This window comes from Gossypium raimondii, chromosome 3 (assembly GCF_025698545.1).
Source record: "Gossypium raimondii isolate GPD5lz chromosome 3, ASM2569854v1, whole genome shotgun sequence".
In the NCBI taxonomy this organism is placed as follows: Eukaryota; Viridiplantae; Streptophyta; class Magnoliopsida; order Malvales; family Malvaceae; genus Gossypium; species Gossypium raimondii.
Window position 1 is genome coordinate 55,124,903 of NC_068567.1, and position 72,089 is coordinate 55,196,991.

Here is a 72,089-nt window from a genome sequence, read left to right on the forward strand (position 1 = left end):
CCATAAGGCACCATCACAAACAACATTCAAACTTATCATCCAAAGTCATTATCTAGCCAAGTTCAAACATAACAAGACAAGATCATGTAAAGTAACAATTTAACATAATTTCTTGCATCAAAAGATAATTAATAAACAAATCACATTCATTAAACTATTTACTATCAAGATGATCAATACAAGTAACAAATCATGACATTCAAATTTCACATTAAATCTATGATTCACCACATTATTTGTCACAAACATTCTACTTATACATATACTAGTACAAAACATACCACTTAATATGAACACTAATATCCTAACACAAGATACTCCTATTACATGCCACATATACCCAAAATAAATATTTTCAAAGTTTACCGAAAGATAGTTGGATAGTGTGATCTTCAATTTGATTCGATCATTTGGTTTCGCAAAATGATATCTACAAGAAAACAAGAAAAAACGTCACGAGTATGTTTCTACAAGCTTAGTAAGTTCACAGGTTGAAGTAATTAACAAAGTCTTTAACTAACATTAACCCTGTCAATCACAAGCATTCAACAGGTGAGGATCATATATACAAGTCATTTTAAACATACCAATTGTGCAATATCAAACATTATCAAGTCACGATATATCATCGAAAATCATGAAAACGTATACAAGTCATCAACAAGAAATCATATCCAAATATCATTTACATATCATCACCATGTCATTTAACCATTAAAAAATATGCCCGATGAACAACATAAACAGATACAGATACACGGTTATCCACCCAAGACACGCCAAAATGCTTAACCGAGCCAATTCAACCAAGAACACACCTGGGCACCAAGTGCCTAGCCCGTAGGCTAGCATCCCTCTAGAAACATGCCAAAATCACTATAATATAACTCAATAGTTCGCAACAAATGCTAGACTCCGGTATATTCAGTGTATAATAACAAGTCAAGTCATCATCTCATCACAGGTCAATCCCATATAGCGCACAAAATAACCTAATGACATGCCAATTGTATCCTATCCTATGTTCATCCAGACTCGATACACAAGATTGTACAACACTTTACAATTTAATCACTTTCTCACCTTTTATCAATTTGTAACAATTTAATTATATAAATATATACTAAACAATCCATAATTCACAAGTCAATATGATATTATAAATTATACTAAATTAAACTGTATGAACTTACCAGGGCTAAACTGCAGAGATAGAAATATTAAGGACTAGTGAGTAATTCTCTTTTCCATAATTTTCTATCGGTTCTTGATCTATACGATAATTTATTTCAATTATCAATCCCAAGTACATTATAAATGTCCATTTGATGCATATGACTTTTTATTGACATTTTCATAATTGCCCTAAAATTTTTCATTTTATTCAATTTAGTCCCTAAAACTAAAACAAGCTCATTTTTTTTCTTAATTAAGCCCAAAAATATTATGCCTAATTCATTATTATCCTAAAAACCCTCAAGTCACGAATTTACAAGAAATTTTCTTTTTTCCACAATTTTCTATCGGTTCTTGATCTATACGATAATTTATTTCAATTATCAGTCCCAAGAACATTATAAAAGTCCATTTGATGCATATGAATTTTTATTGACATTTTCATAATTGCCCTAAAATTTTACATTTTATTCAATTTAGTCCCTAAAACCGAAACAAGCTCATTTTTTCTTAATTAAGCCAAAAAATATTATGCCTAATTCATTATCATCCTAAAAAACCCTCAAGTCACAAAATTTACAAGAAATTAATTCCATTCTCAACCATTTAACAATTTAACCCTTAAATTCAAAACTATGTAAAATCACTTTACAAATTAGTCTTATTTTAACATCAAGCTTTAAACCCAAACATAAACATAAAGAAAGCTTCAAGAACAACAATGGAAAATTTTCAATACTTTGAAAGTTTCATAAATTAGTCTCTGGGCTAGCTAGATTAAGCTACAACGATCTCAAAAACATAAAATTTACGAGAAATAGGTTCAAAACGGACTTACATGCATGAACATTAGATAGCTGAAATTCCCAAGCTCACAACCATGGAGTTTTTCAATGGAAAATAAAAAAAATGAAGATGGATGCCACTTTCTTTTGTTTTTATTATTTTAACCTTTGTTTAATTTAATAATAATATTATAAAACACCAAATTTTAATTCAATTCTTTCAACTAACTGTCCATATTACTTAGTTATGGTTTATTTGCAACATAAATCCTCCAAATTTAACTATTTAAGCCATTTAGTTAAGAAAAATCAATAGCAAGAAATTTTTACAACTTTTATGATTTAGTCCTTTTTCTTTAATTAACTAACCAAACGTCAAAATTTCAGGACCAAATTTTAATATGACACTAATGACCTCGTAAATATTAATTGTAAATAATTAATATTTACGGACTCACACATCGTAAATGTGGTCTTGAAATCACCATTGGAAAACGAGTTATTACAAGCCTATTCTTAAAGACTTAATCCAACTTTCCTAGCATAGGAGTATAATTAGCGAGGAATGGGGATTAAATTAGTTGGATTCTAGAAGGGTATGGTTAATGCTGTAGTGACCCAATTTTCGTCGGTGTCAAAAAACTCGATTTGAGGTCAAATTTCCTTAAACTGATATAGCCTAAGTGTTAAACTGAGAAATTATGAGTTAATTATGAAAATTTGTAATGACAATTATAAAATTATTTATTTAATTTATTAAAGAAAATAATACATTGATTAAATTGTGTAGTGGTTAAAACTAGTTGAAATTGAATTGGATTTGAGTAGGGGTTTAAATGGCTATTAAACCAAAGGCTAAATAATAATCTAACCATTAATTAAGTAGGACTAGTGGCCTTGGTGAATCTTGGCGTTCATTGTTTAGACTAAATAATGGCCCTTGATTTGGTTTTAATTAGTTAATTAAAAATTAATTATATAGTATATATATATATATATATATATATGTTAAGTGGTAGGGGAGAGAGAAGAAAATAAATCGATTCTCATCTCATCTTCTCCATGGCCATACATTAAAGGGAAAATAAAAACAAATAACCTTCCCATTTTTGGTTTAAATTTGTCTAAGGTGGGAATGTTTTATTTCTATTTTCTTTATGAATTTTAGTAATGGAAAATTGGTGAATTTAACCAATGATTTAATTTAATTATTGTTGAAACTAATTCAAATTCTCATTGTTAAATTCATGGAGAAAATGGAAGTTTAGAGAATACGAGACGATGAAATTAAGCTTGTATTATGATGAAATCATGTTAAAAGTTTAATAGAAAGAGTTAATTTGAGCTTGGATCAATTAAAGCTACTTGGTTAATTATTTGTTATTAAGGATCAAATCGTAAGGAGTGAAAACTTTTATGTTTAAGATTATAATTTAGTAGTTGAGGTCCCTATAATATAACTATGAAGTCTGTATTTAAATTAAATCAAATAGATTGTAAAGTACGAGAAATTCAGATATTAGAGTTTAAATAAAACTATAATGAAAGATTTAAATAACTTATTTAATGATGAGAAATTAACAGCGTTTCTAATGTCATGGAACAAGGCTAAGTACGAGGACGAAACGTCGAGGGACAACGAAAAAACTTGTATGAACAACAAATAACAAATCTAGTTTGTGCTAATATAATTCATTTTGTGCTAATATAATTTGTTAAAGATATTATTATGAAATAATAATTAAAAGTATTAAACCTATTACTAAGTTCTAATGGTTCAAATATAATTAGTATAATGTTTGTTATCCATGTGTGTGATTAGTTACGATATTATAATAAAATAATAATGATTCATATGATATTAAAATCTAATGTGATCTTGGTCAAGATGGTATGATATATATATATATATATTAATTATTTAGGCTTAATAAACTATTATAGTGAATTGATGTTGCATATATAATATGCACTTGATTTGATGATCCGAGAATGATTTTTGTATATTACGTGATAACATGATATTGGCTGAGTTATTGAGATGAGAAATAGAAATGTTACTATGTCTTGGTGAATTGAATATGATTTGTTTGATATAATGAGATGGTATGATTTGATTATAAGTGATATTGTTATATGATTAGAATACATCACATTAAACAATGTCAGATGTAGTCAGGTATAGTTGGTATTCCAATTAAGGTCTATTGAGTCCTGAGACTTATTTGAGTTTTATGCTTTTGGGCCACACACTTGCATGACTTGGTGTGTTGGATTTACGCTTTAATCTGATCGTAAAACAAGCTTACAAAAGCTCTTTAAGTGGCCAAAAGTTGATTTAGGGCAAAAGGGTGAAAATCAAAACCACTTGATGCTCGTCGCGACTACGGGGTATCCCACGTTGTGACTACCATAGCTTGTCGCAACCTCAAGAGGTTTTCACATCATGAGATAACTCTTTAAGTATCCTTTGTCGTGCGTACGCGAATTACAACGTCATGACGTGACTTTTTGAGTAGCCATCGTCATGATGTTGAACCTGCAACTTCAAAACATGCACTTTTTACTCCCTAACCAGTTTTATACACTTCCATAAGTTATACCCTTTCTAAAGAACCAATGAAAATTTTGCAATTATACATTTATCAACCCTAAACATTACTCTAATCATCATGAAACAACTTCAAACATATCTAAAATACAAAGTTTACAATGAAGACCACTACCCAACAAATTCATCTTTTAGTATCGTATATAACATTCTCAATAAGATCTTATGTACATGTCAAATCTAATGCCCAAAATTTAAAATTCATACTTTCTCCAAAGCTTGAGATGTGATAAAATGAGTTGGAGTCGATCTTCACATTTACTTCAAAATGATTTTTACCTACATGTTTGAAAAGAAACGTGTTAAGCTCATGAGAGCTTAATAAGCATATCAAGAATCATAACATGCAATTAAAATTAATTTCTTTCTTAATTACATATATAAACATATATATATATTACTATTTTTTCATTCAATCACCTTATACAAAATTTGTTTCCATATTAACTTTATTAAAACATCAATTCCACAAGTTACAAATTACTTACGCCACATTAGATTCACTTACCTCATATTGCTATTGCCTAATTATAAACTTAATAGAACACAATAGGATAAACGAAAAAATTGATAAGATGCAATGAAGTGCCACTATTCTTTGCACGGACGTGCGGTATCTCTTTGCACTGAAGTGTCACTCACTTGCACCGTAGAACCATTATCGCTAGCATGCTTAATCACTTTTCTAATGGCATGCCATTTATATCCTACTAATTTACATTTTGTCTACACTCTACATGGGCATTTAACATACAAAATTTCACTACATTCACACAACATTTAAAAATAGTTCTAACTTTACTCTTTTTACGATTTAGTCTTTTTTTTATACACAATCAACTATCATAAGTTCTCAATCGACATTTATTTCATCACTATCTAACATCTTACTTAAGTAATTTCTATCACTATTTATTTTACCCATTTAAAATTTTCACTTTTACAATTTAGTCCTTATTTAACAAATTCATTGCATATACACATTTTCAATTCACCATATAAATATATTCAACTTTCAAATAAATTTTCTAGTTCAAATCGTCATTTTTTTAATTACTAATGTATCCTATGAGTATAACCAAACCAAATTACCAAATTTTCATTTAGGGTTTAGATTTTTTTGAAAGTAAAATTTTGATATATTTACAACAAAAATTGCTTGAATAAATCCATTTCTTCTTTCTTTCTTCACCCATTTGCTATTTTTTGGCCTTTTTCACCAATTGGATGTTCACCATTCTTCTCATTCTCTGCAATAACACAAATACAACATTAATATCAAAACAAAACTTACATGCTATTTCCATACATTTTTTATGAGATAAATATGAAATCCTAAAAGAAACTCCATCATCTTTACCTTATTTACTCAAAATCCCTAACTTTTCTTCACTCTTCTTTCTCCTCCAAAATGGCTATTAGCTAGCTAGCTTTACAAGATGATAAGTTCACTATGAAGTTGTCATATTGATTTATTAACAATTTATGAAGAAATTTTTTAGTTTAAGGTTTGGAAAAAGGGTTGAAAATGAAAAAGGGACTAAATTGAAAAAAAAACTCAGTAAAAATGAAGAGAGGGAAACATGAAAAAGAAGCTGAGAAATGATGGTGATATGGTTTTTTTTCTTTTCATCTTTCTTTTCCTACAACCTTTATCAAAATATCTATCCATCATCTTTTTCTTCTTTCTTATATATATATATATAATTATTAAAAATCAAATCATCATTAAATATAAATGGTGTCTAATCACTTTCACTACCATCAACATCTCCATGTACTTTCATGATTAATTTATTCATTATGCGTTCCTCTTTTTCTTATCCATTTAATTCCATAATCTCTTATTTTAAATTTTCACACTATGACCGAACACTCCTCACAATTCTACAATTTAATCCATTCCTTAAATTAATTTTCCTTGAGTTCGAAAGTTTTTTTAATTTCTTATAATATCTAACCACCTCTCCACTAATATTAATATTTCTATTTTCTACTTCAAAATTTTGAATACATGTCAACCCGATTTGACACTTGTTTACTTTTCGGTGGTATTAGGGATGTTACAACTTTTGATAATGGTTCTTATAATGATGTTATGGTTTCTTATCTTAAAGATTGTTTTAGTGCGAATCGAGCTCTTTTGTGTGATGGTGCCTTTTTTCAAGTTAGATGTTGTGCACATATATTTAATATTATAGTTAAAGTTGGTTTATAACTTGTTGATGATGTTGTTGGTAAGATTCATAATAGAATTAAGTACATAAAAAGTTAGGAATTCGTAGGAAAAGATTTTATGGTGTGGCCGATAAAAGCTTTCATTTGAATGTAACCAAAAAGTTGCATCAAGATGTGTGTGTGGGATGAAATTCCACTTATTTAATGCTTGAATCTGCTCTTTACTAAAAGGATGTGTTAGATTATTGGGGCTAACGAGATAAAGATTATCAAATGTTTGCACTTTTTGTTGAGGAGTAGAGAAATGTTGTTATTCTTTGCAAATTTTTGAAAGTATTTTATGATGTGACTTGTGTTTTTTCTGGGTTTAATTATCCAACAACTAATCTTTATTTTAGAGGGGTTTGAAAGGTTCACAAGGTTTTACTCGATACTGTTAAAGGTCCTTAAATCTTTTTTAACTCCAATGATTAAGCAAATGCAAGAGAAATTTAATGAATATTGGGTTGAGTATTCTTTGATATTGTCATGTGCTGCGATTTTAGATTCTCGTTGCAAGTTAAATTATGTGTAATATTGCTTTACTTCAATCTATGGTACTCATGCTTTAGATTTTGTGCAAACCATTCTTAGCAATCTTAAATTCTTGTTTGATGAGTATGTTAAGAACTCCAAATTCACATCTTCCTCTTTGGTCGGGAGTTCCAATGTTTCGAATAATAGTCCTGTTGATTCTAGTTTGCATCAACTCAATGTTAATAGGGTTGATTTGGGATGAGATTATGATGAGAGTGATGATTATAAACGATACTTAATTGAATCCAATACTAAGAGTGAAAAGTCACAGTTGAAGCTTTATTTGGAAAAATCAAAGCTTGAGTTGAATAGTCAAATAGATGTATTAGAGCAAAAGTTCAATTCATATCATGAGCTTTCATTATTGGCTCGTAATCTTTTGGCAATTCCAATACTGACTGTAGCTTCCGAGTTGGCTTTTAGCATGGGGAAGAAAGTTACCACACCTTTAAAGAGTTCACTTAAACCAAAAAAAGATTCAAACCATTGTTTGCTTTGAGGATTGAATACGAGCTAAGGGATTTTCAATGGGTAATTATTTCTTGTTTTATTGTTATAATTTTATGACATTTCATTAATTTGACTATCTAACTATTTATTCTATTTCATATTAGGAATTGATTGCGAGAATAATTGATGACTATCTAACATTTCTTGTTTTGTTGTTTCGCTATCGTTTTTAATATTGTTTGGATATCGTAGAACTTTTATTTTATTGTTAATTTTACTACTATTTTAGTTGCAACTATCTTAGTATAAAAAAATTTTAATTTGTTGATAAATGTTTATTTTAATATTTTCAGTGTATTTGACGTATTATATCTTTAAATTTATTTTATATATTAAAATAATCTAAAAATTAATACAGACCGAGCTTGAATTTAACATCTACAATTTGAGTCGTGTTTGAGTAAAATTTTAGGCCCATTTTCCCGATTGGATCGAATCCAGAGCTAGAAAACGAACCTAAAATTCTGTTGAAACCCGACCCAACCAAGCCCATAATCAAATCTATCTTTAACCCAACAACACATAATAAAAATTTATTATTATTAAATTTTAGTATCCACCAGAGATGTATTTTATATCTTTATATAAAACTTATAAAACATTTAAACTCAAAAAAAATCAATCAATAAACTGACATGAGATAGCATACATAAATTTCAATTTCTAACATTTTTTACTTTCTTATAGATTTATTTATGGCGGTGTGCCATAATCATGAATTTTGTATCAATTTTCAAATCAATATTTTGTCTACTGAACCGTTATTTCAACTACATTGGCCATTTTGCCCTTCATCGTCCCAGTTAAATAAATCCCATTTCACTTCTCGTCAAACCTTTTCCTGTGATCCGCAAAGAGAACCAACTGCTTCAAATTCTTTCAGTTCAGAGAAGAAATCGCAAGGAAATTTTAGTTATGTTGGGGACAGGACTGGAATTCCGGAGAGTTCTTCCAGAAGATCGGTTTTACAATCAGGCCAAGGCCAGAAGGTCGAACCTGAATCAGCTGAGCGATCAACTGCGGCGAGCTCAATGCGATGTTACGTCGAGTCAATCAAATGATAAACAGGCGGCCACTCATGTGAACTGGCAGTCTGAGAAGCGGGTTGATTCAACTGACCTTCCTAAACCGGTTTCGGTTCCCTCTTCTGAATCGTTTGTTTCTCCTTTGAGTAATTAGAGAGGTTTTTAGTCTCGGCATGCCTGCTGTCCCTACTCTTTATATGTCTAAGGTTTGTTCAACCTCAAAACTATTTCTTTAGGATTTTTAGTGTTTTAATTTGTTCGGTTTAAATTAGTTTCTGTTTTAGATTTTGTTTTTTAGTTTGTTGCAATTAGTAGTAGAAATAAACATTTTGTTGTATGCGTTTATATAGTAGTAAAAATCATCTAAAAAATCTACAATTAGTAGTAGGAACACTTTAGGAGGTTGAGTATTTATGTTAAAAAAAAAAAGTGTGAATGATATTTGAAATTGGGTTTAGCAGACAACGATGAGAGAGTGGCGGATGTGCGACGAGGAATTTCAGCCATATTTCATGTTAGGTGATTTATGGGAGTCATTCAAAGAGTGTAGTGCATATGGAGCAGGAGTCCCGCTAATTTTGAATTGCCTTGATTCTGTTGTCCAGTATTATGTACCTTATTTATCCGGTATTCGAATTTACGCTGATTCCTTGAAGCGCTCTACCAAGGCATCAAGGTATATTATACATTTCTACCGTTGGGAGTTTGTTTTAACTTGTGGGGATATTACTTTTTAGTTCTACTTTATTTGTATATGTTCATTCTCTTGTGTTAGCTATACTATAGTGAATTAGTGATACAATTAATTTTAGTTTACAATTTTGTGCTTACTATCAATTTTGATATAGTCATTTGAATGGCTATTTAGGGTTGATTTGAATGATTATTATATCCCTCTGTTAGGGCTTTCTGTTGTTTCTTTTAATGGAAATTACGCCTTTCCAATCTATTCCCTTAAAGTTAAAGAATGATTCTCTTCTTTGAATGTAATTTAGTGCAACTTATAATTGTGAGAGTTTGTTTGTTATACTTACATAGTCTCGACTTCCCTATGCTACATAACCTGGATTTACTTGGTCTTTTGGTTTAAAACTTCTTTTCTAGTGTTAAGGATAATAAGAATAATTTTGACTTATTTATAGCCTTTGAAGTATGGATGCAGCTCTAATGTCGCAGAAAATGTGTTGGACACGCATCAAGAGTAATAAAAATAAAATTGAAAAAAAGGTCAAAATATGGCTGGACGTGTTCGGACACTATGAAAGGGTTTTTTTCATTTTCTTCCAAAATGGAATCAACATAAGCAATTTGATTGCAATAACAATTAAAGAAATATTTGCATGTTAACAATTTATTGAAAATATCAATTTTACACCTTTTTTTTTGTATATTGTTATAAAATATATATTTTGTTGTTGTATCTTGCTGTATTAGTATCATGATTTTCTTAAAAAGGTTTTTTTGTCATCATGCCCGTATTATGTCGTATTCATATTTATTGTCTGTTTCTATGCTTCCTAGTTTATAGCATTTTCTGGGAAGGTGTAAGTTCGTTCTTTACTTGATGACTTATGTCTCTGTCGCAAATCGATTGTCTTGTGTCACAGTTCCTATTTATGCAAAAATGCCATGCACGATCTAAGTATCTGAGTGTTTATAGTGATAGTTTTGAAGTGAATCAGTTGCTTTGTATTAAAATTTATTTATGAAATCGAGTTGCTTCCTTATAGAGCTGAAATATTACACTTGGTAATTATATTTGTTGTTAACCTAGACCAAACTTAAGTGAAAATGCTAACCATGTTGCTGCCGCTGTTGCCTTGCCTCCTTTCTCCACACCTTTCATTTTTGCTTCTTTTTTTCTTCGTCTCCTCTCCTTATTTTGTCTTGAGAAACAGATTCCTGTCTAAGCAAAAGATTTCCAAAGAGCCCACCTTTTTCCTTTTTTGTTTTTTTGGCTTAGTAGTTTCTAGCAATTGTTATTGTTTGATAATTGCCTCAACTAAAATTATATAAAATATTTTATGTTATATTAAATAATTCTCTTTATGATAGGCAACAAGGTGAGGACAGTGATAGTGACTTTAGGGACTCCTGCAGTGATGGTAGTAGCGATTGTGAACCTGAAAGAGGATCAAACCCTTTTAGAGAAAAAAGGAATCACTGCATGACAAGTGAGATGTCTCCTAGGATGGATAGATTGTCCATGGGAGATCAGCAGATATTTCAAGAAGACTTATCTAGCAATGACGACGGTGAATCTGTCAATTCTCAAAATTGTTTTATTTTTGAGTAATTTGAACAAGACCCTCCATGCAGCCGAGAACCTTTAGCTGACAAGGTTAGTATGTATTTCCATCCTTCTCCCTCTCTCTCTCTCTCTCTCTCTCTCAGCATGGTGTCATTTAATATCTGGATCAATGCCTTTCTCATTTTTGGTCACTTCCTAAACGAAATGTATGATAACAGATTGTATATCTGGCCTTCCAGTTCCCTGAACTGAAGACCTAAAAAGCTGTGATTTACTATCTTCCAGCTGGATTTCGATGGCATGGTATTATTATTTAGTTTTCTTAAAAGTTATTTTTAAACTTGTGTTTGCATATGTAACTGACGTGTTCCTCTGACATTATGGTAGGTATCCAATTTACAGAATACCCACTGGACCTACGTTAAAAGATCTAGATGCTTGCTTTCTGACTTACCATTTTCTTCATACACCAGTAGGAGGTACTAAATGATTTCATTTTGAAACTTTCTTCTTTCCTATTTGTGAACTAAGGGATATGCTAGGCTTTCTTGTTAAGTTATATTTTCCAGCTTTCGCTTGTAAATTGTAAATTTGAATCTTTTACATCTCTAACAAGTGTTAAGTCTCATAATGCATAAGTACTTTCAAAATATGAAAAGTGATTTTGAGGTACTCCTGTTTGACTTGCAAGTAGTTAACTTGCTCTGTCTGAAAAGGGTCCTATTCCTAGTTCATTTGATATAATTTTGTGGACAGAAATGCCTTTTTATAGAAACTTTTGCTGCTTAATGTTAACCAAAGTACTGACAGACTTTCCATTAATCACTAATAGTTTGTGCTTGTATAAGCTCCGATAGCACCCATGTAATGGCAAATAAACCTCATCTGTTGGTTTTTTCTAAATATTTTAGGTGGACAAAGTGCTCAGGGACCGGTTGTAACAGGTCTCAATAACATGGATGGTGGTCTGAAGATGCAATTGCCTGTTTTTGGTCTTGCGTCATACAAGTTCCTTGTGGACACCTAATGGACCAAGTGATCGTCACTTGATGAACAACCTCTTTCAGGCTGCTGACAGTTGGTTGAGAAGACTTCTTGACCATCGACCAGATTTCACATTCTTTTTTCTGCCGCAGGTGATATTCAGCTATCTCTGTAAAAGTAGTACCCCTAACCATTCCAGAATGGAATTGCAACCGTTACTTGTCAAACATCACCCACAAATTACAATACTTCAATTTTGGAGGTCAAGGTCAAAAGTTCAGTTTGGGGTGATTGTCTTTTGTAACAATTTATGAAAGAACCGGGGAAAAATTTTCTAACACAAAATGCCTTGGGACAAAAGTTGGAACAAGGCATTAGAGAGGAAGCGAATGGAAAATTTTCGATTTAGAAGCTTATGGAGAGCGGAGCTGAGGTCGAGCCACGTGAGTCTTGCTTGCTATCGGTATATGTTAGTCTCACGCGGACTTGCTTTAAGTATAAATTATGAATAAGCCAAAGAAAAACCAGGCCTTTTTCCCTTGTCCGGATGACAAAATATAGAATCTCATGTTTTACCTGACATAATGAAGGGAATTTTATTCGGATGGTTGTTTCCCTAATATGTATGGTGATGTTTATTTTATATTAACTTCATCTCTGTTTGTTTAGCTATCCATAACTCTTCAAACATGTTTTTGAATTTATGTTCTTATGTATTGGTCAGAAGCAAAAAAATATTTATGTTAATTTATAAACAAATCTTATGCTGACATGTCAGCGTTTAATTGGTTAAAGCTTTTAACCTAACCCATATTGTAACAGTATTAGTGATAAAGGATTTGATAATATAGGTGTGAAATTTGAAAACTGAAGATGGTACTACTTTAAACTCCAAAAAAAAGGTCACAATCAACAAAGCATATTGCCAGCTTTAAACTTAAGTATCTCTTTTGGCCAGCTGCGTTATAAGTCAAAAAGGTTGCACTATTTTTTTATAATTTTGCACTTAAATGCGTTTGGAATTATTGGAAAAATAATGCACCCCAACATCAATAAAAAGGAGGCAAGGAGGGATAAGCTCAACATAGGCAGCTCCCATAAAATTATCCGTAAATCCAGAGATGCAGTGAGCAACTGGGAAAATCGAAAATCCAACAACGTCGCCGTCTTTCATCAATTGCGGTTGAGGACAAAGGGAAAGGATCCCATCATCTCCTGCTCGGCTCTATATGCTGTTGCTGAATGAACCATCAAACTATCCACTAATCTCTCAAATTGGAAAATTTGTTTTTTAATCAAATAAACTAAAAGGCCAATGTATTCCGCAAGCATCCAAAAAGCAAAGCAGCAGGTAATGCCCCCACACCATTTCCTTTTCAAAGGAATATAACAAGGGTAATCATTTAGTAAATTTTTTTATTTTATTTACCTGTGCAGAAACTAGAGGTGCTCATGGGCCGGGCCGGGTTCGGGCTGGGCCCATAAAAAATTTGGCCCGGGTCCTAGGCCCGGGCCCGGCCCGAAATATGGGCTTGAAATTTTGCCCAGGCTCGGCCCGGCCTATTTTTTAATAAATACCAAAAATTTATTTTAAAAATTAAAAAAAGTATTTTAAAATTAAAAATATTTTAAAAATATTTTAAAATTAAAAAATAAAAAAAAGTATTTTAAAAATATTTTAAAATTAAAAAAATTAAAAAATAAATATATTTATTATATCAGGCCGGGCCCGGGTCAAAAAAGTGGTGCCCAAGGCCCGGCCCATTTTCTAAACGGGCCTCGTTTTTTTGCCCAAGCCCATATTTCAGGCCTATATTTTTATCCAAATCCTCCTATATTTCGGGCGGGCCGTCGGGCCGCCCGACCCATGAGCACCTCTAACAGAAACTAGTCATGTAAACTGAATTCAAGAGTATAGTTTGAATGCATTGAAATTGATCATAGACACGAACATACAACCCTGACATGGAATAAAAAAAACTTGAATTTCAAGATATCACAAGCAAGGTATTATACTAGTTCCAAGCACAAGTAAAAATGATGGACTTTCAAGAGATTGCGGCATTAAAATGATTATGATTGGATTCCAATCACCAGCTTAAATTATTGTTACTTCGCTCAAACTATTCATTTAAAAATAATGTTTTAAATATGACTTAAATTATTTACAAAAGAAATGATGTTTTTAAGTACGAGATTAAATTATACATCCCAAAACATATTTTAAATCATCTCTTGACTCGATCTTTTAAGATACGAGGTTTCATGCCAAGTTTACTCCAAATAAAAATTATATAGTTTTTAAGACATCATTCAAAATTTGTAAATCTTGTCGAGATGATTCAAAGATGAATTTAAACTTCAAGCGAATCATTCATCTAATATCAAGTATTATCATTGGATCCAAACTCTTCCTAAACTTGTTTTTCAAGATTCACTACAATAATAATTTATACTACTTATTTCGCTTCGAAAGAGTTTACAAAACAAATCACAAATAATACATATTCTATCAAATAAAATTAGAATCAATTCAATATAAAACACATCAAACTCAAATAAAAATATATTCAACTTAAACCAAAATAAATTTAAAAAAACTTAAACCATCAAAGTCGGAATCATTGGCAACAATATTATTTGTTATACTTACATATAATATATAAATTTAATAGTAATATGTTTATAAGTTTTTATCATATTTGTTATTTTTTATACAAGGTCTAAATTTATGCGTAGTTCCTTCTCAACCCTTAAAAATGAGGAGAATACATTCCAACGCAATCGAATTCACGTATTTCTGTACTAGCAATAATATTGATGTCAATAAAATTAAGACTCAATCGACTTAGATTAAATATTTTTAAAAGGAGTAAAATTGTGAAAATATGGTGTAAAGTGTTAACCAAAGCACTTTGACAGATTTTGAAAAATGCTAACAATGTTTAAATTGAAAAAGTAAAATAATCGAATTATAGCGTGAAAAAAGAAAAAGACATTTTACCTCTTTACCCGTTAGCCTTTCTTTTGTCTTCTTCTTAAACCTCAAAAGAAGAGAACCCCATCTATTTAGCCCTCCTTTTCCTTTCCATTTTCCCTCCCTTTAAGGCTAAACCTCAACCCAAAAACTGGTAACAATGGCCATATCCGTCCCTATTTTAGCCATCATCTTTGCTCTCCATCTCATCGCCTTCGTCTTCGCCGTCGGCGCCGAACGACGCCGTAGCTTCGTACCCATTCTCACTCTCACTCTCACATGTGAAACTGTAATTTTCTGTTGTTTTAACTTAACTAGTGGTTTTTTTTTTAAATGAAGGCTGAGGTGGTGCCTGATCAGTACGACGAGAGGACCTACTGCCTCTACAGTACGGATGCGTCGACGGTGTACGGACTATCTGCTTTTGGTCTGCTCCTTCTTAGCCAGGTTGTTGTTAACGGCGTTACTAGATGTCTCTGCTTTGGCAAAGGCCTTGTCTCCGCCACTTCATCCACCACTTGCGCCATCTTTTTCTTCGTTTTCTCCTGGTAAATTTACCTAATTCAAATCTGATTACCTTTTTTTTTTCCCTACCACTTCGATTTAACATATTTTTACTTGCTTTGCCTGAGTTCATTTTGGAAGATCTATCTAGTATTCTTGTTAGTAATTTAGAGGAACAAATTTTCCAGGCTAGAAACTGATTATCTAGATGGTAGGCTCTCTGAAATGGAAATGGTTGGTTTTGTCTGGATGCGCTGCAATTTCCCCACTGGTATAATCAATTATTCACGTGTATGGAGCCCACAAAGTTAACTTAGAGACTAACAGGTTGTACAAAGATGCTAGCTGTTGAATTACTAATGCTTTATGATACTTGCAAAGTACAGTATTATGCTGTTGTATTTATTAAATTTGATAATTTTTCTATGCGTTGATTTAATAGAGAACATTTTTGTTTAATGGGCTTTTGATTTGCATTTTCAATCTTTAACAAGCTAACCATTCACAAAGTTTTCAAAGCCAATAGACTGGTAAGAAGTATAATTTCATCTTAAACCAATCAAACAAACAAGCTACAGCAACTAAGACATAGAAACATTTATGCCGGGCCTCTCTTCAAGTTCTATTAATTTTATCCATGTCTATTTTGGTCTTGGTTTTCAATATTTTATCCAATGCAATGCCAAATTTTTCATTATTCTAACATGTTAAGCTATCGATCTGCTTCTTATGTGGCTAATCTTTGTCACCTTATCTTCTTTAAGAGCCATCTCATCTTGGAGGTGAATATCTAGTTTCTAACCACATCTTTCTTAGCCTTACCACACATCCCATCTTAACGTTTGCAACTTCGCTATACTTGTCTCTTGTATATGTTGCTTCTTGTTAGCCTAACATTTCATACCATATGGAAAAACAAGATTGATCATTGATAGTAGTTCAATAGAACTTCAACTTCAAACACAGATGTATTGTGGTCATAAAAAATTCCAGTTGCACTCTCCTAACCTTTGAGCTTTTAGTGTTTGTGTTCACAACTAATTTGATGTTTATGTGTCCCCCCTTTAGCCTCTGTAACTTAATCCTACTGTCTAGAACATGTCTCACTTTCTTATATGTCTCTTTGGAATGAGCATCTAAACCTAGAAATCAATTTAGCTAGCTATGCAACAAAACCTCCCTACCCTTGTGGTCATAAAGTACTCTTTTTTGCTTGCGTTCATTCCAGTCTTAGCCAGAGTCCTTTTCTTAATCATTTTTTCATAAAATTGAGTCAAAAGGTACAAACTAAATCCAGGATGGTGTTTCCTGCCTTGTATCTATCCCCATAATCATATTCTTTATGACCACTCTCAAGCCCATTACAACTAAGCCTTCCATGTTCATGAGAATTACTTCCAATTAAAATATTTTCTTCTTAGGTATTCCTAGCACCACTTTATCTAAATCCTCCTAAATTTTTGCTTGCTAGAATAATCTTTAAGCCCATTTATACTCTGCAAATAGGCATCAATAATGTTTTAAGCTGTCTCCTAGTATGAGTTAAAATGAGAAAAATCTTATCACCCCCATTCTATTGTCAATAATCTTATCAACCAACTGATGACTTTAAAACTAAATATTATCACTTGGAGATACCATTATTTGACCCCATTCGCAATATGGGCAAGTATCTTAGTATCTTTAGTGCACTAAAACCATTTTGAATGTTTGAGTTCGTTTTCTAACATAATATGAGCAATGAATTAGGTTAAGCTTTTTGGGAGCTGAGGCATGTTTACTGGCGGGATCAGCAAAAAATGCATACCACACCAAGTACAGAGGAATCTTTGGCGGAGAGGACATTTCATGTGCTACACTGAGGAAAGGTGTATTTGCTGCTGGAGCTGCTCTAACTTTGTTGTCATTGATGGGATCAGTCTTCTATTACTGGGCTCACTCTAGAGCTGATACTGGTGGATGGCAGAAACATCGGAATGAAGGCGTTGGAATGACAGAGCAGCCTCCCGAATTTGGTAAGGTCTGACTCTATTGTGCCTCACGTCGTTTTAATTCCCTAAAATTTTGGTGGTACCTGTCAAGAGAGGTATTGATAGATCAAGAATGAATAGACTGAATGAGCAATGGATGAATATAAGTTGTGTAGCTTCAAAGATAAATTATATTATATAGGATGCTATCGTTGTTAATATTTTACCTACTTACTTGGCCACGTTTTCAATGATGATATGGTGCCTTTCTCAATATTGCTGCATGTGTTAATTACTCTCAATCGTACAATCATCTTTAATCAATGTTTTACATTGTTTGATTCAGTCATACAAGTACAGTAAAAAGTGGCACATTGTTTCATTCTTCACTAATATATACATTAATAATGGGTTATATCTGCTGTTATCTTTTGCAAGTTTTGCTTTAGATTCAACTATACCTAAGTTAACTAAATTAACCAAATTAGATTTAGGGTCTGTTTGTTTACATGTAAAAGGTTTTACGGAAAATGTTTTCTATATTTTCCTGCGTTTGTTTCACAGAAAACAGTTTAATCAACGGAAAATGTGTCAACGTAAAATAAGCCATTTTTCTTGTAAAATGATTTGTCTCTTTGAAAAGTATAGTCATTCCCGGAAAGGAGGTCCTCTATAAATAATTTTATTTTTATATAAAAATTAACTTAAATCAAGTTATATATTTTTATATTGATGATAAATTTTATTTTTATTTTTAAAAATATTTAAAAGTATTAAAATATTATATTTTTAATATTATTAAGCATACATATTTAATTATTTATATTTAGTCATATAATAAATCATTAATATAATAAATATAATTTATTATTTTAAAATAATAATTTTAAATAATATTATTCACATGTTATAGAAAATATTCAATATTAATATTTTAATAATAAATATTTATTACAATTATAAATACATTAATAAGAAATGCTTTGTAGTATAAATGTTAAAATATGTATAAGACTATGTACATTTTGTAAATTTGAAATTTAGTCTTTGTATTTTTATTTTAAAAATTTAGTCCCTTTACTTTTCAAATTTAAAATCAAGTCCAATTGTTGACACCGTTATATTTTTTGTCAATTTTGTTGATGTCGCTTTTAAATAAAAATATTTATTTGATAGTCATGTAATTAAAAATAACATTGTAATAAATTTGAATTTAATATAATATTTTAATATATGCAAAAACAATGTAAAATACAAAATTATAGATAAAAATAAATTTAATTAATCAATGAAAAAATAAAAAAATTCAAATGTATGTTTTATTAAAAACAACTTTTATGAAATATTTTTAATAAATCTATTAAACAACAGAAAATATTTTACATACATTCATCCAAACATAAAAAAATATGGTACGTACTTTTCTAGAAAAATAAATCATTTTTTAAAAATCATTTTCAATTAATCAGAGCTCAGTTTTTCCGAAATGTGGTACGTACTCCTTTTGTATGGAAAGGTCAGGGGAAGCAATTGAGGGTTGTCAATGAAGGAAATGGTTGGGGTATATGGAGACGAGGACCTCGTTCAACCATATTTGCTCAAAAAGGTCGAACAAATTTTATACAGAGAAACTCCAACTGAAGGAAACTAAAGTTGCTATAATTGCTGCAACTAATTCCTAAATTAAAATGGGAAATTTTGTTGAGAAAAAAAGGATCTACTAAAATTTGGCCTTTTCTTTTCTTTCTTTTTTTTTTAATAAAATTAACCCAAAAATTTTGATTAATTATAAAAATATTTATTTTTATAATTATGAACGTAAGTGATCTAAAATGAATAGTGAAAGTTAGTGGAGCCAAAGAGATTATCGCTACTCACTTGTCACGTCATTCAATTACTGGTTGTTAGATTAAAAAAATCAATTTTTCGGGTGGAGCCAATTTATTTAGTATCACTTGTATAAATATCAAAGAAATATCAGTATATCTTAATATTTCGGGGGTTTAAAAATAAATAATAGTGGTAGAGCCATAAAGAATGATGATACCACTTTAATGTGTCAATTTTTTTAAGTGATTTTTTTAATTTAAAATTAAAATTAAAATTTTATTTGATGAAGTAATAGGGAATGGCGCCACCAACCTAGACTTTTTAAAAAAAAAAATTTGTGTTGTTTCTCTTCATTTCCACATTTATGTTTGTTCCCAAATCTCATAATTGAAAACCCAGTTTGAGTTTTTCATTCTTTTGCTAAATTTTTTATCTGGGTTTTGAATCTACTGATTTTTAAAAATGGCTCCAAGTTCAACTGTGGTGACCATTGAGAAGCCTAATAAGTTCTCTTTAGTGGAAATCAATGGCTCAGGCTCAACTCTGCAACTCGAGAAGCAAAATGCAGCGAGTCCCAAACAGTTACATGGTTCCTTTTCCTCAAAGCTTAATTGAGAGAGTCATGAATGCATTTGACAAAGAAAGAGGCAAACTCGAAATTTTGACAAACTGAATTGAGAGAGTCATGAATGCATTTGATAACGAATATCTACTGTCATGTCCAATATTCACCAAAGCTTTAATATAAACTGAAATGGGCAACACATATTACAAGAATAACAAGAAATTATAGATTCATGACATGCTTATTGAGTCCTAAAATAAAATAAAAAGCTGCTACAGTCCACAGCTTCTCCTTATTTCAGTTGAGGATATATCCATGCGGAACCTTTCAGCTGGTATTGGGACAAACATATCTTTCAACACTTCAGGAACATCAAAATCCTCAAGAACCTGCACGAATAGCACAACTATTAAAATAACTACGATATACCCTCCTTCCACTTTGAAATATTGACAAGTTTTGTGCTAAAATCTATGATTTGGATAACTAATATGAATAAGTATGTGTTTAAACTTTAAACCAATATTTCTGATGCTTGGCATACCTTAAAAGTACCATCAACTTTCCGACCAGCCACAATGAAGGTGCATCCTGTTCTTTTGCATCCAGAGAGTGTCTCTATCATCCTATCATAGCTCCCATCATAGTATTTAGGCTGCAAGGTAAGAGAAATAAGTAGCAAAACTCGACATACTCTTCAACAATTCCAACCTAACAACATCTTGCATTAAAATGAATGTACAACCCTGAATGCATTTTTTCAGGTCATTATCTATGGACTAAATGTATATTATATTTCACTGTTTAAATATAGCAAACTCATCAATCTTCTGAGGAATATGATAAGGTTCCATAAGACTTGGTTTCTAAAAAGCAGCCAAATCCAATAACGATTAGTACTTCTCATCTGCACAGTTCCGCAATATTAATGGATAGCAAAGGGTTTGGAGCAGTAGTACAACCCAAACATCCAGTTTTGTTTTATTAGTCCATCAGATACTGCAGTATCTTACCCTAAACCATGCCCAGAGGAACAATTACGTATAAAGTTTGCAGCAATATTTTCATTTAATTCATATATCCCTAACAGCTAATTCAACATCCAAGGCAAAGTAAACATTTACCTTTCCCTGTTTCCGAAACTACAAAGTAAAAAGCCAGCCTTTTGATGAGTTTACTTATGCAAACTACCATTTTGTGCCTTATATTTTCTAGTATTCTCTTATTACAAAGGTGCTTCACCAGCAGCAACAGCTAGAAAATATAATAGGGTACCACTTTACTTCTCATCAAAGATGAAACTTATAGCATTTTTTTTTTCAAATGATTCTCAAAAATAAGTTCATCGCAAAATATTTCTGTATGATGTTTTAGAACATTTCTGCATTTTCATAGAAAACAAAAAAAGAAGTCTAGTGACAGAAGGACAATACATAATGAGATCAAAAGGTAGCTAATTCCACAAGTTGTCTATAGGAAAGGAAACGGCAACTTAAGCTGTGCTGAAGATTATCTGAAACCAATCTTCTCTATATTGTTTATGTAGCTCAAATATGGCTATAAGAATGTTAAGTGTTCCCTTAACAGTTAGGTCTTGCTCCCTAATCATAAAATAGACACATTATACTGATGTTATCACTTAGGAGGAGGATTATTTATGAAGCTCTCGATTGAAAAAATTATGCATAATTATTTTAACAGAAACTTTGAACTATAAAGTGTCAGGATATAATGTCATAATATTTAAGGAATTCAAAGTGTCATACATTGATAAGCCTCACTGCAGTGTCAGCACCAATTACAAAAGCACTACCCGGAAAAAGTTCAGCTTTCTTATAGAAATAAGGCTGATTAGAAATTATTACTGTCTTTCCTGCCATTATAGAAACACAACCACTTATTCATTATTATAAAAGCTGTAAAATCAAAATAATAGCAATTAGGGAACCCTGCAAAAATTGTATATGATTGAGAATGCAAGCAAAAACTGATACAAAATACTGTCATCATTTTAAGAAATACAAATTTCTATATGAAGAAGTTCAAAAAAATAAAAAAAGATGCAGACAACCAAACGCCTGCAAGTGCCTTGACTATATCTACTTGCCACATTGTCTGCTCACCATGCAATAAAATCCTTCAGTATATGAGAAAATTATGTTCAGATACCTTTTCAAAAGAATATGCAGTGTAGTTAAGGAACAAAATATATGATACTTATAACATGTTATAACCTTAAGAGGGCATTTTGTTCAAGGAATGTAAGATTACCTTTAGTAATAGAATTATGGGAATTTAAGATTATGGGATGGAATGTGGGGTATGTTACATTACCTTATTTGCTTCATTTGGCTGGAATGTAAGATTTTGATGTTTGGTTGACGGAATGTAAAATTAACTAAAAACACATTTTACTACACTGTCCTTATTATAGAATTTGTTTTCTTTAACAAGTTCAGTTAGTTTTCTTTTTGTCTCAAACTCCATAAAATTAAGATAAATTATGATAATTCTTGTTTTATTACAATCTATATATTAATAAATAAGATATGATGTTTAAATCAATTTATAGATTATAATAATAAATCATAATTAATATTAGTAATAAATAAATCTTTAGAGTAAATATTATAATTATAATTTTAAAGTACGACATTTACTGTTCGCTGTTAAGAAAAAGGAGATTTTTGTTTTAGTTCGACTTAAACTCAAATTTTATTTAAGAACAAAAGACGAAACAAATTAAAATAATAAAAACAAAAGATAAATTGAACCAAAAATTAATATTACGTCCATAATCTAAGATAACCTAAGAAATGGGTGGTAGTGAGATTATATACCCTATATTTTGGCATATTAACACTATTTGAGAATGTGAGATTACTGGGTGGCCAAAATGTAGCAAATCCTAACAACTTAATCTTATTCCAAAATGCGAAGGTACGGGATGTAATGTTACATTCAGTGAACCAAATGCACCCTAAGTGTTAACTTTCACATTCCGTCAAACTCCAATTTACCTTCCTAGAAACCAACTACATTAATATGCATGCTATAAACTAACAAATAAGCATAAACTCCTTAACAAAAACATCTAGTCATTCCAATATGATTTCCTAACTCAAGATCCAAGCTCACTCCTGCAGCCAATTATCTTTTTTTCCCCTTAATATCACACAGTTTTCACATTCAAGGAATCAAAATTTCCACCACACATACATTAAAACTTCAGAGAGTTTATAAAAGTAATTAGCCTCACCAATTTTTTCGAACTGCATAACACGCTCTTTGATTTGTGGTATTGACAATGGAGGTTTGTCAGCATTAATTGCAGATAATTCAAAGCACGGATACCCATCGCCACAAATGCTGCATCATAATGAACCTTTAATGAGTAACTTATCATGTATGGTCTAGAAACTTCACTAACTAGGCAAAAATGAGTGTTGGAATGTGTCATAAAGAAGGCAGAAATGAGAGGCCTATCAGATCATTGATCCTAAACTTCAACATGCTCCCCAACAGCACAATTCACCTATCCTTTCATATATATATAGACTTGGAGACTATAAAAGACGAGGCAAAGTGCATATCCACTAGCAAGCTAGAACCGGTTTGATGAAAATGACCTCTAAATTATGAATAGACAGCCCTCTGAAGTATGTTTCAGAGACTACAAGAAGTAGACAAGTGCATATCCAGTTACCAGCTAGAACCAGTTTGATCAAAATGGCCAAAAGCAACCAGCTTCTAAAGCAAATGAGATCGTGAATAATCTTAACCGAATTAACAATGAATTTCTAAAACACATTCACAAACCTAGTGGCAGCTTCCAAGAGCTTGAGGTGACCATCATGTAATGGATTAAAGGATCCAGGGAGTATAATCTTCCTATCACCATTTGACTTATCTGTCTCAGCAAAGCAGTTTCCATACTGTAAATAACAGACCAAAAGATATACTTCAAAAAGAAAGGGGAAAAAAAAGGTGTCAAGATAAATTGTAATTGAGATTAATTCAGCAAATATTGAACCATACCACTTGAAAACGGATAAACCTTAAAGCAAATTTGCCCATTTATAAGTTGCTCTAACTCCTTATCTTCATCAAAGAACCTTTCACATTCATCTGCAACAACATCAGATTCAGTCAACTCTGAATCAAACGTTGAAGAGACTTTGCAGGCATTAGCGATCGCCTATAGCCACATTATTGAAACCATTAAAATATACAACAGGTGTTGAAAATGAAATAAAACTATACTTCCTTTGTCTCAATAAAAATGTCATAATTGACATTTTTGGGGTAAAAATTTTTAAATTTTGATCTAAATTATATTATATAACTTAATTAATTAAATTTTATAAAAGAATTTATATTTAGAGACTACTTCATTGAAGGTTTTATGACATTTTCCAAATTTTTATTTATAATAAAATTTAAAAAAAGAAGTCAAAGTTGAAAATTTTTACTATTAAAGTCAAATTGTGACAAATTTAGTGGGACGGAGGAGTAGTATTTATCAAGAGATGTAGTATGACAAACAACAACTCAACAATCATCGGAACTTTTCTTTTCTACCTTTTCAAGATATTTTAAGTATCAGTAATTTATTAAAAATTTGCATTTAGTAAGAGATTCTTAAAACATATATCAAAAAATAATGTACATGTACATATCACACACCTTCAGTAGGAAGTAACTTGAAACCTTCTCTTCTTGATCTCGACTCCTCAAGCCCTAAAAGACTCGGTATCAGATAAGAGAAATGCAAATCTAGTGTGCAAGAGCTAATTTTTAAATAAAAATAAATAATAAAATAGTAATTACCTTTGATAGAGTAACTGTGGATGCCCAATGTCGATCAGAGGTTCTTGTTGACAAGTGAAACCTGCACATCAAAAAAGGTAGACTAACAATCACCTTAACCAAAAAATAATATCTAACCAAGCCGAAGGGCAAGTCAAAAGACCATTATTACAACTTGGCAAAGCAGTATTCAATCAAAAATAGTACAGTCACTTAACCAAACTGCCAATGGGTCATTACATATCAGTTAACCAACGGTAGATTTGAAGAAACATACCTATGGTCTCCCTGTTTCGGACGGGTGGTAGCCAAAGAACCAGTAAACCCCACACCAAGAACTGGAGAACCTATTCAGATGGTTGAATTTAACCCCATGTTACACAAACTGGCCATGAGACAATTAAAGAAGTATAGGCTGCTCACTTTTGCAAATATATTTCCAATTCCCTCTACTATTTTACTCTTAATATAATCAACAGAATACTTTAAATATCTAGATTAGGAAAAAGACAAGCAGGGATTCCAAATTTCAACAGAATAATTTAAAATTACTGCGCAGTCTCCTAGAAAATTAGAGAACAAGCATTTACAAACTTACGATATTTCATGTTTTATCGATCACTTCTAGAGTGAAAGTGGGGATAGAAGATAAAAAGCACTTTCGAAAACTAGATAGGAACTTCAGAACCTGGAGAAGAAAGCTTCAGCGCGCGATTGTAAGCGAGCAAAGCCATTTCATCGGCAGTTTGTTGACTACAATACTTGGCAGGAATCTGTACCGAAAAATCTGATTTACTAATTATTATTTTATGAAAAACAAAAATTTTAAAAATGGAAATCCATTTTCAGATTGAAAAAAAGAAAGAAAGAAAAGAACCTTAGCGAGTAATTGGATCATGGACATTCTGGAGTATGGCAAAACAGCTTCCAGCACCGTATTTGAAGCTCCAGGAACTGACATCAACAACCCCAAGGCCTGCTTAAAATAGTGAATCAATAGTGATAATCATTCAGATCAAAATCCTTATTTAAAAGAAAGAACTAATTTTGGAGATAGAAAGAGAGATACGAGAGAGGCGCCGCCGGAGAGATAGAGGACGGCCTGTGTGGGAGAAGAGTGGATAGATTCCACAACGGCTCTTATGCAAGCGTCTGTCATAATTTTTATGTCGTCTCCGTCAGTCGTATCTCCAATCCTCACTTTCGCGGATTCAATTCAACGAACAGCATCAGTACCATCTGGAAAAGCCTATTAATTAAAACCAAACGAGGGATGATTGGTTTCGGATTGGGCCTTCGCAAACACATTCTAAACAATAAAAATAAAAGCCTATTTGCATGGTAGATGACTGTTGGGGCTTCTTGTCATGTTTTATTTGTCATTGGCTCATTGCACAAAATGAGGGCTTTTCGTTTCTTCTTTCTTGCTGAGGGTTAGATGAAAGTAGGCAAATGCGCCCACCGTATCAGCATTCAGAATTTGCTACTTCAAGTTTATGGTGATCAAATGTCATTTCAATCATGCTGGATGGTGTGCAGTGTTAAAAGCGAAAACAAATATTATTCTTTTTTGCATTGAAATCAATTCCATTAGGTCCTTCTAGTTAATTTCAGTCACATCATCCCAAACATGGTGCACTGGGCACTACATGAATATATCCATCAATAAAAAATTACTTTTAAACTCATATTTTCACATTTAAAATATAAAAATTAAAATATTATATAAAAAAACTCACTAGTATCAAAGAAAAATCTCCACTCACCCTTCAATTTTTTTTCTCCTAAATTTTAGATTTATTGAATAATGTATTTTTATATGTGGAGTTTATTGATGAGTATTTGTATAATTGATGAATATTTTAAATTTAAAATTATTTAATATCATTTACTTACATTTATAAATATTTTTATGTACATTTATCAAATATATTATATCAAAACAAACCGATATCAATACGTACTAATTTCATAAAAAAAAAAAAAAAGAGTTGAACGACCTCTTTGAATAGCCAAATTTGTAAGGTGATGAACATACGAATTGCCTCCTATAAATATAATTAATGACAATAACTCACTTTTTTGGCAAACAAGAGTAGATAGCCTACTTCTTTATGGTTCTTGAGCATTTAAATCATTTCGAAATTCTACATTTCAATCAAACATTCATATGCTCCTTACTGTGTAACTTGAATAGCACAAGTAAAAGTCATTTATAGTGGCTAGATATAGGTGACTCCAATTAATAAGAAAATACATAAGCTATGAGAAATTGAATTGCCATTAATCCAAAGCAAAAGCCTAGAGAAATTTGAAGGTCAAGTTGATGAAAGCCCCACGCGTGTGCTGAAGAGCACAACATAGGAGGAGAGCTTGACTGGTAGTAGAAAACAATCTCCAACACTAATTAAAAGTAAAGGAAAAGAAGTGACGCTTGCAGATAATCTTGAGACCAATTCAAGAGCATTGATAAGTAGACTGAGATCATTATCAAGGACTTGGAGGAGAAGACCAATGAATGTAAAGAAAATGCCTCTGATGAGCTCAAAAGCAAGGTTAAATAGAGGGTTTTGGAATTACTTGAGTCTAGATACTATAATGGATGGCAATGGGAAATCCATATTGAATTTTATGGCCCACATTAAAGGAAACCTTAGTGAGTTAGATCGAGAGTTTGCAATTTTCCCAGCGACATTGCACAAGGCAATGAAAAACTTGTAAATTCAATGTTTTATAACTTAAATATTCAGGGTGAGTAAAATATCCTGGAAGCATTTGAAATATTCAAGAAAAAACTACAGGTCTTCTTCAAATTAAGAGGGTTATCATGTTTAAAGCTCAAATAGAAGTTGATATGGTTACAAGAGAAAGGAAGTATTAGAACATGTTGCACATCTACACCAATAGAAATAAGGAAGAGGAGGAGGAGGGTCGTTATCATTTTGAGTTAATTGAAGCTGCCCCTACAAAATTAATTATGGAAGTCATAATCCTCCTAATTTTATTAATGATGGTATATGAATAGATGTTCAATCAAGGGAAAAACACATTACCTTGACTATTGTTTTTGAGCTTGAGGTTCTATATACATTCATTGGCATAAGGATTTCTATAACACCTTATACCCAACACTATCGTCGGGTTCGAGCTAAAATGTGTCACGTCCGTTGCCGGAGCAATTACGATCAATTCACATTTAAAATATACAATTTAGTGATCAAATCAAACAAATATGCATTCAACATGAAATACAATCACTCTCGGGCTTTATACGAGCTTACGGAAGCTCTATAGATAACCCAAGGTCGAATTGGGACTAAAATGAAAATTTTCAAAATTCAAGACCGATATCGTGATATAAGGGGGTTCCTCATCGCGACATGACATACTAACTTGGCCAAATGGCTTTCTCATCACAGCAATGAAATTCTTGTCGCGCTGTGACCTGGGCTCATAACTCATCGCGACAACATTCGCAACGTCACATACTGAACCTACAATACTTATTCACAAACCAATAATTTTCCATACAAACCAAGCCTAGCCTTATTCCTATGATGATTTTGACAATATGTACAGTAACTACAAGTCCATAATACATATTTATCACACAAGTATCATAATCTAACCACCATATACATATTATATTATAATTTCAAGGCATAAGTAGCACTCTACTTCTCAACTTACAAATGTTCCATCCAAATTAAACAATTCCCTAATGCAACCAAATTCATCCCAAACTATCACACTAGTTTCAATATAATACTAACCCTTACTACTATTTAATAAGATGACTAATACATATATCAACATATGCCCAAAAGAGTTTATATATGTATACAACCTATAATCAACTACCATTCAATCACCCATAGCAATTTCAAATCACACATATGTGCACTTAATGACATATAACATATCAATCATTTGTTAGGCACATATATGCATTGCATTCTCAAATACCTTCTCATACTTTATTAACATTCAACTAAAGAAATCCTAAGTTACATACCATATATATATATATATATATATATATATATATATATATACATACATAGCAATGTCAAAGTTAATTATATATCATCTTTAACATCAAATTCAACATGATACAACCACCTAGGTACATGCCAAGTTATAGTATTGCTTGGATGTTGAAGTCGATACACAGAAAATCAATCATATGCTAAGTAACATAACTCAATAGTATATCTACAAGATAAAGCAACATAATAGAGATAATACAATGTAACATTTAAGTTGTAATTTCATCATTCCGTATACATTTCTTACACATAAAACCCAAGTTCATGTTACCTCCTCAACAAAATCCCAAGCTTATAAGTTCATCCGTATTCCAGGTAACGTTTAGCTCATTATCACTTCAACTTAATATGTCATCCTGAGTTTCCCGATAATGATAACTTTCTGCACAATTCCTACCACCCCGGGTTGCCTGACAACAATGGTTTTCTCAATTCAAGTATGTTATTCCGTATAACACCCCTTACCCATTTCTGTCACCAGATTAGGGTTATAGAGTATTACGGCACATATCAAAACAATTTACATCATTAAACCATTCATTTATTAACTTAAATAACAACATTCAAATCTACATGCATTCATAGCATAATCACATTTACGGGCCTTAAAAATAGTTCGGGAACAATCAGGGATTAATTTGAATCAAAATAGAAAAATATGGAAAAGCTTGAAAATTTTGCAAACAGGGGTCACACGGCCGTGTGGCCAAGCCGTGTGGCTCAGAAACATGGTCATGTGGCCAAACCATGTACAATTCGAAATATGGGTCACACAGCCATGTTTCAGGCCGTGTGCCCATCCATGTCAGTATTCGAAATAAAGTCACACGGTCGTGTCGTAGACCATGTGCCAGATCGTGTGTGTATTCGAAATGAGGTCACACGGTCATGTCGCCAGGTCATGTAACTCTCTAAAATCGTGTGAAAAATCCTGTACTTAAAATCAAGAAGACACACGACCGTGTGACAGCCTGTGTCCCAAGCCATGTGCACTTTAAAAAGCTTCCAAAACAAGGAAAACTTTCATCCAAACCTTAAGTACCAAGCTAACTCAAAATCAACCATTTCTATACCCCAAATACACATTCAAATAACTTTAAAACACACCAAAACATACAACTTAAATGCATAACTAATGTACCCTCATTGACACTGTCGAAACCATTTTTATTTTGAAAAACGGGGTCGACTTTTAAAACGAAAATGGAGTCGCCACCAATCTTTTTTCGAGGTGTGATCGGGTCACCTTGAGATTAATCATTTTAATAAAATATTTTGATTTATTAAAATAATGATTTTGGTCTACAAAATTCGAGAAAACAGGCTCGAGAGTTGGTTACGTATGAGGAAGGATTAGTACCCTCGTAACGCCCAAAAATTGGTACCTAATTGATTAATTAACGTCCTAATGTCGAAAATTTGAAAAGATTTTAAAATACGATCCTCTTTAAAAACTTGAATAAATCGAATTTGATGTTAAGACCTCCTTGTCTCGAAGTAATAAGACGTCACATCCAGTAAGTTAGGATACGACATTTTAACCCTCGAAACTAAGTTTGTCTCATGCATTAAAGTTTTAAAAAGGATATTCGATTATTTGGATAAAAAAATCGAAACCCAGTAAGTTGGGGCACGATTTTCTCAAAGTTCCAAAGTACCGAATATTGCCTTATTTTTAAAAGTTTTCTTTTTTAAAATTGGGGAAAATTGACGCAATATTAAAACGATGCGTAAAAACTTTGATAAAAAAACGGAAATATGAAAATACAAATAAACAATTTATAAAACATATAATGGCAATTATTTAAATTCTAACATCAATAATCAAAGACCAATGAATTTAAAACAAAGAGTATAAAAAAATAAAACGCAAAATAAAATGTAAACAAATTAAAAAATAATGAATTTGAGAATGAATAATAAGAGAAAAAAAATTGAAATCAACAATATACAAATCAATAAAGAAATTATATATATAAAAAAAGTAGGTGTTGACACCATTTTTTTGATAAAAACTGGGGTCGACTTGGATTTTGAAAATAAAAACGAAAACGGGAGTCGCCACCAATCTTTTTTTGATGAGGTGTGATCGGGTCACCTCGAAAAGTGGTTGTTTTTAATAAACGATTTAATTTTTATTAAAACAACGATTTTGGTCTACAAAATTCAGAAAAATGGGTTCGGGAGTCGGTTACGCACGAGGAAGGATTAACACCCTCGATACGCCCAAAATTGGTACCTAGTTGATTACTTAATGTCTTGGTGTCGAAAATTAAAAAAACTCGAAAAGAATTTAAAAATACGATCCCTCTTTATATTATGTTATTTTAAAATTACTCGAATAAATAAAAATAAAAAATGCTTCCTTATCTCGAAGTAACAAGATGTCACATCCAGCAAGTTAGGACCCGACATATCGTATTTTGAGAGTAAGCTTGCCTTTTATTTTTTATTTAAACATCATTTATTTCAATTTTAAAAGGATATTCGGTTATTTAGGATCACGAGAAAAATCGAAGCCCAGTAAGTTAGGGCACGATTTCTCGAATTTTCTAAATATAGAATATTACCTTTATTTTTGAAATTTTATGCTTTTGAATTTGGAGTACGAATTAATGGAATTTAAAAAAAAACAAATGCGTGCAATTTTGATTATATTTGAAAAGAAGTTGTTCAAAACGGAAAGAATGCCGTACACAACCTATAATGAATATACAACATACACTTAAAATCCATAACATAATATGCATCATAAAATATACACATCACATTGATACAAATAAATCAAATGCATGAATAATAATGTAAGAAACAATATAACAAATAAATAATTAATAGAATGAAATTGCAATAATAATGGCAAGAATTAAAATAAACAAAATCAATATTTAAAATAGTGAATAAATAAATAAAATAAAACCTAATGTAAGTTTGATCAAAATTAAGTAAATAAATAAAAATTAAATGAAATATTAAATAAATTATTTTTTATGAGTAAATAAATAAGTAAATAAATAAAAACAATTAAACCGACTAGGGACTGAATTGAAAACGGACGCAAAATCTGGGGCTCGAATCGCAAATAAATAAAAGAGGTTACCAAAAGACTGAACTGAAACGCGCTCAAAACTCAAGGGACCGATTGTGAAATATTACCTCACTCGAAACGCAACGTTTTAATCGAGGGACTGCAGATGGTTCAATGACCAAATTGAAACAGACGCGAAAATTCGTGGCCAAAATCAAAAATAACAAAAAACCGCATTGAATACACTGCATAGGCGGAGGAGCTAAACATGAAATTAGCCCCTCCCACAAAACACGCGAATCCTGGTACCCCTGGGTCGGGTCACGGGTCAAACGCCAAAACGGCACCGTTTTGGCCATTGATACCAAGGCCCAAAACGGCGTCGTATTATACCCAATATAAATGCAAAAAAAAAAGAAAAAAATCAGTTTAACCCCTCTTTAAAAAAATCAGAGAACTTTCAGATTCTCTCTCTCACAGCCCTCCAATCCGGCTAATAGGGTCGTCGCCTGCGCTGCCATAGATCCACCACGGGCAGTGGCGTGCGACCCGAAGGTCGATTTTAGCCCGATTTAAAAGGCTGTTCAGTGACAGTGCCTTTCTTGGCCTAAAGACCGGAGGAAAATGAGACCCCCGTGCCCTCCCTTGTCACGATTCCGGCGGCCACAAAGGGCTCTGGCAATGGGACTCGCGGGCAACTCCAGGTATTCCCCTTCTGTTCCTTTCTTTTTTATATGTATGTTTACTTTTTATTAACAGATTAAAAAAACGGATTTGTAAAAAGAAAAATGAAAAATAAGATAGATAAATCGAAAAAGAGAAAGCAACCTGTTAACTTTGATATTGCTTTTTGATTTCTAATGTTAAAAAGGCCAAGAAAAAAAACTACAATGTTTGTGTTCGACTTATATAGCCGATTTTTACAACCCCTAAACTTCTATTTTTGTCGTTTGCAATTTGGATTGTGTTTATTGTCTTCTTCTTTTGCGTGTTGCAGGTGGTGTCAGACGCGCATGGAGGGCTAGCGATAGGTGAGCGGCGGCGGTGGCCAGGGGACTTGCATGAGGCTGGCAGAGGCGCAGGAGGCATGCGGCGCCAAAAAGGGTTAAGGAACCCTAGGGTTTTTTTCTGACTTAGTTTAATTTTTGGGCTTGGTTTGGGTTAAGGGTTTTGGGCCATATTGGGCCATTGTAATGGACTATTTAATTTATTTTAATTTTGAGTGTTTTGCTGGTATGGGCCCGGGCAAAAATTGGGCTCTACAGTAGGTAATATATGTATAAGTTTGGAATAAATAATATATAAAAATGAAAATAGGTAATATATAAAGTAATAATATATAAATGAGTTTAAAAATAAATATTGTGTAATAAGGAATTTAGAACAAGTTATACACAAAACATCTTAAAAATAAATGGTATATAAAATAGATAGTATAAAAAAATTTGCAATTGATAATATATGAAAAAAAATTAAAGCAAATAATCAAACAATTTAAAATGGATGATTTATAACACGAGTTTTAAAAATAAACAACATGCGGAACATAATATTAAAACAAATAAAGTATATAATTAATGGAAGAAAATAAAAGAATGATAAGAATGGTTAAATGAATGAACAATATGTAAATAAGAAAGTCGATGGATAAATAAACGAATAAAAGTAAAAGAATAATTAATGATTAAAAAATTAAATGAATAAATAAAAAAGGTTAAAAAAACGCTTAAGTCAGCCTAACTCTCACAATATGAAGATTCAACTAAATTCCTTCACTAAAATCCAACTCAAATGAAAGCAACTTAAAAAGAAACAAAGATGAACGAAGAACAAAATAAGAACAAGCCACAGAAAATAAGAACGCAAGAGAGGGAGAAATTTGAGTGAATGCTCTTAAGAATTATTATTGCTCCAAACTCAAGTGTTTTACAATGAAGGGAGAGGCATCTATTTATAGTTGAGCCTCCCTAAATCCAAAGGTATAGATCAATTACATCAACGGCTAAGATTAAAGGGTATCTACAAATTAAATCTCTAAGATTACAAAATCATATCTTCTAAGATTGCATATTATTTCTAAGATTACATATCATATCTAAGATTGCATATCCTTGAAGATTATATTTCTATATGCGTCAAGCTTGTAGATGGACCTTCAACTTTTGCAAGTAATGGGTCATTCCGATCGGGCCAAATGATATAATTTTGGACTGGACCTGGACTTTGTTTTATTATTTTGGGTTTATTTTTTTTTGTGAGCTCGGGCTAAATTGGCCTATTACAGACACCACAATTCAATTGCCAAATCAAATTCACATTTCATACCAAACTGGTTTGCAATAAAAGTTTTCAAATACCTACAATAACTCATGCCAATTTCACCATTTCATTCAATCCATTCAAGTCTACTTCTACCATAGTCCAGTCATTCACAAGTAGCATTGAACAAAATGACCAAAACACATACATATGGACTTTTACAAGCCAAAAGCCAAGGCATATATATAAACATATGAACCAAAATCTAAGTAGGACAACATCATTCAAGTATAAGAAATACCACAAGTGACAAGTAACCAAAACATTTACAATCACCTATTACATGTCATATAATCCAAAGATAAACATATCAAAAACCACCAAAAAATATCCAGATTGTGTGATTCTTTGAGTTGATCCGATTGCTCGAACGTAATATCTACAAGAAAATAGAAGAAAATACACGAGTAAGCTATACTAGAGCTTAGTAAGTTCAACGGTTAAAACGATAAACTTACCGTAAAAACATATAAATCACAAAGTAACAATTAATAAACTATAATCATGCCAATCACAACCATTCAACATGTGAGTTTTTATATCAATACACATTATAAATAGTCTATTCAATTATACTAAATCATTTAATGTCAACTCATGTTAATCAATCAAAAATTCATATAGCCATTCACAAATGAATTACAAATCATGTAACCATTGAAACTCTGTCTGATGAACAATATAATAGATTCAGATACGCGGTTAACCATCCAGAACACACTAGATTGCTCAAACGAGCTTAACCAACCGAAAACACACCTGGGCACTAAGCGCCTAGCTCGTAGGCTAACATCCCTTCGAAACACACTTGGCCACCAACTGCCATGCCCGAAGGCTTTACATCCGCACCTAGTAACACACCAGAATCACTGTAAATATAACACGATAATCCGTAACGAATGTTGGACTTCGGTATATTCAGTGAACAGTAACGAATCAAATAATCATCATCTCATTACAAGTCAGACCCATATCGGGCGCATTAAAACCTATTGGCATGCCAATTTTATCCTATCCTACATTCATCAAGCTCAATATAACATCGAATAACAATGTCCAATTAAATTACTTTCTCGACTCACATCAATTTATTTCAATTCAATTATGTCAGAATATCCAACAATATCAACTCGTACTTAATATAAAATTTAATTTGTACAAAACTAAACCATACGAACTTATCAGTGCTAAACTACAGAGACAATGAAAGTTCAAGGACTACTTAGCAACTTTCCCCTTTCCTCTGTTATCTACTTGTTCTTGATCTATAAAATAGTTTATTTCAATTTATTAATCTCAATTTCATATGATATTCAATTTAATGCATATGACTTCCTATTTACAATTTTTCACATCTGCCCCAAACTTTTACATTTTATTCAATTTGATCTTTAAGACCAAAACATGATTATTTTCACAATTAATCCCTATACCCAATAAACCAAATTCAATTACACCCAAATACAATCCACACATGCTGGAACTTTTTTCAAGAAACCATGCCTATTTTAATTTATTTACAATTAAATCCCTAAACTTAAATATCTTACAAAATCACTTAACAAAATATTTCTTTTAACACCCAAGCATAGTAATCTACCATTAAACTTAAAAAACATATCATATTCATCAATGGCATCTTCCAAAAAATTTAAAAATTTAACAAATTAACTCTCGGGTTAGCTAGATTAAGCTAAAACGATTACAAAAACATAAAAATTACTAAAAACAGGACCAAAAGTCATTTGCATGCACTAATCCAAGCTTTGTCGTGACTTAAGCTAGAAAAAATGGTGTTTTCACTTCTTCAAAATCGGTGGATTGCTATGGGAGATGACAATATACTTGTTTTTTTTGTTTGTTTAATTTTACTTAATTATCTAATTACTATATTACCCTTTTTATTTAACTTAAAGATTCATTAAAATCAATGCTACAACCGTCCACTTCATAAACACATGGTATATTTACCATTTAACTTCATTATTTTACATTTCAATTGTCATTTAGTACCTTTAACTAATAGAAATTAACTTTTGTAGTTTTTACGATTTAGTCCGTTTTACTTAATTAAATATCTAAACATTAAAATTTCTTAACCAAAATCAATACAACACTAATGACCTTGTAATTAATATTTACAGACTGACACATCAGAATTGTGGTTCCAAAACTATTATTTTTGACACCACTAAAAAACGAGTTGTTACATCCCGGGTTGCCTGGCAAATATGACCTACCACCCCGGATTGCCCAGCAACAATGGTTTACCATGCCGGATTATCCGACAATGATGGATTTCTCAATTCAAACCTGTCATCCCAGGTTACTCGACAACAATGACTTACCACCTCGAATTGCTCGACAACGATGGTCTATATAGCATTCTAGCCCTCATGGCAAATCAATTATCATATGTCACAATATATCTCAATTTAATTTCATACCAATTGTCTAATATCAATCAAATTAATCCCTGCCTTGACATATAATCGTAAATATGCCAAATCAATTCAAGTTATTCATAATGACTTACTTCAACTATGTACATGGTAAAATAACATAAAAACGCGAAACTTAAATAGGTCTTAAGTCATAGAAATACATACCGTAAATTCCAAGCTATTCGTTAATAGTTTTGTATTTTCCCTTCCTTTTCCAGGAACCCAGATCGACGTTAGCTACATATTAACATAAACACATAGAATTGTCAATAAACAGCCAAATTCGCAATCAATTTTCATTTTATACAAACTTTTCAATTTATTTAATTTAGTCCCTAAAACCAGAACTAACATAACTTTCAATCTAAAGCTTCAAATTGAAATCAATTTTCACTATTAACCATTAGGAAGCTCTAATTTCTCATTTTTATAGTCAATTTTTCAATTTATTCAGTTTATTCCCTAATGTACGAAACTATCAATTAACTTCACAATTTAGTCATTTGTCACCTCTAAACTTAAAATCTATCAATGTAACACCTAAAACTTCAAGAAATCAACAATGGTAACTTCATAAAACTTTAACGGTTTCACAAATTGATACATGGGCTAACTAAATCAAGCTCCCATGACCTCAAAAACATAAAAATTATAAGAAAAAGACTAAATTACATTTAACAAAATAGGGTCGAATACTTTAAAGCTCTCCTTAGGTTTTTCTTTGTTTAGCTTCGGGTAGAAGATGAAAATAGATGATGGAAATGTTGTTTTCATCCACTATCTCTATTTTTATGTTTATTATATTAAGTTAATTAACTTTAACTTATTAATTAAAATTTAATTTTAATTATTTATATACATACATAATTCTTACCGTCCACCATTATGAATCCCAACATGGTCTATTTGCAAATTTTACCTTTAGTTAATTGCAATTTAGGTCTTCAAGCCATTTTATAATTAAAATCTATAATGATTAAACTTTATGATTTAGTCCTAAACCTTAATTAATCACTAATTCGATAAAATTACCTATTCAAAATTCAATTCACTAATATAATAACTTTGTAAATATTTAATAAAAATATTTACAAGCTCGGTTCACGAAAATGGGGTCTCAAAATCATGTTTTTTTGACACTACTAACTTTTAGGTTGTTACAATTTCATCTTTGTGTTAATTTGGTATTAATATTGTGAATTGATATTATTTATCCCTTTTTTGCTCCAAGAATGATATCAGTGTCACTACCAATGCACCAAAGGTAGATAACGGTGATTGGCACCTAATTAATGCTTTGCTTTCGACCTGGACTTTGTTCCTGATGACAGAGTCACCTAGTACTAGTTCCAATTGACCTTAGATGAATGGTATATGAATAGATGTTCAGTCAAAGGAAAATGACATTATCTTTACTTTTGTTTATTGAGTTTGAGGTTTTATGTCCTTTCGCCGGTGTAAGGGTTTCATCTTTGTGTTTATGTAGTATGTTGAGGTAAGTTTTTAGAGTGACTAGCTAAGTGCTACTTGAATATGGTTACTTCTACTATCACTATGACAATTTGTCTGTTACTTATCATATTTGGAGTTAGCAATTTATTGAAACAAAATCTTTGTGCTTTGAATGGTGTTGATATTGTGGATGTATAGAAGTCCGACTTTGAAGATCAATTCATTTGAAGAAACTTACCTTGAAGATTGGATTAAATCAGATCATGTATATCAGATCCTTTGGATTGTAGAGATCGAATTGGGGAGCATTGAATGTATATATTCAAATAGTCCACTTTACATTGGTCTCTATGAGTATATCGTATTTTGCTATATTATAGGTACTATTATTAAGAGATTGGATTGTAATTGATCTCTAGTATGTTAACAAGTCCCGAGAACTCTTATATATTGAAAGACTTGTATAGGTTTATGTACTGAGTATTGAGAGCACTTTATTGTTCATTAAGGAACATGTTTGTGATGCATTTGAGAGTAAACTATCTGTGTTTAGAACATAAGTTCTCAGAGGGAGAACATAGAAGTGAGTGACTTAGGTCTTTAAGATACAAAAGTGAGGTTTCTATACTCGGAGAGTGATAGGACTTGATTCACTTGTTGCATTAAGGATTAAAGATAGTGAAGTTACTCATTGAGCTAGACTCCATAGACGTAAGGAAGTCGAATTGTTTAAACAATCCTTAGTGCCGCTTGTTTACTCTATTTTATTTGTTCATCACAATGGCAACCAAAGTGATCACTACAATCAAGTACTTTTAGTCAAACACTATCAATTAGCAACTGTGTAATTTAACATGGTATTGTTATTGTGAATTGATATTATCGATTCCTTTTTTAGCACTAAGAATAATATCATTGTCACTGCCAACACAATGAAGGCAAATAATGGTGGTTGGCTCCTAACTAAGGCTTTAGCTTTCAACTTGGGCTTTGTTCCTGATGACAAGGTCACTTAGTACCATTTCTAACTAATCTCAAAGGTTTGAGACCTTTTTGAAGAATTCTTATTATTTTTGTTTTGTTTGCCTATGCTTTGCATGAACTCTTTGAATCTCCTTTTTTTGTAATTTTTTAAAACAATACAATCTAATTAATGGATAAAACATTTTTATATATTATAATTTTATTTTTTAATATACTCATGAGATATATGTCATACTTTAAACCTATTTATGGAATCTAAAAAATTCCATAGGTTTTGCATGGGATAGTTTTTCTCTCTATATATAAAGATCAATATCATAACTTTACCTTTGTTTTCTTTTTAGCCAATATTGCCAAAATTGAATTGATCTAATCGATTGAGTTTGATATTAATCGTCGAATCGATGATATATAATAGGAAATAACACGAACCATTATCAATTGATAATAAATTGAATATCGAGAAAAATACAATAGTTGAACCAATTCCATCGATTATGAATTTTTATATAAATATTTTTTTAAAAATAGTTTATATATTATTTTATTAAATTGAAAATCGATAATACGATGGGATTAATTATGAAATTTGTGAAGGTAGTTTCCAACGCAGCCTATGACAAGGGGGGGGGGGTATGAGAATGAATTGAAAAAACATGGAAGTGGGGCTCAGCCTTCAGAGTTGATAGCCCCCACACTGACAAAGGCTAGCTACCACTCTAAGTTCACATGCTAATTTATCTCCCTTTTCCTAAAATCTCACGACAAATTGAAAGTGAAAATGAAAGACGCTGAGAGGCATGGAGGAAACCAATCTATTGTACACGTGGAGAACATTCGAGAGGTGTACGTACTGGCCCCCACTGCTTACAAATACATCACGACCGTTTCTTATTTAATGGGTAATTAGATGGCATGTCCAATCCTCGCTTGACAATCAAACTTGTATTTCGCTTTTCTGTTTTCCTTTAATATTTTTTTTATAAATTATCTGCTTTTCTAAAGCCTTAAAAATAATAACAAAATTAACAAATATTTTATTTTCTATAATATTATCCTAATATAAAATTGAAATACTATAATATTTTTATATTAATAATTTCACCATTAAATGATATATCACATTAATTTAAAATATTATTTTTGTATAAAATAAGTAGTTACAACTTTTAATTTATTCTAAACTTGACATATATAATTTATATAAATAAAACATAAAATATAATTATTAAAATAATAATATGAAAATTATAAAAATATTGTTGTAATTTTGTAACAATGTACCTTATCTAATGTACCGTCAATAGAACTTTTATAAAAAAATTCATCAACAAAATCAATAAGACCTATGTATATTTATACTGGTTGGGTTATATGTCTAGTATGGAGGTCTTTTCGAAACGTGGGAAAGTTTAGGTAAAAATATAGACTTGAAAAAATGGTCTTGGACAAAAAATAATGTCTGTTTCTAAATGGGCTGGGTCTCGAATAAGATTTTTTACTTGACTCGACCTGATCCGAATCAGCTATTTTATTGTTGCTGTTTTAGACGTTCTGTTATTATATTGTTACTATTTTATTATTGTTATTTAGATATTGTATAATTCTTATTTTATTGTTAATTTTGTTATTATTGTAGAGGCATTTGCTTGCTAAATTGTAACTATCTTAATATCATTTAAGTATATATAATGTATTATATTTTTTAAATTTATTTTTATATAAAAATAATCTAAAATAATTAATACAAGCAAACCGAATAAGATTTGAATTTAACATTTTTATTTTAGACCAAATTTAAATAATATTTTAGATGGAATTAAATCTAAACTTGAAAATTCAACTCCACCCCAAGAGGTATTTAGACTGCATTTTGGTGTGTTAGTATTGTGGAAGATGAAAGCAGAAAGTGAGCATAATCATAAAACATGTTCCCTTAACCGATAATGAGAAATGTGGAGGTAATGATGAAGACTGACTGCTTCCCCCACTTGTATTTTACAAAACCCTACTTGAAATTGAATTTATTCATGTGTTTTGCATTTAATATCAAATCTTACAATCATTTTGATTTTTTTATATGGGTGAATTATAATAATAGGATAAAGTTTGAACAATAAATATTATTAGTGCGACTCGAATTCAGATCATATTTAGAGTAGTGAATACCTTAACCATCAAATCATCACTTAAAATTCATATAAGATATCTAATCCTACAATCAAATTAATTAACTATTTATACATAAATGAGATTGATGACCAAAATCCAAAAGTTTAAAGCAACTATTGACTTTTTCTTTTTATGCCACTGTTTCCACTTGGATTTTTCCTGTTTCTCTTATATAAACCTATTAACAAATTTAATTTTATGTGATTGAATTTTAAAACTAAAATTTTATTTTATTTGTATTTTATTACTTGATTTTTATTTTTAATTAAATTTTATACTCAACATTAACTTTTTATGATTTTACGATAAATTAAAAAAAGTGTTTCAAACATTTTATTTTAATAAGTAATAATAAATTGATTTACAAAAATATTAAAATTACAGAAATTAACATAGAAATTTTATTTTATGAAAAAGTCTTGGAAAAAGGTTCAGCTTTATTTATAAAATAAAATTGTATTTTCATTAATTTATTAGTTTAATTATTAAATAATATATTTTGTTGGTTGGCTCTCAAAGAAATTAAGATAACAGAATTGAAAAATATTACAATTTTGTTAAATTTTATTTTAAATTATTCAAAACTAAAGTTGAATGAAAATTCAATATTTAATAAAAGAAAAATAAATTTATCTATAATCTAAAAATATAATGAAAATAAAAAGTAATACCAAAATTAATCACAAGTTAACAACAGTTCCTTTGGAAAATATCATGATAAAATAGATTGGAGATATGTTGCAATAAAAAGAAGAATGTATATCAGTAGTATTCATCAATTCTCTCCAGCTTTCACCTTTTTCCTCCCTGTTTTATTTTATAACTTTAGCTAAGTAAAAGTTTTTCTCATCTATTTTCCCAAGGTCTTGCAAGCAAGCAAAGCTGAAGCCTTTACCATTCTTCAACATATAATATACACTCTTCTCTTTTTTCTTACCAGTCCTACCTCACCACACTCTGTCTCTCTCCTCCTTCTTCTTCTCCCTTTCTTTTGAGTCTCCATTGTTATCTCTTTCCAAGCTTTCTCCTTCATTACTTGCTCTTTTCCCCAGGTAGACAGAAAGGTAAGGCCTTTGAACCCAAAGATTTGCATTTTCAACATTTTCTTTCCAACGGTCATATATTTTTAATTTCTCCTTTTGTTCTGTGGATATGCTTTCTTGGGTTTTGGTGGTTCTTGTTGTCTTGAACTTTCATGATGATGTGACTTGTTTGAACAATGAAGGGTATGCTCTCATATCGTTTAAGCAGTCCATCTACGAGGACCCTGAAGGGTCTCTAAGTAACTGGAACTCTTCTGATGACAACCCTTGTTCATGGAATGGGGTTACATGCAAGGAACAAAGGGTTGTTTCTGTTAGCATTCCAAAGAAGAAACTCTATGGGTTTCTTCCTTCTTCTTTAGGCTTTTTATCTGATCTTCGCCATGTAAATTTGAGGAACAACAAATTCTTTGGGACTTTGCCTGTTGAGCTCCTTGAAGCTCAAGGGTTACAGAGTTTGGTTCTTTATGGGAATTCCTTATCTGGGTCTTTGCCTAAAGACATAGGGAAGCTTAAATATCTTCAAACGTTAGCTTTGTCTGATAATTTCTTTAATGGGTCCTTACCCTCATCAATTGTTCAATGCAAGAGACTAAAGACCCTTGATCTCAGCCGGAACAATTTCACCGGTTCTCTGCCAGATGGGTTTGGGACTGGCTTGGTCTCTCTTGAAAAACTTGATCTCTCTTTCAATAAGTTCATTGGTTCAATTCCTAGCGATTTGGGAAATCTGTCTAGTTTGCAAGGAACTGTTGATCTGTCACACAATCTTTTCGCCGGTCCCATTCCGGCTAGCCTTGGAAATCTTCCTGAGAAGGTTTACATTGATCTTACATTTAACAATTTGAGTGGGCCAATACCCCAAAATGGTGCTCTAATGAACAGAGGACCTACTGCATTTCTAGGGAACCCTGGGCTTTGTGGCCCTCCTTTGAGGAACCCCTGTTCTTCAGATACTCCAGGTGCAAATTCACCTTCGTCATATCCGTTTTTACCTAGTAATTACCCACCCGGAAGGTCAGATGACAATGAAAGTAAATACGAGAGAGGGAGAGGACTCAGTAAAGGAGCTGTTATTGCTATAATAGTGAGTGATATAATTGGAATATGCCTTGTTGGATTGCTATTCTCCTTTTGTTATTCAAGGATCTGCCCATGTAGTAAGGATAAAGATGACCATGGCTATGGTTTTGAGAAGGGAAGGAAGGGAAAGGAGTGTTTTTGCTTCAGAAAAGACGAATCAGAGACTTTATCAGAAAACGTAGAGCAATATGATCTTGTACCACTGGATACACAGGTGGCATTCGATTTGGATGAGCTGCTTAAAGCTTCTGCTTTTGTTTTGGGGAAGAGCGGCATCGGTATTGTGTACAAGGTTGTGCTTGAAGATGGACTTTCCTTAGCTGTGAGAAGATTGGGTGAAGGAGGCTCGCAGAGGTTTAAGGAATTTCAGACTGAGGTAGAAGCTATTGGAAAGCTGAGGCATCCTAATATTGTTACTCTAAGAGCATATTATTGGTCAGTTGATGAGAAGCTTCTCATCTACGATTACATGCCTAATGGAAGTCTTGCCACTGCATTGCATGGTATGTTTCACCAGGCTTTCTTTAAGTACTATAATGTTCTTTCCATTACTATCGTTCATCTTTTGTATTGATTGTCCCCATTTTCTTATCACTATCAGGGAAGGCGGGAATGGCATCATTCACACCATTATCGTGGTCTGTTAGACTTAAAATCATCAAGGGTGTGGCCAAAGGCTTGGTTTATCTGCACGAGTTCAGCCCCAAAAAATATGTTCATGGAGATTTGAAGCCGAGTAATATATTACTTGACCAGAACATGGAAGCCCACATTTCTGATTTTGGACTTGGACGGCTTGCCAATATTGCTGGAGGGTCTCCAACCACACAATCTAACCGAATACCTTCAGATAAACCGCTAGAGAGACTACAAAAGAGTGCTTCCTCCGAAGCTGCTCCACTCTACTCGAACTTGGGATCTTTTTACCAAGCTCCTGAAGCCCTGAAAGTGGTGAAACCATCACAGAAGTGGGATGTCTACTCATATGGTGTAATCTTGCTAGAGATGATCACGGGAAGGTCACCCGTGGTTCATGTAGGTACCTCAGAAATGGATCTTGTTAATTGGATCCAGCTATGCATTGAAGAGAAGAAACCACTTTCAGATGTTTTAGATCCTTACTTAGCTCCCGATGCAGATAAAGAGGAAGAGATAATTGCAGTTCTCAAGATCACAATGGCTTGTGTGCATAGCAGCCCCGAAAGGAGACCAACTATGAGGCATGTCTTGGATGCTTTGGACAGGTTGGTCTTATCAACTGATCAAAACACCAACTAAAACCAAGGACCTGGTTAGTTGAGTTCCACTTGAACTGAAACTTTTTAGGTGTATAACAAATTGTGGCAGTGGATAGCAACAAAGGAATGTTAATGTCTCTATTTTATGTAGGATGATGCCCTTGTTTATGGCAAGGGCTAGGTGATGGTAGGTCTGCTACAAAAGCTACCGTGAGTTTTTTTTAACTGCTTTGTGCTTGTGCATGAATTGACCGTCTGTTATAGTAATACAGTGTATGTGGTGGGTGTTTTTTTTTTCTTGCTCTTGTAGCAGACCTTTTTGTCCCTTGTTTTTTTCTTGGTCAGTGAAAGTTGATTATCTTAATTGTTTTCATTTCAATTTTAGCTTGTCCAGACATATGATCTTGAGCTACATAATATTTATATATTATGCATGAATTCCCCAAGGCGCACCACGTTGGGGTCTCCAAGTCATCATAGAATATACTATTCCATTATATATTACATGCGGATATATATATATATATGGTGAGTGAAGTGGCCTTGGTATTAAATAATAATAAATAAAATAGAGAAGAGAAAATGGGGGATCTTTGGGTGTAATTCGTAAAGAATAGTTTTCCTTGATTTTGGAGCAAAGGGATGAAATGCAAGTTGCAAACAGCCATATGATGGGATTAAATGCAGAGTTTGGTTAGAAGGAATAGAATGTGATGGAGGTTGCTTTTCTTTTACACTCGGCTCTAATTCACATCCAAAGGCGTAGTCCAGAGTTGACCATCGCATATGCTTTTCACACATTAGGCCCCGCTGAATATAATTATAATGTGGATGCTTTGACTGATGATGAGGTGATTCAAGTAGGCAATGAATGGCAGCTTGCTGATGTGGGATAAAGCATCTGTCAGTATGAAAGTTTAGAATAAGTAACCATTCTCAAATTAATGCGTCCTTCTAGTTACTAGTCATTATATGGTTGATAGCCGCTTATGGCTTTTTCATAAATAAAAAAAATTATCCTCTATCCTTTTTAATTATTTTATTAAATATTAAATCCATCAATAATTTTTTTGTTATAATTAATAGTTAGTACCAATTTTATTTTGGGTAAACTCAGCCATGGTCGCTTTTACTTACATTAGGTTTACGTTTTAGTCACTTACGTTATCGTGTTGTAACATTGTAACGGTAAGCTGACATGGCACGTTAAATTATCATTTTAAATAAAAATTTTAGGTTAAATTATACAATTGGTCCCTATATTTTTTTGTTTTGAGCAATTTTTTTTTCTTTTGTGTTCTTTTAACTTTTTTTTCCCATTATTTTTCATTCTCTTCTGCTTCCCTCTCTATTTTCTTACTTTCTCCATTTCTTTTAACACATGAGAAAGTCGAATTGGCAATGAATAAAGAAGCATGGTATGGGTTTATGGGTTTTGATTGTAGGCAATAATGGCTTTTGACTTCTTGCTTCTTTCATCACTACCAACTCGACTTCTTGATATGTTAAAGGAAATGGAGAAGGTAGGAAAACAGAGGGAGAAACAGAAGAAAATGGAAAATAATGAAAAAATGAGTAAAGTTTCAAGAACATGAAAGAAAAAAAATTAAATTGCTAAAAAAAAAAGGGACCGATTGCATGATTTAACCTAAAATTTTTGTTTGAAATGATGATTTAACGTGCCACGTCAACTTACCGTTACACCGTTAACGGCTAAGTGACTAAAATGTTACAACATGATAACGTAAGTGACTAAAACGTAGCATGAGATAAACAAAAGTGACCATGGGTAAAATTTACCCTTTTATTTTTCACACGTAATGATGAGATTTGACATCTGAATAATTTTTTAGATTTTACTAGCTTTTTTTTTTACCCATTTTGTTCCTCTTCCCATTCATAAAACATCCAATCCATTTGAAAGTAAATCAAGCCAAATGGAAGGTTTTAACATTACCTTTAAAAGAAAAAAAGAACCCATTAAAATACAAGTAAAAAAAATCTTAAAATTTGAAGCATGGTTTAATAAAAATGCCAGTGTCACTGAAATTTGTTTAATAAAAAATAAGAAGGTTAGGATTTAGAAGTGTGTGGTGAAATAGGATATGAGAGCAATCATGTCATCTCCCCGGCGCGAATGAAGGGAGTAAAAGAAAAAACAAAAGTCTTGAGACAAAGAGAAATGAAGAGTGTGGTAGCTGTGTTTTGCCATAGCTGGGCAGTCAATCTGTCTGTTTTCATGACTTTTAACCCTATCTTTGTTGTCGGAATGTATACCATTCCATCGGTCTAAACCTAGATCCAGTTCACCCACCCCTACTCCTCCCAACATCCCACTCTTTACTTTATTTGAGTAATGTAGATTCTGAAAAACATACGCGACAAAGAATTTCTGTCTTATGTCAAATAAAATTTATTATTATGATTATTACTTTTTCTATTATTATGTTGTTAAATATGCCAAGTTTGATTAAATGATTAGTGGGGGAAAATGAGAGATCCGGGGTATCGTAGATTACCAAAACCAAATTTGGTGCTCCAACAACCAGATCCCTAAATTTTGCTCATTTTCACTATTGATAACATTTTCTTAATTTTATGACATTGGAATGGTGGAATCCTATGTTTTGAAATTGGTGATATAACTCGGTAAGATTTGTTAAAAAAGAGAGTGGAAAATGGGTATGAAATAATTTTAAAACTCGTGATCAGTATCTACTCCTACAGAATGCGAAGAATTAATTATTAAATTTATTATTAAGTTTGGTTTTTTAAATTGTGTTTTAGAGTCCATCTACCGGCCTCCTCATTAGCTCTTGGAGCATCATGAGATGGGTGGCTATTAATTGTTTGAAGAATTTGGTAGGCAGGTGGATGTTGGTCATGTTTCATGTGAATTTTAGGCCAACTTTTACCGTTACTGGTTATTTTTAAATCTGTAGTTTTATTATTAATGTATTACACGTTTCTCAATTTGATTATTCATAATGTTTATAGTTTTTAAAATTTAAAATTTTAGTATCGATGAAAATTTGGTTAAATATATTAATTAATTTTCCTACAAAAATTACAAGACGAATGTACAACAGATGGATGTATGTTTTGAATGAGTTAAATGGTATATTTTCTTTCGTTCTTTCTAGTCCAGGTTGATTGCAAATTGAAGTCCTGAACAAGTAATAGAGCTCATCTAAAAGGTTCAATTGCAGACGAGTTTTAAATCCAATTTCATCAAATCATGGTGACCCTGGGGAGCTTATTTGAAAGCCTAGGTAGGCCATTAAGAAAAACAGTAGGACTCGAGTTAGATATGAAAAAAACCTCTATTTCAAAGTGAAGCCAAAGGTCATACAAAAACAAATAAAGACAAACTAGGCTAGCTGCTCATACCAGCTGTCCAAAGAAAACATAAAGAGCATAGAAAGGAGTAAACCAGCTGGCACACAAAACAAAGCTTTACCATTCCAGGCATGTGAAACACAGCGAGTTTCAACACCCAGAAAAAAACTGATGAAAAAACGATTAGAAGCATCCTCGAAACTCAGAAACAGCCGCTTATCCTCTTGTATCTGCTGTAACATGAAACTCGGCACCTCCTCTACCCAGTACCTTTAACTCCCCTCCTTCATGCCTGTTGCCGCAAGAATATGTGTTGCTTTTTTACCATCCCTGGGCGTGAATCGAGCTTCACAAAAAAGGAAATGTCTAAACAACAATCCAGTATCTTCAACAATGGGTATAACTGGTGAGAAATCCGGCGACAACTTCTTGACGATACACAACGAGTCCCCTTCTAAGTCGTCTAATTATTTGTGTGTTTCTGTTTCCATCATCCAACTATACAAAATTTCATTTTCGTCTCTAACATTATCATAAATGATTGCATGTCCTTTTAAATTAGTATAATTACACATTTAGATAGTAACACTTACACATGCTCTCAATTTAATCCCAATTTTAAATATTACAATTACTATTCTCCTCCTCCCTAATTGTCACTTTCTCTGTCGCTGCGACAACCAACTTATCATTGATCCCTGCACCAGCTATTTTTATTCGTGTTCTCCCTATTGCCATTGTTATCCTTTTTCAATGGTGCTACTGCTACAGTCGCCACTTCTGCTGCCCTCCACCTACTCTGCGTCACAATCACTTTCCCTACCTTAAATACAATCATTCATCCTCCTTCTTCGATTTATAAAATATTATTTATTTTAAATAGTATTTACATGAAATATGTTATTTTTATTTTAAAATAATAAACGTGGAAAAGAAAACTATTTTTCTAAATATTAATTAACAATGTTATCAATTCCTTAATTTTATATGTGGAGTTAAAAACTTTATGTTCTATGTATAATAATTATTAGATTAATATTTTAAAATATATTTTAATTTCTAAATTAATAATTAAAACAATGAATTATAATAATTAAATCATGCAATTAAGGTAGTGATCATACATGTTTGTTGAGAAAGTTTTGAAAGAAAATTGCTACACTTTTGCTTTTTTATGTTATAGTCCTTCTAAAGAAGCTTTGCTTTTAAATCATCTCCAAATATGTCTAAATTCGAAGACCTAAAGACGAATAATTATCCAGTTTTTGGCTTCTCATGTTACAAATTGATCAAATTTGTAAATATAGAGGGTAAAATTTGTTGAATTAATTATAATTAAAATTAAATTCATAAAATGCATAAATAGTGAGGAGTAAATATGTAATTATATCAACTAGAAAGTGTAATTATATCAATTGTGGAGATATTGGCTATAGTACGCTCAATGCCGACTTCAATAATTCGCACAACCGCATCCACTTCCATAACACACATCAATCTTATATAATAACTTAAGGGACTAAGCCAAACCTATCGTAACATGACTATAGGGGTTATTTTTTAATTTCTCATGTCTGGATCAGCTAAATCGAAGCTCTGATATTATTAAGGGTCTGCTTGTTTCACTGAAATTGACTTTCGAAAAATGATTTATTTTTCTAGAAAAGTTAATATTTTTTAGTATTTGGGTGAATCTGTATAAAATATTTTATATTGTTTGACCCCTTTTTTTAAAATATTTCATAAAAGTGCTTTTAAATTAAACAAACATACATTTGAGATTTTCTTATCTTTTCATTATTTAATTATATTTATTTTATATCTATAAATTTATATTTTACATTGTTTTTACATATATTAAAAATACTTTGTTAAATTCAGGTTTATTAGAATGTCGTTTTTAATTACATGACTACCGAATGAGTATTTTTATTTAAAACTATGAAATCAACAAAATTGACAAAAAAAAAGAGAAGATTAACAATGTCAACAATTGGACATGATTTTCAAATCAAAAGTAAAGAGACTAAATTCTTGAAAATAAAAGTATAGAGACTAAATTACTAATTTGGGAAGAGTACATAGACTTATGACATATTTTAATCTTTATACTACAAAACATTTATTATTAATATATTATAATTATAATAAATAGTTATTATTAATATATTAATATTGAATATTTTCAATAATATGTGAATAATCTTATTTAAAATTAATATTTTAAAATTTATTATTAAAATAAAATTGAAATATTAAATAATTTATTAAAATAATAAATATGTATGTTTAATAATAAATATGTATGACTAAATATAAATAATTAAATATGTATGTTTAATAATATTGAAAATATAATATTTTATATTAATATTTCAATAACTTTAAATATTTTAAAATAAAAATAAAATTTATTATCAATATAATAATATTAAGCTTGATTTAGTTAATTTTTATATAAAAATAAAATTACCTAGAAGCTCTTTTCTAGAAAATGACTTACATTTTTCAAAAAGGTAAGTCATTTTATAGGAGAATGACTTATTTTATGTTGACTTGTAAATCATTTTCTGTTTACCAAGTTGTTTTTTGTGAAACAAACATAGGAAAATGCAGAAAATATTTTGTGTAAAACCTTTTACATGTGAACAAACGGACCCTAAATTTGTAACACCCTTTACCTGATTCGATCAACGGGTCTGGGTACCAAATGTCACGATCAATGCGAGTAAGTTAACAAGACTTCTAGTCTGACTTGTTTAAAAAATTTGACTTTACAAATTACAAGATTTAGCTCCAGCTATAATTCACAACATTCGAAATTTAAATTTTTTACAAATTCACTATATTAGCCAATCTGGCAGTATTTACAATTCTGACTTAAGTTTATATCACTGACACGTCCAATTTAATCCCCCGAGGCGTAGTCTCTAGGGGTGCTCCTTTATATGCATGATACGACTACCACACCCTATGCACAAAAATGGCAATGTCTGGTTTAGTCCTCTCCCGCAGCATCTAGGATAATTTTGATCCTGCATCCAAGGTAGTACAATCATAAGTTCAGATGAATTTAGTGATATTTCATGAAATAGTGTAATAGTATTATTTTGAAGTCTTCAAGAAAAAAAATTTAAAGTAGAGATTTCAAACTCCCTGTTTATCCTTTGCCTTCCACAGATTTTACTGGCGTGGTCGATGCCTTGCCCTATTGTCCACAGCTCACCGTTGGCAGACTTAATCTCTATCTTAAACGTAAGCACGTTTTTTACGATAATGGTTCTCTATGGTACTAGCCTGATTCCACGTCATCCTTGTTTCTTTTAAACCTTAACAAGCTTAACTCCCACAATCATCCATACACTAGGACATAAGGTTCTTTGTTTACCATTAGTTGTCTTCCACTTATGTTCTTTTTAAAATTTGGATCCTTACTTTGGTCCGTTTATCCAATACTAGAATAAACTTAGGATTCTCCACCTCAACATTTCCTCTAGTCCAAACTCGTAATACTAAAATGTTGATAAGCTAATTGAATGGACGCTCCATCATCCTGGTAGATCTATACTTTACAATCTAATCCTATGCTACTAGTTCACCATGTTCTCAATCTTCTAAAAAATTAGGTTTAATAGATAGTTCCTAGTGATCTTTACCCTCCGCCACTTTCCGACGGACTGTCTGCCCAAGGTAGCCTTTGGCAGAATTCTTCTTTTGTTAGCCCCATGTGGTCTATCTAACATTACCTAGTCTTAGTCAAACATTCTTCCTATCTGTAGATTCTCGATAGATTCTACCAATCAGATTGTTCGAGCAGTCATTATCTTCGAGCAAACCTCAGCGGACTTACTCGTCTCTGGCTGTCTTTTTACCCGAGGATACTTCATTCCTCAACATAGTGATCCCTCCTATTTCTTTTTGCGTGGTTAAAAGTTATATATTCCAGTTTCCTTTTCGTAACAGTTTGGTGGAATCCCTCATCAACAAGCTTAACTGCATTCACAAACATTTCTACCCGCTTTTATCATTTTCGTAATTTGGTGGGTCCATGGACTAACCGTTTATCTACGTTCTCAGACATGTCATATTTGTCCGATCATGCTACTCTTCGTGTGAGTCATACAACTATCTCCCCTACCTTGTCTCGCCAGCTCCCTAGCTTAGAGTTTTTGTGGACTTTACCTAACGCCATAACCCCACTAAGGTCTTACACAGTATGATCCCATGTTTAATGTCCCAGTGGACTCTCTTTGTTGCCATAGTCGAGCTATGGTCTTACACAATAGAAACTCATGTTTAATGTCCTGACAGGCTCCCTTTGTTGCCATAGTTGAGTTATGGTCTTACACAATATAACCTCTTTTGATGTGTCGCCCCGAAGGACTTAATAATCGTTTCCACGATGTCAGTCTGAAGGACCTTACTGCCATCACGATATCGCTCCATAGAGTCGAGGGACCCTCGTCACAATGTCACTCTAGCGAGCCAGTTGATAATCACCGTCACGGTGTCGCTCCATAGAGTCGATAGACCGTCGTCACGGTGTCACTCTAGCGAGCCAGTTGATGACATTCCATGGCGTAGCCATACTCTCTTGTATCTACTTAACAATCTACCCATTCATCCAATTCTGCCAGTTTTTCCTAACTTCCTTTACCCCGTCAAGGTAAATTACCTTCGTACTCTGCGTATAATATAGTTATATATTTCATACAATCAAGGTACGTTATATATCACACAAAGTACGACACATTTTCAACACCAAGTAATACCCGTTTAACATTCAATGATCATACTTACAATCACTCACATACTTGTATAAGATTATGCATTCACAACATGCTTCGTCACCATTTTTACACAAAATATGTAATAGTCCGATTTTAGGCCTAGTCGGAACAGTGGTTTCGGGACCACAAATCCGACGAGAAAAAAAATGTATGGCCTGAATTTTCAGAGGTGTCGGAACGGTGATTCGAGATCACTAAATTCCACAAATGGGTAGAAAATATTATTAATTTAGTAAGTATAAGTTAAATGTGAAGTTAGGAAAATTTTTGAAATAGTGAATAGTGCACTAGAAATAAATATTAAAATAATTAGAATCAAAATGAGATATCAAGACCTCGGGATTTTAAACCGAGCCATAAATATTTTATAAATATTTTGGAGTGTTAAAAGTTAGTATTAAAGTTTCGTTAAGAAATTTTAAAGTTCGATAATTAATTGAACAAAAAGGACTAAATTGTAACAAATGCAAAATTTTGGGAATGATTAAATAGCTTAAATGATAAAAGGAAGAGGGCTTAAAAGGCAAATAGACCCAATGTCTATTTGGGCTGGACGGCAAAGGCATGAAATCAGCAAGAAAGTAAGAAGAATTAAGGGCAAAATTGGAATATTACAAAATTTGCTTAATAAAGTTAGGACCAAAGTGGAATTATCTAGATTTCTCTTCATTTTTCTGAATTCTCATCAGCTAAAACACCATGGAAGGGCTTCTTCAAGCTGGTTCTTCATATTTTTATTACAAGTAAGTTCAATTCTTGACTATTTCTTGAAATTTTTGTATTTTTATGACTTTTACAACTAGGCTCACTTGTTAAATTCATTAGTTTTGATTTTATGAAAGAAGTTGAAAGTTGATATGAATATGTGCTGGAATTATATGATGATTTAGCATGAAATTAGAGCATTAAAGTGTTCATATGCTGATTTTATTGAAAGAATTGAATAGAAAGTGAATGTTTGGGACCTAATAGTAAAAGAGTTTGAAGATAGAGTTATATGTGGAAATTCTGAATTTCAATAGTTGTGTAACAACTTATAATGTCTAGGTAAAGTATTAATTGAGAAAATTAGATTAATTGAGGGGTTAATTGAGAAAGGACCGAATTGTATAAACTGTGAAATTTGGGGCAAAATGGAAATCAACATTTTGCACTAAAGCAGTTTTGGACAACAGCAGTAGTCTAACTTTGAAAAATCACCAAAAATTGTAGAGATTGAATTAGAGGATGAATAAATATGAAACTAAAGCTTATTGAGTCTAGTTTCTTATAAAAGAAACGGTGTGAGTAATGGAATTGTAAATCATGAGATATAATAGATTTTGTGAGACAAGGTCAGAATGAATTCGGGTTGCCCTGTTCTGATTTTGGAAAATCATTAAAAATTGTAAAAAAATTATTATGAGTTATAATTTATATGATTAGAATCATTAATGAGTCTATTTTTAGAAGAAACAAACAAAAACATCATCTCAATTACGTATAATGAGATAATTAATTTTTAGTGAAGAGTGGTCGAATCATCGACAATGAAATAGGGAAACTTTAAAGAATAAATCAGTACTATTTTGCTAAACCAAAATTCTGAAAATTTCATGGTATGAAGATATGTGAGTCCGTAAAATTAACGGATCTTAATTTGGAGCTCAGTAGCTCGGATAAAAATAATTTAGTGACTCGACTCGGATAAACAGCTTTGAATATACATGTGAGTGAATAGTGAAATTATAGCTAATGTTGTTTAAGTGTGTTATACACATTAAGGATGTGGATTGGAGAGGAGGAGGAGGAAAATTGGGAAATATATGAATGATTTGTGTATAATTGGTCATATGCTTGATTTTAATTGATAAACGATGAAATAGAAATGATGCTTATATTTGTGCATTATTGGTCATGGTTTAAGCTCATGTGTGAAAATAAAAGTTTCATAGTATGTGGGTATGGTATATTCGGTATATGATTTGGCATGAAATAATGTCATGAATGGTTTATGAATTAACACATGTTGGTAAGCCTGATACATGAATAAATGTTGTGCTCATCCATGCTTATAATGCTTATGCTATACGTGTATTTGGCTAACATATTTGGTGTATATGCTTAGGCTTTGGCCAAATAGTGGCTAGATTATGCCACGTTAAATTTATAAGTTATGCATTGAAATGGTTTATCGTGTGGTTAGTTCCAAAAAGAGTTATGTTTAAATACACTAGCTTGCGACTATGGTTGAATGATGTGTTTATATCTTGAGTGATGTGCATAGAAAATGAGTGTGGAAAGATAATGAAAAGTAAGTTCATATGGCTGAATTTTTATGATTAATTGTTAATGTGGAAATGATATATTGTATAAATTCGTATATTGTTACTGAATTATGATTATGGTAAAAATGAGAAGAAGATGAGATTGTTAGTTCAAATTAAGGGATATGCAGGATTGAGTACACATGTTTGGCAACCAACGACGAATTGACGGATAAGTCCATGGCAAAGTGTGAAAAGTAGGTATGGTGTTTCGGTGAAGAAAACCATACTGAGTTATGAAAAGTAGGTATGGTGTTTCAATGAAGAAAACCATACTGAGTTGTGAAAAGTAGGTATGGTATTTTCGTGAAGAAAACCATACTGAGTTGTTAAAAGTAGGTATGGTGTTTCGGTAAAGAAAACCATACTGAGTTGTGAAAAGTAGGTATGGTATTTCGGTAAAGAAAACCATACTGAGTTGTGAAAAGTAGGTATGGTATTTCCGTGAAGAAAACCATACTGAGTTATAGCAATGTGAAATATTCAAGCAAATCGTGGCACCAAGCAAACGATGTACTCAAATCCGTAAGACGATCCTTAATTTGACAAGTATTTGTAGTCAATTGAAGCTAAATGTTAGAATATAAGTTGACATCTGATATTGAGCTAGATTGGATAAATTCATTATTTGAGATTGTGGTTGGCAGGAAATGTTATATTATATATATTATGAGGAATTATAAAAGCATGTTAATAATTTTGAAAGTTTTAATTTAGATGAAATTTTATAACTCGGTTAAATACGTCTACAAGTGTACGTGTTTTGGTAATGCCTCGTACCCTATTCCGGTGTTGGATACGGGTAAGGGGTATTACAAAACAACCCAAAATAGTCACAACACAAATCATTTAACAATGAAATCTCATCAACCACCTAAGACAGAGTGCAGAAACTCACCTAGCTTCCTTTATCCTTGGCAGCTTAACTTGTCCAAACGCCGAAGCCTCCTTACCCTGGTAGCTAACGATGACAACCATTTATCAGTTAACTCAAAGGTATTCAAACCTTAAAACCCAAAATCCATAATTATACAAAAATTTTTGAGAATTCTTATTTCTCTTTCCTCTAATCCACGAGTACAGAGAGGCTTAGGGCTTACCAATTTATCGAATTCTCGGCTTCCTAAACTTTGAACCTCACATTTACCACCCCATGCAAAATTTTCTTGAACCTCCTCTTCTTCTTTGGAGCAACCAAAGAAGACATTGCAGACGAGGAGATTACCAGCTAAATTTTTTAGAATTCTCTCCTCTCTACCCATTTATATATATAGCAAGGTTGCACGGTCTCCTAGACCATTTTAGCCAATCACTGCTAATTATTTGGCCTTCTGCTATGGAACCAGCCGGTTCCATTCTAACCAAATCAGAATTGAGATCCAGCTAATCACAATTCAACCACTAAAATTTCTAAATTTCCCGTAAGAGTCTGACACTTCGCCAACCCATTCAATTTAATCCTAATTTTCTTTAAATTTTGGGTCAATAAAGATAACCGAGTGTTGCATGCAGACACCACACATATTTCCATATATAATTGCGTATTCTAAACCCCGATGCATGCCCGTTGGGGCACAGTTAAGGGGTCAAAATATAATTTTACCATTACTAATTTAACATTTGTAAATTATAATGGGTATAAAAGGAAATTTTTTTATTTTAGGGGCTACCGAGACCCCTACCAGCCCTTTTTCTCCACCCCTAGTCACTTTAATGTAAAATGGATAAACTTATACAATATACATATACAATTATACACACTAGCATGATATTGCAGTAGAGAAAGAAAAAACAAATGGTCTTTCCATTAAATTTTTTTTATATGTTTTTGCCCTTAATGGTGTGATTGGTTGGGTTAAAAAGTGGATGGATGGGAGGAGGGAGTGGAAAAGTGGAAAGAAAATAAATTTTAAGTGTGCTTAACAAGGAAGAAAAGTGAGAGGAAAGAAAATAGGAAGAATGATTATTTTCTATTTTAATGCATAAAAATCCTTCGAAATTGGAATGATGAGAGGAGAGAAAATGAGAGATGTGCATGTTAGTACAAAATGATGCATTTTTCAAATTTTTTTTTCCTTTTGGCTTTGCTTGGTAGAGTGAAAATAAAATTGGAAGGATGAAAGATTGAAGGGATAGAAAACTAGATGGATAAAAAACATAAACTTTCTTTCTAAAGAGTGGAAAGAAAGTTGGAAGGTTGGAAAACATTTGAAAAATGTATCATTCTGAACTAACATAGATATCATTCCAATTTAGAAGCATTGATTTCATGCATTAAGATGGAAAATGAATAATTTTTTTTTTGGTTTTTTTCTCAACCAAGCACCCCGGAATTTATTCTCTCTATTTTTTCACTCTCTCCTCTCATCCTTTCACTTTTCCACTCAACTAAACACACCATTCATTTTTCTACTTAACCAGCAATGGATGGAAAGAAAATTTCTTCTCTTTTCATTTTTTAATCCTTCCTATCAAGCACACATATGAAAAGAGAAAAAAATATAATTTTCATTTTCCTATCTTTTCAATTTTTCATCTTTCCAATTTTCTTTTACTCAATCAAACAAAGAATAAAAATTAATTTCTATATTTTTATCAAACCTATTACGTATTTCCCTAGTTTATATTTATTATTTTAGTCTTTAATCAATTAATCCCTAAATTGAATACCAATTTCTTCTCAGCTGTATTAAAACTTGTTAAAAACATTTAGTTGGTCGTTTCTTCAACTTAGGCGCACACCAAATAAAATTGCTTCAATAAAAGAAATATTGTAACTGGTGATGGTTGCACTCTACGGTACTGGTAGGAGGAGTGGATGAAATTATAAAAATTATTAAAAATTAAAAATATTTAAAAATATTAAAATTGATTGGTTCATCAATTTATTTTAACGATTAAAATTATCAATGACGAAAAATCGTTAACAGATAGATTTCATTGATTTTTTTTATTAACGATAAAGACTTAATTGAATGTAAATTTAATATAGGGGCTTAATTAATTTTTTCCTTTCTTTTAACATATAATCCTATATAGAAAATCATCAAACTAGATATGATATTGCTAGGGTCACGAACCCGATCAAAGCCCGTGACCATTACGTAAGGAGTGTCTCATAGAGGTCAATTGATGAAATATGACTCATTTAATTCAATTGAACTGACTCAACTCGTGTAACCCATAGAGAAACCCATCTACTTGAAGCTTTGGTGATCTAATGAAACAGTCCAGTAAAATTAAAATTATCAGAATAAATAGTGTAAATCCAAAAGGGATAACTCAATCTGTACAGTTGGTTTTGGGGGAGCTCAAGGTCATTCCCTTCATTTGTAATCATTTCATTCATGGTTGTGAATATATTTGAGAACATTTACTCAAACACTTGGTGTGCACTATTTTCCCTTTGATTTTCTGTTCTACGTTGCTCTTTTGGTTTGAGTTTGTTTCTACTATATTTCAGTGTCTTAGAGATCTTTTACGAAAATTCTCACTCTTGCGAAAGTTAAGTTGACTTAGGCAGATTCGGGGTAAAAAAATCGTCTAAGGTCGCACAGTTTGCGAGGCTAAAATTCTAGCCCTGTGACACTAGGAGGTAGTTATAGTTGTGATAAAGAAGCAATCTCTTGAAGAAAATGATGGCTTCCTCCTTCCTAAATGGTAATACTTTTTAAATCAAATAATTAGTCAAACCAATCAAGTTGTTGATTTGTCAGTCTGATTGATTTGACTGTCAATTCAATTGACTTCCAATTTAATTGGTTCAAAAACACCTTTTAAATTAGTATATTAATTAATTCTCAATTCAATCGATTCAATCCATCAATTTGGTCTAATTCAAATAACATTACTAATGGTTTATATGTCTTAATCTCGCTTCATGACTTGAAAATTCTGTAAACCTCCGCATACACGATTACCCCCCCAAATCAAATTAACTTCAATTACAAGCAACTCATATCATCAAAAGCTCTCTCTAACCGCATCCGGGCCTCGCATTTCCTGTGCCTTAAGTTGTTTCTAATTACAGAAAGTCAATTAGACAACCCTCATGAAATAATCGTGACCGTTGCATTTACACAAACATGATTGAGCTTGATCATCATCCTCCCCCCTCCCATTGTCTGTTGTCAAAACTTGAGGATGAAGGAAAGCGTAGAAGGGTATCCTTGGTAATATAATTTAATCAAGAGGGCATTTACGTCATTTGCTAATGGTGTGAATCCTGCATTGCCAAAATGCAATGCAAGCGCACTTTTCTGTTTTCTCTGCTGGTACCACTGTTGGTGCATGCAAACAAGTATTGCAACTGTTATTTGTGAACTAGAAAATGAAATTTACAATTTAGATTAAATGACTTAAATGCCCTAACAATGATTTAAGATGATTGAAATCCAAGGGCAAAAGTAGGTAAAGAGTGAAAATTCTAAAGTGAACAAAGGGTAATTCTATGATGTGCTTATTTAACAGTTTTGATTCCAGAATTCCTCTCTACAATTCACTGCCGGGCCACTTTTTTCCCTCCAATTCGATATTACTGTATTTTTTTACTTTTTTCTGCTTTCTCTGAATTCTTTTTTCAAGCTTCGGTATGCAAAACGACAATGTTTCAACCGCCTACGGTGACCTCGCAGCCGGAAAACTGAACCATCACCAGAATGGCGGAGTTTACTCTTCCTCCACCGCCAACTCATCCGCATCTCTCTTAGCTCTCCATCATCCCCGCCTTCTCATGCAACAGCATCAAGATATGATCAACCGTCACAGCCTCTGCCTCTCGCGCTTCCGCGAAGCTGCAAAAGAAGCCGAATCACTCCGCCAAGAGAATACTTCTCTACGATCAGTCAACAGCGACCTCAACAAACAACTCAACGCACTGTTCCAAGCCTCTGTTCAGGATCACTTTGCATCCTCTGATTACAACACAACCCCGTTTGATTTGGAGAACGCGTTGGAAGGACTTTGTTTCGGCGGCGGAGGCGGCGTAGGAGAGGGAGAAGTTTCTGACATGGAAGGTGAAGTGGATGTTGAGAGGGTTAAGTTGCCTAAGAGCATATCGATTAGATCTAATGGATATCAGAAGATGATGAGTAAAGCTGGAGCAGCGAGTCATCGTGGTAAAACTAGGGGACTAGCTCGGACTTCAAATGCTTCTCAACAGATCAGTAGAGCTGTGAGTATAATTTTGACTTTCTTCTAATTCTTTCCCTTATTCTGTTCGGATAGCAAATTCGTAATTGCCAGTCTATTGTTCTACATTATGTACATATCGCCAGTTTATTTTCATTTCTAGAGTTATATTTATTTGCTTATTTCTAAAGCTATATGTCAGGCAAAGCTGGCATCAGTACAATATTCTCGCAGCCAAACAACGGAATGAGCACCATTAAGCATTAATTACATTTTTTATTACGATTTTATTTAATGAATACCTTCTCTGACTTGGCAATGAAGCAATACAATAAACTTAATTATTTTAGACGCGACTGAGATGATGATATATATTTAGTTCAAATTTATTCTTGTTAGTGGCTTTTTAGCCTTTTGGGGGAGAAGTGAGGAGCTAGTTCAAGGGACTCTGAAATCATCCTTGTATTTTATCTGTATAACATGAAAATTTGTTAGTATAGAGTTAAGACTTTCGAAAGTTAAACGATGGCGTTAGTAAGATTGTTAACAACCAGAGGTTTGCTTAGACGTGTAAGGTTTTGTTTGTATGGTGAGCTACCTTGCTGCCACCAAAAGAATGTGAAATGACAATATTAGTATAGATTATTCATTTGTTTCTTGTTCTTAATTAAATCTTATAATAGATAGGGTGAGTAATGTCTTTAGACGAATGTAAAGCAGAAGGTGTACGTGCAAGGAGGGAAGGAGGAGGAAGAGCTGCTTGAACTGGAAGTATACAACCAAGGCATGTTAAAGACTGAGCTCTGCAACAAATGGCAAGAGACTGGTGCCTGTCCATATGGTGACCACTGCCAGTTTGCTCACAGTGTCGAAGAGCTCCGCCCTGTAATACGCCACCCTCGATACAAGACTGAGGTCTGCAGGATGGTCCTTACTGGTGATGTCTGTTCCTATGGCCATCGATGCCATTTTCGTCACGCACTTACTGAACAGGAGAAGTCCATTGGCCACCTAAAGCCCCAAACCAGGTAAACCTATTCGTTCAGGTGATTATCATAATGGTTGGTAGCTGTAGAGATGTTCATATAACTCTGAACCCCAGTTTTTTTTTTAAAAATAATGTGCTTAATCCAGTCAGTTTATAGGTATGATGAGCATATATTAAATTTCGAAATTGGAATCATAAAATCAAAGAAAAAGTTACGAAATATGGAGATTAGTAGAGGCTTTGTGTTCCCCGATGGTGGGAGATACGTTGAGGTGATTAGAGATATCAGATATGCACTTTTTCTTTTTACTTCTCTTTACTATGTTTGTTTCTTCAAGTAGCATGAGTACTTGCGGTCACGGGGATGTTTGGTGCGCTTAAAGCAAGCAACAATCTGACAACAACTAAAAAAGAGAACCATTAATGGTAATTATGTTCTTAGATTCTGGCAAAGTAAGCAACTTCCGTGAAGTCAATATTGATGTCATTACCCATTTGAAACTCCTCCTGGATGAGCTTTTTGTTGCATACTTACGGAGTAATGAAAATTTTGAATTAAAAACCTCATCTTATTTTGGTAAATGCTAACTGCTAGCTATATGAAGCTAGAAATGGGTTCCTATGTTTTAACACTATACTCTAATTAACAAGGAAATATTAAAGATTTTTGGTTTTACATCTGAAAATTCTGAACATATAGCAAATTTTAAGTATATCTATGGAACAAAACTGATTACGATTGAAGAAACTGAAAGTTATGGGTTCACATTTATATGTATAATTAATGAAACTAATTAATATGGTACGAGGGAATCTAATTCTGCTCTTATAAAATTTTACAGCAGTTTTAGCTATTGGCTCCTTTTAAATCCCACAGTGAATGGGAGCAAATGTTTGCCAATATATAGAAAGGCATGAATATAAGATTACATTTGATAATAGAATTATGGAAATATAAGATTTTATTATTTGATTGATAAGAATGTAAAATTATGTAAAAGTATAATTTATTATTTTTTTATAAAGTTTATTTTTAAATAGGTCTATTTTTATATTTTTAATTTTAATTTTATTAAATTATGGTAATTATTATTTTATTATAATTTACATATTGATAAGTAAGATATATGATGTTGAAATAATTTTATAAGTCATAATTATAATAATTCATAAAATATAGTTGCACATTCACTATAATTTATAATTTATAAATTTTAATTATAATCATAATATAATAATTATAATTTTAAAGTTGACATCTACTATTCCAGTGTAGGAAAAAATGTATTTTAATTGAATTAAATTTTATTAGAGAAAAAATTGATTAAAATAATAAAAATAAATGGTGAATTGATTCAAAATTTAATATTTACGCATTATAAGTTTAAGATAATCTAAGGGATGAGTGTATTGAGATTGCATCAAATATTTTGATATCTTTATATTATTTGAGACCGTGAAATTACGAGATGATCGAAATATAAAGAATCCAAACAATGTAATATTATTCCACAATGTGAGATTACGTGTTGTGCTATATTTAGCCAACCAAATACACCATTAATTCAAAATCTAATTTAGTTTTATTTAAAAAAGAGTTTAAGTATTAAAAAGCCCTTCAAAAATAATTTTAAAAAATTTCAATTGAGCCCTTGGAATATGGTTTTTTGACGACGTCCCCGTCGAACTGTTAAGTATTGATGTGGCATGGTGGTTGATGTGGAAAAATGATAATGTGGTGGCTAACGTGGCATTTGACGTGAAAGAATGTTGACATGAAAGGCTTAATTGATCTTTCATTATTTTAAACGGACTTAATTGATTTTTAATTATTTAATCCAATAAATTATTAAAATATCATAAAATTTGGAAAACATAAAAATAATAGAAAAACTATAAATATTATTAAATATTAAAAAATATAGAATATTATTAATATGTTATGAAAATATAATAATATATAAATTTAGAAATTATAGAAAACAATTTAAAAATATAAAAAAGTTATAGAAATATATATAAATTTATAAAAAATTATTAATAGTATTAAAAAGTTATATAGTATTAAAAAGTTATATAAATTATAAATATATATAAGAAAAATATAGAAAAATTTTGTTATTTGAAAAGCTTGGATTTGGTTTTGACGGGTGGTTGAAGAATACTAATGTGATCAGACTTGTACGGGGTGTCAAGTAAGGGGTTGATAGACAATAAATTTAGTGTTTGATGAGTAATGATTTTGATTAATGAGAGGTGGTACGGAAAAAGTTGATAATGATGGATCAAGATATAATATAAGGTACTGTGAGAGAGAAAGCAAAAACTATTAGAAATTATTAAAATATTATAAAATTATTAAATCTTATAAAAATTTTAAAATTACTACTATTATAAATTTGATTCATTTTTAGCATTTTTTTTTATCTTTTCTAGAATTCTTTTTAGAATTTTTTATAATATTAATTAAGCACTTTTAAAATAATTAAAAAAATCAATCAAACCATTGTAAAATAATTTAAAATGAATTAAACCATTGTACTTTTTCTAAAGTTGTGGAGAGTTTCACTACAACCCGTCGATGGCTGATTCTTTCTAGTTTTTTTTTTTTTTTTTTTTTGGTGGCTAAAGATTAACACCTTTCCCAGGTTCGCTCTTTTGCATCTTCTAATTTGGCAGCATGGATACGCTATTTTTTATGGAAAATATATGTGGAATAAAAGTCTCTCCAATCTAGGTATAGAATGATGCTTGGAACACAATGGATACTTCAGGGAATTTGACTTGAAATGACCCCAAATGGAATCCTCCACTCCTTGGATCAATCAAGATGCTATGGCTCACGACTGCAATGAAAGTTGAGGGGAGTATGAGCAATGGCCACTACAATAATCATTGCAGGTTGGCAACTTTTTGGAACAAAATTGTTGAGCTGTAATGGCTGTTGCTATCTTGATAGTTCATTTTTCAACATCAATCCATTTAAAGCATCATATTTTGAAGATTAAGACATTTTCAACACTTATCTTTTATATCTCCTCATTATCCTGGACTCTATTATTCTATTTTATATGTTATTTTAATTGCATTTTTATAGGGGAGATTAGTTATAATTTATCTAGTATGTTAGCCAGATGAAATTATGTCGGGGAAATTTGTACAAGTTTCAACACTTATCTGTTCATTAAAGAACTAGTAATACGAGTGTATTCTTTGTTTTTTAGCCGAAGTTTTTAAGAGAAAAACTTATAAGAAAAATATATAGAACTTTAAGTATAAATGTAAAGTTGCTAAAACGAGGTGTATTAAAACTTAAATCACTTATCGTATGAATTTGGTAGATGGATTATCTCTCTAAAAAAGACCTCAACAGGCATAAAAAAAAATGAAATTGCTTAAGCTACTTCATTTTGTTGATTTTTATTTATCATAGTTACACTCTCGATCGACGCTCACTAGCTGCGCCACTGCTTATATCATTGCTCCCTTGTTCTTGCAATGGTAGTTTGATTGGCAACAAGGTTCTCTACCATTATCAATTGTTTCCTGGGAGGAGGGGAGTTTGCTATTGTTTCTAAAGAGTCCCTTTCGTCTTTTAATGAGAATTTTTGGGTGTCTCTTTCGTATGTTCTGCGAGCTTGTAAATGGACAGTCGACTGGGTTGCAAGAAAAACAAAGATGGGATTATGGCCATGTGATTGGTATTCCCTTGATGTAATGTTTCTGTTCTTTCGATGAAATGATGAACCTCTAACCCCAAAACAAAAATAATTCATTAATGTTAATGTAAAAAAGTAATTCAAAAATCAAAATTAATGTTAATATAAATAGGAATAAATATCAAAATTATGATCGTAATTTAATACATGGGCTTTGATTCAATTGTACATGTTTACATCAATTTTTATGTATGTAATATGTCAATACAAAATGGTATTATATCAATAAAATGTTAGTAGTTTATGAAAATTAAATCAAATTAAAATATCATTTCAAAATTACACAAAATTAAATTTCATATATAACAATACACCCATAAGTAGTTTTGAGATTTATCCCTAACAAATACTAAAAATTTTAAATTTTAAAACATCCGTAACTTAAAAATATTTAAAGTGGTTAGTAAGTCGTGATTGTAATTTTAGTCAAAATACTTAAAAGCGAAACTCAACAAAATCATTGTCCGCTCATTGACAAAATTAGTGAAAAATGCCGCTTTTTAACAACCTAGTGATTTAAGTACTTTTTTTTACATTATTTAGGGGAATAGATTGATTTTGGAAGTAAAAAGCTAACTTGGCAAAAAGTGTGTCCCAACAAATCTTTTATACTAGACGTGTTTTTAACAATTTAACTTTTTTAGTTTGTTGGTTAAATGCTTGCATTTTTACTCTTGAGTTTTAAATTTGAATGTTTTTTTTAAATAAATGATTCAAGCTCTTTTAAAAAAATTTAATTAATGTTTTTAATTTATAAGTATACTATTTTGAAGTTTTTAATTAAAAACATGTTTTTAAGTTTTATTTTTAAGCTTTTTAATTAAAAACTTCTTTATTTAGGTAGACAAAATAATAAATATGTAGTTATAATATGATGAAAATAAATTATATATATCATTAAAGATATCTTATTTTTAAAACATCAACTAATTTTTAATATATTTTTATATATAATTTTATATGTTAAATATTTATTTTTTCACGTACATTGTGGGCATGGTAAGCTCCAATATTATAAATGTAATTATTTCAAATGTAATTATTTTTCACCTATTAATTATTTTAGTAAATATAATTTTATATGTGGAATATTTATTTTTTCATACATATCATGGGTGTGACAAATTTTAGTATTATATATTTTTGTATGTGTATTTTAACAATTATTTGAAATATTTTACATATAAAAATAATGATATTTGAAATAATTACTTTTTTAATATTAGAATTTACCATACCCACAATGTAGGTGAAAATATATTGATATTTGTAATAATTATTTAATTTTATAATATTAGAATCTATCATACCCACAATAAAAGTGGAACAAAAATAAATATTTCACATATAAAAATTATATTATATTTGAAATGATTAATTAATTTTTATATTAGAATTTATCATATCCATAATGTACATGAAAAAAATATTTGACATATAAAATTATATATCAAAAAATTAATTTATGTTTTAAAAATAAAATATAATTAACAAAATGATATATATATATTCATTATATTCATAATGCAAGTGAAAAAATATTGATATTTGACATAAAAAATTATGAAAAAATTATTTGACGTCTTTAATAAATAAAATATATTTAACATAATAATATATATACTTATTTTCATTATATAATTACGTATTTATTAATTAGAATAGACTAAAAAACTTAAAAACATGTTTCTATATACGCGTAGTTTTATTTTTGGAGGGTTCAGTCCACATACATGAGAACTAGGGCTTTCGTCAGCGTACAAAGGAAAAGCATAGGCGATTGGTATGAGCACCTATTTATAAGGGAGCTTAAAATGCCTAAGAGGCTCCCTGAAGAAAGGGCAAACAAAGGCTTAGGCCGGTGAAGATGGAAACGGAGAGAGAGTTACTGGAAATTTTTGGAAGTGGGGTGCGAGGAAAGATCATTTCTCTTCTCTCTTATATATATACACACACACACACACACACACATACAAAGAGATCAAACCAGATCTTTCCTATGCCCCCCATTCCACTGATTTCTAGTTCTTCTTCTCCATTTTCTTTCTTCTTTCTTTCATTTCATGCCTGCACCTTCGCTTGGTAAGTTCAATCGGTAAATCTTATCTATTCTTCTCGTTCTTCGTTTCTATATTTAAACAGATCTGTTTGTTGATCTTTCAGCACACACTTCTTATATTTTGTTTTTTTTGTTCTTTCTCTGATCTTTACTGTAAATATAAGTAATCTTCCATGGATTTCCTGTGAGTCCAGTTGAGAAATCGTTATTGTGACTCGGAGATGATATGCAGATGTATTTGACCCTTGATTTCAGATTCACTCTCCCCTTTTGAAGATCGGTTAATTTATAATTTTTGTTAGAAGACGAAATTTTGTCAAGATCCTTGAGTATGGTTTAAGAATCTTTTTTATATCTGAAATTTTAAGCTAACTATAGTAGCAATTTTTTTCTGGGAACGGTGGAAGCTTTGGATCTGTCGTTGCTTCAAAGTATTCCTTTGTTTCACTGTTTGACAGAGTGTGCTCTTATATAACTATACCACAAGCTATAATCAAAATAAACAGCTTTCCCTTGTCCCCAAACGAGAAATGGCAGGAGTTGCAACCATAGTTCTTGATAACGAAAGTTACTAGTAAGAGTTGAATCTATTGTAGTGGCTGAAGCCTTAGCCAAGGATTTTTTGTTCTGGGCGACCTCTGCTAAAAGGGGTATCTTTTGTTTTGTGTTGATGCTTCTTTTGTCCACTGATCAAACGAGTGTTCCCGTTGATTGGGTCACTGGATGCACTAGGATAAGATGGATGATGGTTACTTCTAAATCAATGGATTTTTTAAAAAAAAAATTGATCGGGAAAAACGATGTTTCTAGTAATGTAAAGAAACTACTATGGTTTCACTACTTTTCAATTTAGGGCTACTTGAGATTGCCGATGGGGTTGAGAATGCTTATTACCGATGGGTTCAAACTACTTTTCGTTTGATAAACTTATTTTAAAAAGTGCAATGAGAAAGCTGTCAAAAATTATAGTGTAAAGTTAAAATGTTAGATTTTAAATATGATATTAAAAATAAATTTAGATAATAATTAAGTATTCTAATATAATTATATATAAAATATATATTTTAAATGCTTTTAATCATTAATAAATTACTTGTAAGTTAAATATAATAATAATTTAATATAATTATACATGAGATATAATTTAATCTAAAATTTTAAATATAATTTATATAGTTAATACAAATAAAGATATTTTGATAATTTGTACCTTCAAACTCAAAATCTAAGAATATTTACTGACGTTTGTTCACTTGGAATTGCATAGAGTTGTAATGAAATAGAATTATAATAGAATAGAATTGTAATTAGTAATTCAATTGTTTGGTTGAATGGAATGAAATAGAACGTAATAATATTCTTGTATTTGGTTGAATGAAATAGATGTTGTAATAGCATAAATAAATAAAAATTAAAATGATTAGAGTACCTTTAATAGAATATTTTTAAGTAAATGATTATTATTATTGTTATTAAATTTTAATAGGATTATTATTAAATATAATTTAATAACATTTTAATATGATTATTTTAAATTATATTAAAATATTTTTAGTTTTATATTAAATTATATTAAAATATTCCAAATATTTTTTATATTTTATAATTTTATAATTTTTGGTCCAAGTTTTAAAGGACTAATCCGAAATTAATTTTGTTTTGTTATTCAATATTGTATGGAATAGTCATTCTTTGATTATTACGGAATACAAGTAATAAGAAAGTAATTGTCATTCTATTAAACAAGTATTATGTTCAACTAAACAAAAGAATAGTTTACTATTTAACGAATAAGGGGAATGTTATTACATTCCTCCAAACTAAACACAATGTTAAATCCTAACTTTTGCGTTTTTAAAATGTTTTTTTAAAGTACTTTTAGGGCATTTTACCAAAAAAAACCTTTTTTTTTCAAAAATTACTGAAATGAGCCCATTATTTAATTATATACCAGAATAGTCCATTTTTCGGGAAATTGCGTCCACGTCAGCGCGATGTCAGAGTACGCGTCAGGAAATCGTGGCCACGAGGGCGCGATTTGTTGCCATGTCAGTAACTCGCGCTGACGCGGCCGCGATTTCTTGATGCCACGTAGCGCGTTCCAGGGGACGCGATTTTGCCATTTTTCCCACGTTAGGTTTTTTCGGCTTTTAGGGCTTAGGGTTCAGGCTTTTTAGGGTTTTTAGGTCCGGGAAGAAATAATTTTGAGTTGACGTTTCTGATCAAATAGTATAAAATCGCTTTTAGCAAGATGCTATTTGAGAAGAATTTGTGAAATCGAGCCTTCGTGGACGCGCTTTTGCTACAGTAGGTCATGGATGAAATAATTTTTTTGACGTTTCTGAGTAAATAGTATAAAATCGCTTCTAGCAGGATGCTATTTGAGAATAATTTGTAAAATCGCTACCGTGGACGCTTTTGCTCTGATAGCATGTTTGGTGAGGCTATAAATTAGGCGAAAATGTTCTCGAAATGCATAAGTCACAGCAGAAACAATTTAGAGAGGCTAAGAAGGTTAGAGTTTCAAATATGAGTGAACGTATTAGTGCTGTTATTTACTACGATGGTGAGGTTTGCCACATCGAGAACGGTGTTGTTTTTTTGTCGGAGAATACGTTGCGACTGGTTTTTAGCAAGAATATAGATTTGACAGAACTTCGTAAAAGAATTAGGCGTAAAATTTTCGGAACGACGCCAATGAAAGTTCTGTCTATCACGTATCGATTTTGTTCTGCTGTTGATCCGGTGACATATGACTCGTTCGACATAAAAGGTGCTCGTAGCTTGGAGGCAATGGTACAGACTCATCTTGCTAGTGGAGCACCTTATATTGAGTTATATGTACAATTTACATCGCCAACTAATGTACTTACGACCGGTGTTCGAGATGTATACACGACCCCTGGCCGACACTCGGTTAGCGGGTTACAAAATACGGAACAGCCCATGTTCGGTAGCGGTGTCGAATGCACATCCCCCGCAAGGCACTCTTTCGGTGGATGGGACATATACGTTGGTGGCTCGACGTTTGATGCTGGAAATACATACTGGGGAACGACATCAAGTTCTAGTGGGTGGCAATCTACGTCCAATTGGGGACGTTATCAAATGCCAGAAGAAGGGATGACGTACTCCCTACGACGTCAATCGGTGAGGGGACCTCGTACGCTGCAGATGATTGTGGGTTAGAAGATGACTCCGATGTGGATCCACCTCGAAAGCTCGGGCCGGATGGTGCAGAAGTTGGCTTATTTTCGAACCGGGCCTATTCCAATGAACTCAAGATCTTGGAAGGAGTTCGGATGAAGAAAAAATCCACGATTGAGCATACTCACCTCCAATTTCACATGCATAATGTCGATCTGTCTACAGATGATGCGTTAGAGTTTCTAGATCTACCACACCGGTTGCTTGATCGTACAAATTCTGGGGTAGATTCCGGTGAATTTGAAGTTGGTAATCAGTTTACCAACAATGATAGTTTTATTGGTGCTTTGAAACAACATAGCATCAAAAACGGCGTTAACTACGACGTCGTTAAATCCAAATCTGATAAGTTTGAGGCGAAGTGTGCGGTCCAAGACGGCACATGTTCATGGAAAATCTACGCCTCGTTAAGGAAAAGGACAGGGTTGTGGGAGATTAAAAAGTACAAAGGTCCACATACACGTGCTGCAGGTATAGTATTGACGGTTTCTGAACAATACTTTTATTATGCAATGTTGTATTATTTAATGTACTCGGTTTATAGGTGTTTCACAAGATCATCCCAAGATGGATTCAGCTATGTTAGCTAGCTTGATACTGCCCACGATAAAAGCAGATCCCAGGACTTCAGTGTCGGTGTTAATTACCAATATCCGTAGCCAAATAGGGTACACGCCCTCTTACCGCAAGGCTTGGATAGCTAAGCAAAAAGCGTTGGAGAAGATGCATAGTGGGTGGGACGCCTCATATAATGAAATATGGCAATGGTGTCCGGTGCTAGAGAGATACATCCCAGGTTCTATCACAGACCTTGAAACGGAACATGCGTACTACAACGGCCGATTGCTACGTGGATGCCAAGTGTTCAAACGTCTGTTTTGTACCTTTAAGCAATATCAATATGCATTTCCATATAGCAAGTCGTTGGTACAAATTGACGGTACCTTTATGTTCGGGAGGTATACTCATCAGCTATTGCTTGCAGTGGCACAGGATGGCGGTGGGAGAATTCTTCCAATTGCATTTGCAATAACACCGGGGGAGTCGTCTGATGACTGAGATTTCTTTCTCTCTAGGTTAAGGAGGCAAGTGTGCACCCAACCTGATATCTGTGTTATTTCAGATCGGGGCACTAGTATACTAGCTACATTTGATCGATAGGGAAGCTTATGGCAGCGCACACACCATAGATATTGCCTAAGACACGTTGCTTCGAATTACTACAGGCAATATCCATCTAAGAGCGAACGACGACAAGTGACCAACATGGGTATTTAGTCTATATCTGTGTTATTTCGTTTGTCAATTTGAATTAGTTTTATTGGTAGAAATGGTATAAATTATTCGTTATGATCTTATATTGGCAGGGTATGAAATAAATAAAGATCGTTTTCACGAGATGTTGACAATTTTACGTTCAATTAACGTAGAAGGGGCAGACTACCTTTGTAACATACGTTTCGAACAGTGGGCACAAGCATACGACGGCGGCCTACGATATGGCCATATGACGTCGAACCTGGCTGAATGCATAAATTCTATTCTTAAAGGAACGCGCCATCTACCGATAACATCGGTTGTGCGAGAGACATATTTTCGTTTGGCGGCACTATTTCCAAAGCGAGTAGCAAGTTATGCAGGCCAGATGCAGGGAGGCCATGTATGGTGCAGTAAGGTAGTTCAAGAAATTAACAAGGCCAAAGCGAGGGCAAACACCATGTACACAGTGTGTCACGATCGAGACAATTTATGGTTTCACGTGACAGAGTTTGACAGACCGCACCAAGGTGTTGTTGGCGGGCAATATCGTGTACACTTGCGAAATAGGACTTGTGACTGTGGGATGTTTGATGCACTTCGTTATCCATGCGCTCATGTTATTGCAGCTTGTCAGGATCTCCGTCTGGATCCGATGAGTTATGTGGATGAAGTGTACAAATTAGAAAACATGTACAACGTCAGAAGACATGTTTTCCCACCGGTCCCAA

General features: G+C 32.0%; 5 protein-coding genes across 8 annotated transcripts; 4 read left to right on the forward strand and 1 right to left on the reverse strand.

Moving 5' to 3' along the window:
• The first annotated feature begins 8,545 nt into the window (after positions 1-8,545).
• Positions 8,546-12,768, forward strand: LOC105794773 (uncharacterized). The gene is given in 7 exon segments (XM_052628546.1): positions 8,546-9,067; positions 9,323-9,537; positions 10,917-11,202; positions 11,331-11,367; positions 11,370-11,415; positions 11,500-11,591; positions 12,024-12,768. Coding segments are annotated over 7 exon segments (825 nt in total). The 5' UTR covers positions 8,546-9,034; the 3' UTR covers positions 12,140-12,768.
• A 2,389-nt stretch (positions 12,769-15,157) lies between these two features.
• LOC105794774 (uncharacterized) lies at positions 15,158-17,821 on the forward strand. Its single transcript, XM_012624084.2, has 3 exons — positions 15,158-15,326; positions 15,413-15,621; positions 17,327-17,821. Exons 1-3 carry the CDS (start codon positions 15,234-15,236, stop codon positions 17,601-17,603), a joined length of 579 nt encoding a protein of 192 aa, XP_012479538.1. The 5' UTR covers positions 15,158-15,233; the 3' UTR covers positions 17,604-17,821.
• A 2,215-nt stretch (positions 17,822-20,036) lies between these two features.
• Positions 20,037-26,109, reverse strand: LOC105794772 (uncharacterized). Of its 3 annotated transcripts, none has more exons than XM_012624080.2 (12): positions 25,821-26,109; positions 25,629-25,730; positions 25,440-25,524; positions 25,029-25,098; positions 24,773-24,833; positions 24,629-24,682; positions 23,981-24,140; positions 23,762-23,852; positions 23,202-23,311; positions 21,709-21,815; positions 20,487-20,597; positions 20,037-20,331 (listed from the first exon to the last, which is right to left on the reverse strand). In XM_012624080.2, the coding sequence occupies exons 1-12, from the start codon at positions 25,908-25,910 to the stop codon at positions 20,215-20,217; spliced, it is 1,158 nt and encodes a 385-aa protein (XP_012479534.1). In that variant the 5' UTR covers positions 25,911-26,109; the 3' UTR covers positions 20,037-20,214. The 3 variants fall into 3 exon arrangements, with proteins under 3 accessions (XP_012479534.1, XP_012479535.1, XP_052484507.1); XM_012624081.2 differs by having other exon boundaries at positions 25,629-25,727; positions 25,821-26,102; XM_052628547.1 differs by lacking the exons at positions 25,629-25,730; positions 25,821-26,109 and having other exon boundaries at positions 25,350-25,480.
• Positions 26,110-41,978: 15,869 nt separating this feature from the next.
• Positions 41,979-44,942, forward strand: LOC105794768 (receptor protein kinase-like protein ZAR1). The gene is made up of 2 exons (XM_012624076.2): positions 41,979-43,828; positions 43,927-44,942. The coding sequence occupies exons 1-2, from the start codon at positions 42,352-42,354 to the stop codon at positions 44,601-44,603; spliced, it is 2,154 nt and encodes a 717-aa protein (XP_012479530.1). The 5' UTR covers positions 41,979-42,351; the 3' UTR covers positions 44,604-44,942.
• Positions 44,943-59,382: 14,440 nt separating this feature from the next.
• LOC105794776 (zinc finger CCCH domain-containing protein 15) lies at positions 59,383-64,174 on the forward strand. Of its 2 annotated transcripts, none has more exons than XM_012624088.2 (3): positions 59,383-60,171; positions 60,849-61,156; positions 63,765-64,174. In XM_012624088.2, exons 1-3 carry the CDS (start codon positions 59,590-59,592, stop codon positions 63,862-63,864), a joined length of 990 nt encoding a protein of 329 aa, XP_012479542.2. In that variant the 5' UTR covers positions 59,383-59,589; the 3' UTR covers positions 63,865-64,174. The 2 variants fall into 2 exon arrangements, with proteins under 2 accessions (XP_012479542.2, XP_052484508.1); XM_052628548.1 differs by lacking the exon at positions 63,765-64,174 and adding an exon at positions 61,458-61,681 and having other exon boundaries at positions 59,392-60,171.
• The last annotated feature ends 7,915 nt before the right edge of the window (positions 64,175-72,089 follow it).

Coding starts and splice junctions, on each gene's coding strand:
- LOC105794774 (XM_012624084.2), top strand. CDS start 15,234: ATGGCCATATCCGTCCCTATTTTAGCCATCATCTTTGCTCTCCATCTC. Junction 15,327..15,412: donor CCGAACGACGCCGTAGCTTC/GTACCCATTCTC, acceptor TTTTAAATGAAG/GCTGAGGTGGTGCCTGATCA. Junction 15,622..17,326: donor TTTTTCTTCGTTTTCTCCTG/GTAAATTTACCT, acceptor GCAATGAATTAG/GTTAAGCTTTTTGGGAGCTG.
- LOC105794772 (XM_012624080.2), bottom strand. CDS start 25,910: ATGACAGACGCTTGCATAAGAGCCGTTGTGGAATCTATCCACTCTTCT. Junction 25,731..25,820: donor TCTCCGGCGGCGCCTCTCTC/GTATCTCTCTTT, acceptor CACTATTTTAAG/CAGGCCTTGGGGTTGTTGAT. Junction 25,099..25,439: donor GCTGAAGCTTTCTTCTCCAG/GTTCTGAAGTTC, acceptor CCATCTGAATAG/GTTCTCCAGTTCTTGGTGTG.
- LOC105794768 (XM_012624076.2), top strand. CDS start 42,352: ATGCTTTCTTGGGTTTTGGTGGTTCTTGTTGTCTTGAACTTTCATGAT. Junction 43,829..43,926: donor TCTTGCCACTGCATTGCATG/GTATGTTTCACC, acceptor TATCACTATCAG/GGAAGGCGGGAATGGCATCA.
- LOC105794776 (XM_012624088.2), top strand. CDS start 59,590: ATGCAAAACGACAATGTTTCAACCGCCTACGGTGACCTCGCAGCCGGA. Junction 60,172..60,848: donor CTCAACAGATCAGTAGAGCT/GTGAGTATAATT, acceptor AATGTAAAGCAG/AAGGTGTACGTGCAAGGAGG. Junction 61,157..63,764: donor CACCTAAAGCCCCAAACCAG/GTAAACCTATTC, acceptor CACCTTTCCCAG/GTTCGCTCTTTTGCATCTTC.